The sequence below is a fragment of the Coregonus clupeaformis genome, unplaced genomic scaffold, assembly GCF_020615455.1.
Source record: "Coregonus clupeaformis isolate EN_2021a unplaced genomic scaffold, ASM2061545v1 scaf0616, whole genome shotgun sequence".
NCBI classification, from domain to species: Eukaryota; Metazoa; Chordata; class Actinopteri; order Salmoniformes; family Salmonidae; genus Coregonus; species Coregonus clupeaformis.
In genome coordinates this window covers 27,662-98,840 of record NW_025534071.1, presented here as the reverse complement: position 1 = coordinate 98,840, position 71,179 = coordinate 27,662, and the positions used below count along the sequence as shown (strand labels likewise).

Below are 71,179 nucleotides of genomic sequence, written 5' to 3'. Positions count from 1 at the left end.
TCTCTCTGTCTCTCTCTCTGTCTCCTCTCTCTGTCTTCTCTCTCTATCTTCTCTCTCTGTCTCCTCTCTCTGTCTCCTCTCTCTGTCTCCTCTCTCTGTCTCCTCTCTCTCTGTCTCCTCTCTCTGTTTCCTCTCTCTGTCTCCTCTCTCTGTCTCCTCTCTCTCTGTCTCCTCTCTCTCTGTCTCCACCTCTGTCTCCTCTCTCTGTCTCCTCTCTCTGTCTCCTATCTCTGTCTCCTCTCTCTCTGTGTCCTCTCTCTGTTTCCTCTCTCTGTCTCCTCTCTCTGTCTCCTCTCTCTGTATCCTCTCTCTCCCTTCTCCTCTCTCTGTCTCCTCTCTCTGTCTCCTCTCTCTCTGTCTCCTCTCTCTGTTTCCTCTCTCTCTGTCTCCTCTCTCTGTTTCCTCTCTCTGTCTCCTCTCTCTGTCTCCTCTCTCTCTGTCTCCTCTCTCTGTCTCCTCTCTCTGTCTCTCTCTATTTCTGTCTCCTCTCTCTGTCTCTTCTCTCTCTGTTTCCTCTCTCTGTCTCCTCTCTCTGTCTCCTCTCTCTGTCTCCTCTCTCGGTTTCCTCTCTCTGTCTCCTCTCTCTTCCTCTCTCTGTCTCCTCTCTCTCCCTTCTCCTCTCTCTGTCTCCTCTCTCTGCCTCCTCTCTCTCTGTCTCCTCTCTCTGTCACCTCTCTCTGTCACCTCTCTCTGTCTCCTCTCTCTGTCTCCTCTCTCTCTGTCTCCTCTCTCTGTTTCCTCTTTCTGTCTCCTCTCTTTCTGTCTCTTCTCTCTCTGTCTCCTCTCTCTGTCTCCCTCTCTCTGTCTCCTCTCTCTGCCTCCTCTCTCTCTGTCTCCTCTCTCTGTCTCCTCTCTCTGTATCCTCTCTCTCCCTTCTCCTCTCTCTGTCTCCTCTCTCTGTCTCCTCTCTCTCTGTCTCCTCTCTCTGTTTCCTCTCTCTCTGTCTCCTCTCTCTGTTTCCTCTCTCTGTCTCCTCTCTCTGTCTCCTCTCTCTCTGTCTCCTCTCTCTGTCTCCTCTCTCTGTCTCCTCTCTTTCTGTCTCCTCTCTCTGTCTCTTCTCTCTCTGTTTCCTCTCTCTGTCTCCTCTCTCTGTCTCCTCTCTCTGTCTCCTCTCTCTCTGTCACCTCTCTCTGTTTCCTCTCTCTGTCTCCTCTCTCTGCCTCCTCTCTCTCTGTCTCCTCTCTCTGTCTCCTCTCTCTGTCTCCTCTCTCTGTCTTCTCTCTCTGTCTTCTCTCTCTGTCTCCTCTCTCTGTCTCCTCTCTCTGTCTCCTCTCTCTGTCTCCTCTCTCTCTGTCTCCTCTCTCTGTTTCCTCTCTCTGTCTCCTCTCTCTGTCTCCTCTCTCTCTGTCTCCTCTCTCTCTGTCTCCTCTCTCTGTCTCCTCTCTCTGTCTCCTCTCTCTGTCTCCTCTCTCTGTCTCCTCTCTCTGTCTCCTCTCTCTCTGTGTCCTCTCTCTGTTTCCTCTCTCTGTCTCCTCTCTCTGTCTCATCTCTTTCTCTACAGCAGTCTGATCTCCTCTTCACTCAGGAAGAGAAACCACATTCCCTGAGGGCGGGTTCTGAAGTATGATATAACTAGGACTGTGTCTCAAATGAATCCTTATTCCCTATGGGCCCAGGTTTAAAGGTAGTGGACTACATAATGAACACGGTGCCATTAGGCCCTGCTCAAATGTAGCGCACTTCACAGGGAGCCATTTGGGACACACCCTGGGTCACTAACCAGGTCAGATGGGATAAGTAGTGGGTCAAAGCTAACATACTGTATTACAAGCTGGATAATGAAGACTGCTTTGCATCCTATTCCCTTTACAGTGCGCTACTTTTGACCAGAGCTCTATTGGCCCTGGTCAAAGTAGTGCACTATATAGGGGATAGGATGCCATTTGGGATGCAACCTCTGCCTCAGGTTGTTACTACAGAGCAGTGACCTAGATGTAACAGAAAGAAAGAAAGAGGGGGGAGGGGGGAGGGGGGAGGGGGAGGGAGGGGAAGGGGGAGGGAGGGGGAGGGGGAGGCGGGGCGGTGGCCCAAACGGTACTGTCTTTATATTGTGGCTCACATGTGTTTTATCCTGAACTAAACTACACTGCTGTGGCCATCTATGATTACTATTCATAAACATATGTCACCAACCTACTGTTGATTTAAAATTCAAGAACTCACATTGTATGGGTTGTTTCCCAGACTTAGATTAAACCAACTCCTCCGGACGAAAAAGCACTTTCTTCAAATGAGATGCTCCCTAGGGCAAGCTTTTTCCTGAAACTCATTTACTCCCTGTTAGGGATTGAAAGACTGGATTGATGCAGACGGAATGTCTACTATACTTTCCTTACACTTCTGATCCAATGCTGTTAAATCCCTGATGGGGAGTCAACTAGACTACAGTAGACTGTTAAATCCCTGATGGAGAGTCAACTAGACTACAGTAGACTGTTAAATCCCTGATGGAGAGTCAACTAGACTACAGTAGACTGTTTAATCCCTGAGTCAACTAGACTACAGTAGACTGTTAAATCCCTGAGTCAACTAGACTACAGTAGACTGTTAAATTCCTGAGTCAACTAGACTACAGTAGACTGATAAATCCCTGATGGAGAGTCAACTAGACTACAGTAGACTGTTAAATCCCTGAGTCAACTAGACTACAGTAGACTGTTAAATCCCTGATGAGGAGTCAACTAGACTACAGTAGACTGTTAAATCCCTGATGGAGAGTCAACTAGACTACAGTAGACTGTTAAATCCCTGAGTCAACTAGACTACAGTAGACTGTTAAATCCCTGATGAGGAGTCAACTAGACTACAGTAGACTGATAAATCCCTGATGGAGAGTCAACTAGACTACAGTAGACTGTTAAATCCCTGATGGAGAGTCAACTAGACTACAGTAGACTGTTAAATCCCTGATGGAGAGTCAACTAGACTACAGTAGACTGTTTAATCCCTGAGTCAACTAGACTACAGTAGACTGTTAAATCCCTGAGTCAACTAGACTACAGTAGACTGTTAAATTCCTGAGTCAACTAGACTACAGTAGACTGATAAATCCCTGATGGAGAGTCAACTAGACTACAGTAGACTGTTCAAATCCCTGAGTCAACTAGACCACAGTAGACTGTTAAATCCCTGATGAGGAGTCAACTAGACTACAGTAGACTGTTAAATCCCTGATGGAGAGTCAACTAGACTACAGTAGACTGTTAAATCCCTGAGTCAACTAGACTACAGTAGACTGTTAAATCCCTGATGAGGAGTCAACTAGACTACAGTAGACTGTTAAATCCCTGATGAGGAGTCAACTAGACTACAGTAGACTGTTAAATCCCTGATGAGGAGTCAACTAGACTACAGTAGACTGTTAAATCCCTGATGGAGAGTCAACTAGACTACAGTAGACTGATAAATCCCTGATGGAGAGTCAACTAGACTACAGTAGACTGTTAAATCCCTGAGTCAACTAGACTACAGTAGACTGTTAAATCCCTGATGGAGAGTCAACTAGACTACAGTAGACTGTTAAATCCCTGAGTCAACTAGACTACAGTAGACTGTTAAATCCCTGATGAGGAGTCAACTAGACTACAGTAGACTGTTAAATCCCCTGAGTCAACTAGACTACAGTAGACTGTTAAATCCCCTGATGAGGAGTCAACTAGACTACAGTAGACTGTTAAATCCCTGATGGAGAGTCAACTAGACTACAGTAGACTGTTAAATCCCCTGATGGGGAGTCAACTAGACTACAGTAGACTGTTAAATCCCCTGATGAGGAGTCAACTAGACTACAGTAGACTGTTAAATCCCTGAGTCAACTAGACTACAGTAGACTGATAAATCCCTGATGGGGAGTCAACTAGACTACAGTAGACTGTTAAATCCCTGATGAGGAGTCAACTAGACTACAGTAGACTGTTAAATCCCTGATGGGGAGTCAACTAGACTACAGTAGACTGATAAATCCCTGATGGAGAGTCAACTAGACTACAGTAGACTGATAAATCCCTGATGGAGAGTCAACTAGACTACAGTAGACTGTTAAATCCCTGATGGGGAGTCAACTAGACTACAGTAGACTGTTAAATCCCTGATGAGGAGTCAACTAGACTACAGTAGACTGTTAAATCCCTGATGGAGAGTCAACTAGACTACAGTAGACTGTTAAATCCCTGATGGAGAGTCAACTAGACTACAGTAGACTGTTAAATCCCTGATGGAGAGTCAACTAGACTACAGTAGACTGTTAAATCCCTGATGGAGAGTCAACTAGACTACAGTAGACTGTTAAATCCCTGAGTCAACTAGACTACAGTAGACTGTTAAATCCCTGATGGGGAGTCAACTAGACTACAGTAGACTGTTAAATCCCTGATGGAGAGTCAACTAGACTACAGTAGACTGTTAAATCCCTGAGTCAACTAGACTACAGTAGACTGTTAAATCCCTGATGGAGAGTCAACTAGACTACAGTAGACTGTTAAATCCCTGATGGGGAGTCAACTAGACTACAGTAGACTGATAAATCCCTGAGTCAACTAGACTACAGTAGACTGATAAATCCCTGATGGAGAGTCAACTAGACTACAGTAGACTGTTAAATCCCTGATGGAGAGTCAACTAGACTACAGTAGACTGTTAAATCCCTGATGGAGAGTCAACTAGACTACAGTAGACTGTTAAATCCCTGATGGAGAGTCAACTAGACTACAGTAGACTGTTAAATCCCTGAGTCAACTAGACTACAGTAGACTGTTAAATCCCCTGAGTCAACTAGACTACAGTAGACTGTTAAATCCCTAAGTCAACTAGACTACAGTAGACTGTTAAATCCCCTGAGTCAACTAGACTACAGTAGACTGTTAAATCCCTGATGGGGAGTCAACTAGACTACAGTAGACTGTTAAATCCCTGAGTCAACTAGACTACAGTAGACTGTTAAATCCCTGAGTCAACTAGACTACAGTAGACTGATAAATCCCTGAGTCAACTAGACTACAGTAGACTGTTAAATCCCTGATGGAGAGTCAACTAGACTACAGTAGACTGATAAATCCCTGAGTCAACTAGACTACAGTAGACTGATAAATCCCTGAGTCAACTAGACTACAGTAGACTGATAAATCCCTGAGTCAACTAGACTACAGTAGACTGATAAATCCCTGAGTCAACTAGACTACAGTAGACTGATAAATCCCTGATGGAGAGTCAACTAGACTACAGTAGACTGATAAATCCCTGATGAGGAGTCAACTAGACTACAGTAGACTGTTAAATCCCTGATGGAGAGTCAACTAGACTACAGTAGACTGTTAAATCCCTGATGGAGAGTCAACTAGACTACAGTAGACTGTTAAATCCCTGAGTCAACTAGACTACAGTAGACTGTTAAATCCCCTGATGGGGAGTCAACTAGACTACAGTAGACTGTTAAATCCCCTGATGGAGAGTCAACTAGACTACAGTAGACTGATAAATCCCTGATGGAGAGTCAACTAGACTACAGTAGACTGATAAATCCCCTGATGGAGAGTCAACTGGACTACAGTAGACTGTTAAATCCCTGAGTCAACTAGACTACAGTAGACTGTTAAATCCCTGAGTCAACTAGACTACAGTAGACTGTTAAATTCCTGAGTCAACTAGACTACAGTAGACTGATAAATCCCTGATGGAGAGTCAACTAGACTACAGTAGACTGTTAAATCCCTGAGTCAACTAGACTACAGTAGACTGTTAAATCCCTGATGGAGAGTCAACTAGACTACAGTAGACTGTTAAATCCTGAGTCAACTAGACTACAGTAGACTGTTAAATCCCTGATGGAGAGTCAACTAGACTACAGTAGACTGTTAAATCCCTGATGGAGAGTCAACTAGACTACAGTAGACTGTTAAATCCCTGAGTCAACTAGACTACAGTAGACTGTTAAATCCCTGATGGAGAGTCAACTAGACTACAGTAGACTGTTAAATCCCTGATGGGGAGTCAACTAGACTACAGTAGACTGTTAAATCCCTGAGTCAACTAGACTACAGTAGACTGTTAAATCCCTGATGGAGAGTCAACTAGACTACAGTAGACTGATAAATCCCTGAGTCAACTAGACTACAGTAGACTGTTAAATCCCTGATGAGGAGTCAACTAGACTACAGTAGACTGTTAAATCCCTGATGGAGAGTCAACTAGACTACAGTGACTGTTAAATCCCCTGATGGAGAGTCAACTAGACTACAGTAGACTGTTAAATCCCTGAGTCAACTAGACTACAGTAGACTGATAAATCCCTGATGGGAGTCAACTAGACTATAGTAGACTGTTAAATCCCTGAGTCAACTAGACTACAGTAGACTGTTAAATCCCCTGAGTCAACTAGACTACAGTAGACTGTTAAATCCCTGAGTCAACTAGACTACAGTAGACTGTTAAATCCCTGAGTCAACTAGACTACAGTAGACTGATAAATCCCTGATGGGGAGTCAACTAGACTATAGTAGACTGTTAAATCCCTGAGTCAACTAGACTACAGTAGACTGTTAAATCCCTGAGTCAACTAGACTACAGTAGACTGTTAAATCCCTGAGTCAACTAGACTACAGTAGACTGATAAATCCCTGATGGGGAGTCAACTAGACTATAGTAGACTGTTAAATCCCTGAGTCAACTAGACTACAGTAGACTGATAAATCCCTGAGTCAACTAGACTACAGTAGACTGTTAAATCCCTGAGTCAACTAGACTACAGTAGACTGATAAATCCCTGATGGGGAGTCAACTAGACTATAGTAGACTGTTAAATCCCTGAGTCAACTAGACTACAGTAGACTGTTAAATCCCTGAGTCAACTAGACTACAGTAGACTGTTAAATCCCTGAGTCAACTAGACTACAGTAGACTGTTAAATCCCTGAGTCAACTAGACTACAGTAGACTGTTAAATCCCTGAGTCAACTAGACTACAGTAGACTGTTAAATCCCTGAGTCAACTAGACTACAGTAGACTGTTAAATCCCTGAGTCAACTAGACTACAGTAGACTGTTAAATCCCTGAGTCAACTAGACTACAGTAGACTGTTAAATCCCTGAGTCAACTAGACTACAGTAGACTGATAAATCCCTGAGTCAACTAGACTACAGTAGACTGATAAATCCCTGATGGGGAGTCAACTAGACTACAGTAGACTGTTAAATCCCTGAGTCAACTAGACTACAGTAGACTGATAAATCCCTGAGTCAACTAGACTACAGTAGACTGTTAAATCCCTGATGGAGAGTCAACTAGACTACAGTAGACTGATAAATCCCTGATGGAGAGTCAACTAGACTACAGTAGACTGTTAAATCCCTGAGTCAACTAGACTACAGTAGACTGATAAATCCCTGATGGGGAGTCAACTAGACTACAGTAGACTGTTAAATCCCTGATGGGGAGTCAACTAGACTACAGTAGACTGTTAAATCCCCTGATGGAGAGTCAACTAGACTACAGTAGACTGTTAAATCCCTGATGGAGAGTCAACTAGACTACAGTAGACTGTTAAATCCCTGATGGGGAGTCAACTAGACTACAGTAGACTGTTAAATCCCTGAGTCAACTAGACTACAGTAGACTGTTAAATCCCTGATGGAGAGTCAACTAGACTACAGTAGACTGTTAAATCCCTGAGTCAACTAGACTACAGTAGACTGTTAAATCCCCTGATGGAGAGTCAACTAGACTACAGTAGACTGTTAAATCCCTGATGGGGAGTCAACTAGACTACAGTAGACTGTTAAATCCCTGAGTCAACTAGACTACAGTAGACTGTTAAATCCCTGAGTCAACTAGACTACAGTAGACTGATAAATCCCTGATGGGGAGTCAACTAGACTACAGTAGACTGTTAAATCCCTGAGTCAACTAGACTACAGTAGACTGATAAATCCCTGATGGGGAGTCAACTAGACTACAGTAGACTGTTAAATCCCTGAGTCAACTAGACTACAGTAGACTGTTAAATCCCTGAGTCAACTAGACTACAGTAGACTGATAAATCCCTGATGGGGAGTCAACTAGACTACAGTAGACTGATAAATCCCTGATGGAGAGTCAACTAGACTACAGTAGACTGTTAAATCCCTGATGGGGAGTCAACTAGACTACAGTAGACTGTTAAATCCCTGAGTCAACTAGACTACAGTAGACTGATAAATCCCTGATGGGGAGTCAACTAGACTACAGTAGACTGTTAAATCCCTGATGGGGAGTCAACTAGACTACAGTAGACTGTTAAATCCCTGAGTCAACTAGACTACAGTAGACTGATAAATCCCTGATGGAGAGTCAACTAGACTACAGTAGACTGATAAATCCCTGAGTCAACTAGACTACAGTAGACTGTTAAATCCCTGAGTCAACTAGACTACAGTAGACTGTTAAATCCCTGATGAGGAGTCAACTAGACTACAGTAGACTGTTAAATCCCTGAGTCAACTAGACTACAGTAGACTGTTAAATCCCTGATGGAGAGTCAACTAGACTACAGTAGACTGTTAAATCCCTGAGTCAACTAGACTACAGTAGACTGATAAATCCCTGATGGAGAGTCTACTAGACTACAGTAGACTGTTAAATCCCTGAGTCAACTAGACTACAGTAGACTGTTAAATCCCTGAGTCAACTAGACTACAGTAGACTGATAAATCCCTGATGGGGAGTCAACTAGACTACAGTAGACTGTTAAATCCCTGATGAGGAGTCAACTAGACTACAGTAGACTGTTAAATCCCTGAGTCAACTAGACTACAGTAGACTGTTAAATCCCTGATGGAGAGTCAACTAGACTACAGTAGACTGTTAAATCCCTGAGTCAACTAGACTACAGTAGACTGATAAATCCCTGATGGAGAGTCAACTAGACTACAGTAGACTGTTAAATCCCTGAGTCAACTAGACTACAGTAGACTGTTAAATCCCTGAGTCAACTAGACTACAGTAGACTGATAAATCCCTGATGGAGAGTCAACTAGACTACAGTAGACTGTTAAATCCCTGATGAGGAGTCAACTAGACTACAGTAGACTGATAAATCCCTGATGGGGAGTCAACTAGACTACAGTAGACTGTTAAATCCCTGAGTCAACTAGACTACAGTAGACTGTTAAATCCCTGAGTCAACTAGACTACAGTAGACTGATAAATCCCTGATGGAGAGTCAACTAGACTACAGTAGACTGTTAAATCCCTGAGTCAACTAGACTACAGTAGACTGATAAATCCCTGATGGGGGAGTCAACTAGACTACAGTAGACTGTTAAATCCCTGAGTCAACTAGACTACAGTAGACTGATAAATCCCTGATGGAGAGTCAACTAGACTACAGTAGACTGATAAATCCCTGATGGAGAGTCAACTAGACTACAGTAGACTGATAAATCCCTGATGGAGAGTCAACTAGACTACAGTAGACTGTTAAATCCCTGAGTCAACTAGACTACAGTAGACTGATAAATCCCTGATGGGGAGTCAACTAGACTACAGTAGACTGTTAAATCCCTGAGTCAACTAGACTACAGTAGACTGATAAATCCCTGATGGAGAGTCAACTAGACTACAGTAGACTGATAAATCCCTGATGGGGAGTCAACTAGACGGCGTCAGAAAGGGGCTTGTTTACATTGGAGTGAATACGACAACGTCCAACTTCAGATGCAGCTCATGCAAGTTAACAAACACGTAATCAGATGGCTGTCAACTACAACATCACAGATGTCATCGGAGGATTGATTACCAAGAGAGTTGTCATCAGAGGCTTGATTACCAAGCAAGCTAGCAGTAGAATAATATACTTGAACATATCTATAGCCATCAGTCTTGCGTGTTTTCATGGTCATCACTCGATATCTGTTAACGTTGCCCAGGTCCCGACATCAGAGTTAGCTATTCTGATACATTTGCTTGTAAACAAACAAAAAAATTATAGTATCGTCAGCATCAATGGTGGACTTTCACCTGAATCCAATCAGAACCAACAATGACAACCCTTCTATAACAGAAACCATCCAGAGGCCTCTTCACTATCTCATGTTCACACACTTACTCCTTCAAACTTACATGCATATCAACATGACCTCGGTCTCTGCTTACATGCATATCAACATGACCTCGGTCTCTGCTTGCCTGCATATCAACATGACCTCGGTCTCTGCTTGCCTGCTCTCCTCAATATTACATCACCTCCTTCATTGGACTGATCTGAAAGAACTGACCAGGTGAAAGCCATGCAGCCTAATGATGAGCCACAACCATAATGGTTGACTTCCTGCCCGACTACGTTACGGCAGATGCCAGATCTCTCTCTCTCTCTCTCTCTCTCTCTCTCTCTCTCTCTCTCTCTCTCTCTCTCTCTCTCTCTCTCTCTCTCTCTCTCTCTCTCTCTCTCTGTCTCTCTCTCTCTCTCTCTTTATCTCTCTCTCTCTCTCTCTCTCTCTCTCTCTCTCTCTCTCTCTCTCTCTCTCTCTCTCTCTCTCTCTCTCTCTCTCTGTCTCTCTCTCTCTCTGTCTCTCTCTCTCTCTCTCTCTCTCAATTCAATTCAATTCAATTTAAGGGCTTTATTGGCATGGGAAACGTGTGTTAACATTGCCAAAGCAAGTGAAGTAGATAGTAAACAAAAGTGAAATAAACAATAAATATTAACAGTAAACATTACACTCAGAAGTTTCAAAAGAATAAAGACATTTCAAATGTCATATTATGTATATATACAGTGTTGTAACAATGTGCAAATAGTTAAAGTTCAAATGGGAAAATAAATAAACATAAATATCTCTCTCTCTCTCTTCTCTCTCTCTCTCTCTCGTCTCTGTCTCTCTCTCTCTCTCTCTCTCTCTCTCTCTCTCTCTCTCCCCTCTCTCTCTCTCCCCCTCTCTCTCTCTCTCTCTCTCTCTCTCTCTCTCTCTCTCTCTCTCTCTCTCTCTCTCTAGCAGTGTAACATCAGTTAACTAACCCTCCCTCCTCTCTGACCTGTCATGTGTACTTACTTCTCTATTCAACCCTAACACACACCTCAAACACTCAGAACCAATTAACATTTCCCACGGGAACCATTATCTGCCGCACCTGCTGCCCTCAGGGCACATTTAGCCGTCGCACACCCCAAGTGGCAGGAAATGGGTGGAGTGTGCGCCAGTTAAAAGCTTCTCTAAGCAGTAATGGAGCTAGATCCCAAGGGTTGGTAAGATAATTTAAATGAAGGATATGAAACAAGGACAGTCATTAGGCAAACTCTTATTGACTGTCTGCGGACTCTATGTCCCAAATGGCACCCTATTTCCTATATAGTGCACTACTTTTGACCAGGGCCTATAGGGCAAAAAGTAGTGCACTATATAGGGAATAGGGTGCCATTTGGGGTGTAAACCTATGTAATCCCTTTAGAATAAAGTCTTTATAGAAATACACTTTAAAAATACATTAAATGGCTGCCTAGTTTGCTGAGAAATACAATTTCAAAAATACCCTTACATACCGTAGATATTACAAAATAACCTTATGGGTCATTCCATGAAATGAGTACCTTTTGCATCCCTTTGATATTTTAAGTAGAAATTGTGCACCAATATTGAAATGTAAAAGCCTCATATTAAATGAAATGGCCTTTAATATAGACCACATGGATAGTTCAATAAATCAGATTCGAACCCACTTCGTCCCACCATTTCTCAAAGTTTCACCATCATTGTAAAGCCCTAGTTATTGTGTTGCTTTGACATAAGTCATTTCTGAACATTATATCCATTCGATTAGTGATTCATTTAGTGATTCATTTACGTCTGCCCCACATATTCGGGTCGGCCCTGTTAAGTGAACAGATTTTTGGCCATTGTCTGGTGTTTTGTGGTGGGAAACTGACACGTCAACCATGTTACCCATATGTAGACAGGCTAGAATTTGTTTTACAATAAAAACTGTTTTGCATTCAATTACCCCTCCCGGTTGCTCACAACAAGCTTCCATTCCTCCTGTCACAAGGGGATTTATGACTGATTTAAGATGAAATCATCCACCCTGTTACGGTCAACCCTGTTACTTTATTTGGCACTTACTATAGTCATTTTTTTTGTATTTTACCACTTGAGATGGAAAACATGTTTTTTCTGAATTTGCTCTTTGTGGCAGAATGTTGAAAATGGGTGAAATCAGAGTTTTTTTTGTTTTACGAAGTTACACTTCTTAAAAGGCATGAATTGGTAGAACAACCCTTAAACAGCTGCATGAAGGACTGAATTGGTGGAACGACCCTTAAACAGCTGCATGAAGGACTGAATTGGTGGAACGACACTTAAACAGCTGCATGAAGGACTGAATTGGTGGAAAGACTCTTATACAGCTGCATGAAGGACTGAATTGGTGGAAAGACTCTTATACAGCTGCATGAAGGACTGAATTGGTGGAAAGACTCTTATACAGCTGCATGAAGGACTGAATTGACTTGTACATCCAGACAAGTCTTAAACCAGCACCTTACATCTGTATGTAGCTTAATGGCTAACAGTTTAAAAACAACATTCCAATCATATATTTCATGTAAGCAAATATGTTTGTTCTTTTGACTTTTGAGAGCGTTCAAATGAAAGATGAAACAGGGACAGTCGTCAGACTCCATTTCCATCCAATTGGCAACAGATTTTCATGCAAATATTCTAAAATCCGCATAAAAACAATATGCTAATTTTCCCACCAGAAAGAGTGTGTTTCCATCAAATTGATTTGTTGCAGATTAAAAGGCTGTGCTTGATGACGTAGTGCACATAAAAAATAACTTGTACAGGTACATTCCCATGTACCGAATAAAAAATACAAGTTCAATGGGTTTCCATAGCATTTTCAACTCTACAGATGGTTTTGTCAGAAAGAAATGTTGCGTTATATATAAGCCTAGCGAATGTGCTCTCTCTGGTCTTGGCACAACGCGCACTAGCCAACAGCTCGCAGACACAGCGCGGGTAAACTATTTACAATGAGATTATTATAGACAAAAGAGTGAGATTATTTGTATTTGTCAAAGGGCAGCCAAGCACCAGGGGAGTCTCTCAATTTGGATTGAATTTAATTTAATTTACATTGAATATTCCAGCCCATTAGCCAGACAAAACCTGCTCAACAATAAATAGTGCCTGAATTCATCCTCAAGCCGACTACTTCTTTCCTCATTGAAAGGCTATTTTATGTCATATTTATTTTAAAAAAATACGTGTATAAAAACGGTACATAGCTATAGATAGTACACTGCATAATGAAATAGTCCCTAGTAAACTAGTGTTTTGAGGGTGGACTGGCTATAGACTGGTTTTACGCACGACTTTCTATCCAAGCTGGGAGAGAGCGCGAGGACGGCTCTATTGTAGGTTCAGGTAGCGCTGCAGCCAGTTCTTAGCCTATACAGGACTGTTGTGGATTCAAAAATCAATCAATTGGGTAGCTGTTGCATCAAACATTTATTTTACAATCTGCAATGTTTGAATTTTCACCTTTCACCCCTGAACAAGTGATGACATTATTGTCAACAGCCTGCAGTGTAAAAATGGCAGTTATTGCGACACCATATATTCCTATTGCTTCGTGAAATGTTAGACTTAACAGGAAATTACGACCAAATAGGCATACCAATAAACATTTACCCCATTATCTAAAGCAAAGCTAAGTCCAGAGAAAGTGCGTTACGCCAGTGAACTACTCAATATTATTTATAGATCGGTCAGTCAACGCATTACGGGTTTGATGTTCTCGAACACGGACCACAGCCAAAAGCCTTACACATTTAAACATTTGTAAAAATACAAAAACAACATGCCAATAAAACATCTACTTTAAATAAATATTGTGGTCCTTTAACTCTTTGTTTTTCTACCCAAAGGGTCAGATGTGTGTAGGCCTTAGCGTTTGGTCTTGGTCTTCTATTACAGAACGCTGCACACTAGAACCACGATAGAACACTGTAACTAGATCAGACACTAATAGGAAAAAGTCAAGGGCAGCGGTTGGTTGTTGTATTACTGCATGTTTTATTGAGACCCTGGAGGTGTGTTGAATGAATAAATGACAGAAGACTGGTGTACCAGGATGTACCAGCCCTGTTGTGGTTCGTGAGCATGGCTTAGAAGGTCAAGCACTCTCATGTGAGCTTTCTCTCTCTCTTTCTGTCTCTCTGTCTCTCTCTCTGTGTCCATTTCTGTCATTGTGCCCCTGTCCCCTCTCTCTCTCTGTTTTTGTGTCTCTCTCCATCCCTATCTCTCCCTCTCTCCCCCTCCCTCTCCCCCTCCCCACTCTCCCTCTCTCCAAAGACCTTTCCTGTCCTGTTTACATCACAGTGACCTTGTTTCATACAGATGTATGATCTTAATTTGAGCCAGTTTGCTACAGCAGGAACATAATCCTGCAGCAACAGGAAATGTGGATTATTATGTGGGTTATAATTAATGGACATTTTTGTAAGGGTTGATAATTTTTTTGTAAAGGAAAATCAAGTTTGAAATGCTGGTCAGCTTTCCACCAAACAGGAACCAAACAGATGATGACAGGTTCACCGTCCAGGGAGGGAAACTAGAGGTGGTAGGGAGGGGGAGAGGGAGGTTACGCAACTAAAACACCATCTCTCTCTCTCTCTCTCTCTCTCTCTCTCTCTCTCTCTCTCTCTCTCTCTCTCTCTCTCTCACTCTTCCTTTCTTTCTTTCTCTCTCACTCTTCTTCTCTCTCTCACTCTACCTCTCTCGCTCTCTCTCACTCTTCCTCTCTCTCTCTCTTCCTCTCTCTCTCTCTCTCTCTCTCTCTCTCTCTCTCTCTCTCTCTCTCTCTCTCTCTCTCTCTCTCTCTCTCTCTCTCTCTCTCTCTCTCTCTCTCTCTCTCTCTCTCTTCCTTTCTGTCTTTCTCTCTCTCTCTCACTCTTCTTCTCTCTCTCACTCTTCCTCTCTCTCACTCTTCCTCTCTCTCTATTCTTCTCTCTTCCTCTCTCTCACTCTTCCTCTCTTTCTCTATCTCACTCTTCCTCCCTCTCTCACTCTTCCCCTCTCTCTCTCTTAAACATAGACACACAGACACTCTCTCTCTCTGGGCTTAGCTTTTAGTCAGAGGCACGCACATACACACATTCTGCATGTTAGGTTATGGATCAGAGAGATGTGATTCAGGAAACCTGCTCGCAAAGCCATTCCAACCAACCTCACGGGTTACAATATGCAACCTGGGTTCAAATACTATTTGAGAAATTAATTTAATTGATTGCATCCAAATTGGCCATCTAAATGTATATGATTCAGATAATATTCAATAAATATAGTAGCCAACATCTGATTTGGACCAAACTTCTTCCTACCAATGAGTAAGATATGAGGAATCCAAAAAGAACCCACGGACCCCTCACACCTCATGCCAATACACCCCAACCACCAGTATACAATATCAGTTCTCTATGTTGGACAAGTAGTATGAAGCTGCGGCTTGGAGTATTGCTTCACCATACTATGTAATGTATTCCCTGTGAATCTGGTGATGCTTCTTTCCCCCTGTTCAGAGAAATTAGTAATTGAAGTCGCTTGCATTATTTACCATAAAGTAGTGTGACTACCAGGTTTTGACTACTAGATGTCGCTGTTCATGCTATATCGTCACACTCTTTTATCAATTTTGCTGGCCTCTTGTGTTTATGAAATAGATCAGATTTCCTTTGCAACTTTGGGTAGAAACCAATAGATTTGGCTCATTATTAAAATAAATTGTGTGGTCAACCTCACAATTCAAGCCAGTCATCCATGGAAGCAATTCGGTTTGTCCTCCTGTGCCAACCAGGCATGAGGCAGGTCGCACTAACCCCTAACCAGGGATAGGACGTGATTAACAGATGAATGATTTCTCGCTCGCATGACAGAGGGATAAGAGGAGAGGGAGACAGAAAGGGAGAGAAGAGTAGAGAGAGAAGGGTAGTAGAGTAGAGACAAAGGGAAGAGAGAAGGAGGGAAGGGGGAGGGGCGGGGTGGAGGGAGGGAGAGGAATAGAGAGAGAGAAAAGAGGGAGGGGAAGTGAGAGAGAGAGGAGGGTGGAGAGAGAGGGAGAGACAGAGAGAGAGAGAGAAAAGGAAGCGCTGGTTGTGAAACTTTGTATAATAGATGCTTAGAAAGACCCTGGATGGACATCATCACCGTCACCGTGACATGACATCACACAAGATCCCCAGAGACTAGAGAGATAATCCCATATAATCTGAGAAATACAGAGGCTGTGTCCCAAATGGCACTATGGATCCTGGTCAAAAGTAGTGCGCTACATAGGGAATAGGGTGCCATTTCAGACGCATACAGTGTCACACTTCCCCCACAAATAAAGCCCATAGGTCCAGAACAGATATGATCGTAATGATAGAGAATGACGGTTTTTAGACACAGACACAGCCGAGACACAGCTCAGCTCAGGGCAAATCTTTCGATTCTTTTAACCTATCCCTTTCTCAGATTTAGGCCTACACCAATCAGGACTTGATATTGACCTAATGCAATTTGTGGAATGACTCTTATATAGCAACGGTATTTACCTAATGCAACGGCATTCTACAGCAGTGTTTCTCAATATGGTTGATCCTTTCTCCTTGAGGGACCACTTACATAAAAATAGGTCAGATCAGCGATATATTACAGACCTTTGGTGGTTCAAGAACTAGAGTTGAAGAGAACATTAGCCTAGAGAATTCCTGGAATATGTCCCTATTTCAATCCATCCTCGATGCTCGTTCATGAAATTGGCCATTGAATGTTTTGGATAAACCTATTTTCCTGATATATGTAATCCATGAACAGCTGAGCCGATGCTAGTAGTGGATGCATTGTAAATCAAACCACTACAGACATCAATGGTACAGTCAGTTTGGCACAGCTTGAAAAGTTCATCAGAAAGTATGTGAGGGGATCATCTGAGTCCGTCGTTCCCTATCCGTTATGTCTGTTTTACAATCCTCCGTGGGACAGTCGCACACCGGCTCCGTAACGTTATCGTCCCTCTACGGTCCGTTAACGTTGCCGGTGGCGCCCTGCTGTCATCTCTTCCTCTAACCGGATCCACCTCACAGTCACACACCGCTCGTTACAGCTCCTCTACTGTCAATTAACGGTGTCGGTAGCGCCCTCCCCCTAACCGGGTTGGGGATTACACCAGATGTGACACTGCCCCTACCGGCGCCACAGCCGGTATCGTAAGCCACGCCCATCTCAGTTGTGTTGAGCGAGTTCTTCTTCTCCGTCCCGGCGGCCTCGTTGCTCGCCAAGACAACGGTCTCCACGCGCGTGGCGCTCGTCGTCCAGCCGCCGAAGCACCCGTTGTCTCCATGGCAACCCAGCAAGCGGAGGAACGCCTCGCGGAACTCAGTGTTGAAGGCGTAGATAATGGGGTTTAAGGAAGAGTTGCTCCAACCGAACCACACGAAGACGTCGAAGGTGGTTTCACTGACACAGTACAGCTGGGAGGAGGGGGAAGGGTCTGACGAGGTTCTAGAGGCTGTACCTGGACCTGTGGGGGGGGAACACGGGCATGAGAGTTAGACAGGGATCGTGTGTCTGGGGGGCTGCTCTCAGATCAGTGATAATTAATAAATAGTTGTAGTGTTCTGGCGCTTTAACCAAGAGTTCAAAATATTGTCTGGGACGGGAATGTAAAACTGAAGTGTTAAAAAGAAGGTTCGGGAAGGTTCACTTGTTGTGCCCTGACCAAGGGGCTTGCCCCGAAACACATCATCAATAAAAAATACTGAAGGGGAATTATGTTGCCGACCTGAACGTTCTTTCAAGGTGACAGTGAATAATATGTTGACGTATTTGAGTTCAAAGTTCATAGTAGCCTACCTGGGCAGAAGGGGACGGCACAGTTGAGGAGGAAGAACGGGAACCAGCAGAAGACGAACACCCCCATGATGACAGACAGAGTCTTCAGAACCTTGGTCTCCTTCCTAATGGAGTACCTCAGGGCCCGTTGTGGGGGAGGAAGATCAGGATGATGATGATGATGGTGGTGTTTTGGGGATTTGGTGGTTTGGTGAAAGATGGAGCAGCGGTGTTTAGAGCGAGGAGGAGGATGATGATGATGATGGAAAGCGTGCACATGCCCGTCTGCATCCACAGCCACGTGTGGGTCTGAGCGGCAGTTCTGTGCGTGCTCTGCGGCTCGCTCCAGAGAGGATATCCTGCGTATCTGGACCTGGGCGATACGGTAGATACGTGTGTACGTGACGACCATGATCGCCACGGGGATATAGAAACTGATTAACGAGGAGGAGATGGCGTAAGTCCGACTCAGACTCGAGTCGCAGTTCCAGTGTTCGACAACGCCGCCATTCGCCTCCTCCGCCCCGTGGAGTTGATGTACCCCGCTGGCGTTATATCCGGTAACGTCCCGGGTAAATTCGTCACCGCTCCCGGTGATTCCGGCAATCCCAGCCCGGTGCCAGTGGAGCTGAACGGGCACGAATGATATCACCACGGAGACCGTCCAGGTCACGCCGACCATGACGAAGGCCACGCGGCGGTTCATCTTCCTCTCGTAACGGAACGGGCTGGATATCGCCCAGTAGCGGTCCACGCTGATCATGCACAGATTCAAGATGGACGCCGTGGAACACATGATGTCGCTCGCCACCCAGGTGTCACAGAACGCACCGAAGGGCCAGAACCCCACCACCTCTGCCGCCGCCTTGTAAAGAAAGAGAGAGTGAAGGAGAGAGAGACAGAGAAAGAGAGAGAGAGACAGAGAGAGAACGTTTATTTTAGTGTCACACAATAATTTTAGTGTCACACAATAATACAACTGACAAAACAAATTACCGATTTAAAAACCACATTGAGTCAATGAGAATTGAGACACTGATATCATTTTTATAGGCAATCATAATATCAATATGTTATCAATCCATTTTCAATCAATTATTTATAAATCAATCGATTACAAGACGTTACCTTCCACGGCATCACAAGCAGCGCCACGAGGAGGTCCGACAGCGCCAGAGACACAATGAAGATGTTGGTGACTTTGGCGCGCAGGTGCCGGTAACGCAGAACCGCGGCGCACACCGTGAAGTTTCCCAGTAGGGTCCAAAGGATGAGCAGGGAGAGGACGCAGCCGATGAGTGCGCGAGTGGCGGGTAAATCCGTGTGTGGGTCGGGCAGCTGAGGCTCGCTCTCGTTCTCTGCCAGGCGGTGGCTCGCGTTATGCATGCCTCGTCCGTTCCACCGTCAGATGTTCAGTGGTGCTGAAAGTGTGTCAGACAAACACACTTAAAAATAGCTCACTAGACTCCATACCGTATCCCGCTGTATTCCGATTAATGTGAGAGGGATTTTTTGTTAATCCAATATGTATTTCCTCTCTCTTTCCATTATCTCTCTCCCTCCCTGTCTCTCCTTCTCTTCTCCAATCTCTCTCCCGTGCGTCGAGCTGTAAACCTGTATCTGTGTCACTCAAACCGGGATGTGCGGCTGGGCTGTGTTTCTTCCTCGGGCTGAATGAGAAACTCTATCTGTGATGCTCTCTCTCTCTCTCTCTCTCTCTCTCTCTCTCTCTCTCTCTCTCTCTCTCTCTCTCTCTCTCTCTTCTCTCTCTCTCTCTCTCTCTCTGCCCGCTGTTCCGTGTTTTGCTTTTGGAGACCACGTGCAGCAACAGCTGGTGAGAACCGCTGTTACAGAACCAACGGAACGCATGAGCGCTTGGAGCACAGAGAGAGAGAGAGAGAGAGAGAGAGAGAGAGAGAGAGAGAGAGAGAGAGAGAGAGAGATTGCCTCAGGCATGCAGGGTTTCCCACGGCTTGTACAGAGGTAAAATAGTGTGCTATGCATCTCTTCTTTAATGTTTTAATATGCATTTTAAATATCCATAAGAACGTATTAATAGCATATAAGCATAATCTAAATTTCTATTTAGTAAATGTATAAGTGTGGTGGCCAAACCATCCAAGTCCATTTGTTCATAATTTAGAGATTGACAGTAGGCTGCACTATCTATGTTGAAGTTCAAAGATTAGTATTATTGTAATGTCCCATAGGCCTACACCACAGTCTAGTGTGCATGGTTTATTCTGCAGAAATAAATCATAGCAGCCCCCCCCCCAGTAGGTGGGCCTGGCTCCTATGCCCTCCAAGGCCCACCCATAGCTGCACCCCTGCCCAGTCATGTGAAATCCATAGATTAGGTCCTAATGAATTCATTTCAAATGACTGATTTCCTTATATGAAATTGTTGCATGGCATAATATCGAAGTCATTGAACTAATCAGTTGGTGTATAGAATTTAAAGAACTCATGATCATTCATTGGCCACACCGCACAGCCAGTCAAGTTGTTGGAGCGGATCCGTACAAGAGAGCAACCCAGACTAGCCGTTTCCCTCACGTAAGCGTTTAAAACTGTGCCAGTTTGCAGTCACATGTTAGCAGAATTAAAGTACTAACTCCCACCCCTCCTCTACGCCCCATCTGTCCCTATCCCTGAGAGAGAGAGAGAGAGAGAGAGAGAGAGAGAGAGAGAGAGAGAGAGAGAGAGAGAGAGAGAGAGAGAGAGAGAGAGAGAGAGAGAGAGAGAGAGAGAGAGAGAGAGAGAGAGAGAGAGAGAGAGAGGGGGAGATAGAGAGAGAGAGAGAGAGAGCGCACTAGAGATTGAGAGAGAGAGAGAGAGAGAGAGAGAGAGAGCTAGAGACGGAGAGAGAGGGGAAAGAGAGAGGGGCGCGGGTCATTTGAGTCCTAGAAAGATTACATCATTTTCCCCCCATCTATGGTGTTGTAATATATTTATCCATCCCATCCGATGATTTGATTGAAGTGACTGTACTGTGTGTGACACAACCACTCTTTATCACCGGATGGAAGATTTAATAATCAAATTCAACGCCATTATCTGTCCAAGGTGTTGTATTCATTACAGAAATGAGTACAGACAGATAAAAAAATATAGAAAACAGTTTGTAGGTGTTTAGTGCAGTACAATGTTTTTAAGTTAAAATGGAACATATTAAAATAACTCATTTCGGCTGTTTTACTTTCAGTAAAATCCAGGAACACGTTGATGAAAACCGTGTGAATAATATCAAAAACGAAATACAAATGATGACAAGAATTTCAAGCAGTAACCTAAAAATGGCCCAATCTTGCCTAAACATGTCAGCTATCAGTTGATCAAAGGCCTCTTGGCTGGATTATCCCGGATTAGGATTTAGGAACACTGATTTAATCTTAATGAAGTTAGAGAGAGAGAGTGTTGCAGAGTGTTTGAGAGAGACAATGTTCGAGAGAGTGTTCGAGAGAGAAAGGGGGAGAGGAAGAGATAGAGAGAAGGAGAGAGAGAGAGAGAGAGAGAGAGAGAGAGAGAGAGAGAGAGAGAGAGAGAGAAAGAGAGAGAGGAGGGGAAAGAGAGAGGGGGGCGAGAGAGAGAGAGCGGGGAAAGGGAGAGAGAGAGGGGGAGAGCAAGAGACAGAGAGAGGAGAGAGAGAGATAGAGGGGGGGAATGAGTGAGAGGGAGAGAGAGAGAGAGAGAGAGAGAGAGAGAGAGAGAGAGAGAGAGAGAGAGGAAAGGGAGAGAGAGAAAGAAAGATAGGGAGGGAGAGGGTGGAGAGAGAGAGAGGGGGAGAGAGAGAGCGAGAGAGAGTTAACAGTTATTCAATCAACATAAACTATTTGTCATAATCGTCTAATGAGGGAGTGGACCAAAGCGCAGCGTGTTGAGCGAACATGACTTTATTTAATTAAAGTGCAACACGAAAACCACAAAACAAATGACGATACGAGAAGTCCACAGTGACAATGACTGTACAGGAACAAAAACCCACAAACACAAGGTGAACACAGACAGTTTAAATATGGCTCCCAATCAGAGATAACGAGCCGACAGCTGACACTCGTTACCTCCGATTGGGAGTCACATGCCTACACAAGAACTAACCAACCAACCACAACCAAATGAACACACCCTATAACCACCCAACCAACCCAAACACAACAAAACTTCACACACTCTGGCTAAAATACCAAGTCCCGGAACCAGAGCGTGACAGTACCCCCCCCTAAAGGCGCGGACTGCGACCGCGCCTCAAAAACCCAAATAGGGGAGGGCTGGGTGGGTGTTGCTCCTCGGAGGCGGCTCCGGCTCCGGGCTTGACCACCACCCTACATAACTCCCCCCGTAATGGCCCCGGTCCGATCCAACCCAGCTGGCTGGATCCAAACTGATGACGCGCACCCCTAGCTTGGCGCGTGAGACAGGAACGGACCGGACCTGGCCGACGATACGCACCCTCGGCTTGGTGCGTGGAGCCGGAACGGACCTCCTCAGGTTGACGACTCGCCTCCCTGGCTTGGTGCGAGTAGCAGGAATAGGCTGAACCAGGTTGACGACTCGCCCCCTTGGTTTGGTGCGAGTAGCCGGAACGAGCTGACCCAGGTTGACGACTCGCACCCTTAGCCTGGTGCGAGTGGCAGGAACAGTCCGGGTTGGGCCGGCGACGCACACCGTAGTCTTGGTGCGTAGAGCAGAGACAGGCCGGGCTGGGCTGACGACGCACCCCGTAGGCTTGGTGCGTAGAGCAGGGACAGGCCGGGCTGGGCTGGCGACGCACACCGTAGGCTTCGTGCATGGAGCAGGAACAGGCCGGGCTGAGCTGGCGACGCACATCGTGGGCCTGGTGCGTGGAGCAGGAACCGGCCGGGCTGGGCTGGCGACGCACACCGTAGGTTTAGTGCGTGGAGCAGGAACCGGCCGGGCTGGGCTGGCGACGCACACCGTAGGTTTAGTGCGTGGAGCAGGAACAGGCCGGGCAGGGCTGTCGACGCACACCGTAGGCTTCGTGCGTGGAGCAGGAACAGGCCGGGCTGAGCTGGCGACGCACACCGTGGGCCTGGTGCGTGGAGCAGGAACCGGCCGGGCTGGGCTGGCGACGCACACCGTAGGTTTAGTGCGTGGAGCAGGAACAGGCCGGGCTGGGCTGGCGACGCACACCGTAGGCTTCGTGCGTGGAGCAGGGACAGGCCGGGCTGGGCTGGCGACGCGCACCGTACTCTTGGTGCGAGGAACAGGAACAGGCCGAGCCGGGCTGGCGACGCGCACCGTACACTTGGTGCGATGGGCCGGAACAGTCCACACCGTACTGGGGACACACACCACTGGCTCTACCTCGGGATCTGGAACGGGCCGGACCGGACTGGTTACACACCCCAGTACCTCTCGCCGTGCCTCAACACCAACCTTCCCTGCCTTGACCAGTGGCCCCCGTAACCTGGTGGCCTTCTGAATCCGCCCCTTCTCTGCCTCCGTCAGCCCCGTCGTCCCTGCCGTGTGCCCCCCCCAAATTTTTTTTTGGGGTTGCCTCTCGCCTGTCCACCGTTGATCCTGCTGACGCCGCTGCTCCCACTTCCAGGCTGCCGATTCCTGGACACGCTGCTTGGTCCTGATTTGGTGGGTTTTTCTGTCATAATCGTCTAATGAGGGAGTGGACCAAAGCGCAGCGCGTTGAGCGAACATTACTTTATTTAATTAAAGTGCAACACGAAAACCACAAAACAAATGACGATACGAGAAGTCCACAGTGACAATGACTGTACAGGAACAAAAACCCACAAACACAAGGTGAACACAGACAGTTTAAATATGGCTCCCAATCAGAGATAACGAGCCGACAGCTGACACTCGTTACCTCCGATTGGGAGTCACATGCCTACACAAGAACTAACCAACCAACCACAACCAAATGAACACACCCTATAACCACCCAACCAACCCAAACACAACAAAACTTCACACACTCTGGCTAAAATACCAAGTCCCGGAACCAGAGCGTGACACTATTTCAGTCACTGGATAGAAAACAATGATTTAATCAACAGTTATTCAATCAGCAGGTGTAAAATAGTATATAAATAGTATTGGAGATAATATAAAACAAGTACTGGAAACAATAGAACACCATGAAAAATCTGGGAAACCAGAAGATCTTCTAAATAAATCACAGACAGTGTCACCAGCAAAGCACCCCCACACCATCACACCTCCTCCTCCATGCTTCACGGTGGGAACTATACATGCGGAGATCATCCGTTCACCTACTATGCATCTCACAAAGACACGCCGATTGGAACCAAAAATCTCCAATTTGGACTCATCAGACCAAAGGACAGATTTCCACCGGTCTAATGTCCATTGCTCGTGGTTCTTGGCCCAAGCAAGTCTCTTCTTCTTATTGGTGTCCTTTAGTAGTGGTTTCTTTGCAGCAATTCGACTATGAAGGCCTGATTCATGCAGTCTCCTCTGAACAGTTAATGTTGAGATGTGTCTGTTACTTGAACTCTGAAGCATTTATTTGGGCTGCAATTTCTGAGGCTGGTAACTCTAATGAACTTATCCTCTGCAGCAGAGGTAACTCTGGGTCTTCCTTTCCTGTGGCGGTCCTCATGAGAGCCAGTTTCATCATAGCGCTTTATGGTTTTTGCGACTGCACTTGAAGAAACTTTGAAAGTTCTTAAAATGTTCCGGATTGACTGACCTTCATGTCTTAAAGTAATGATGGACTGTCATTTCTCTTTTCTTTCTCTTTGTAATAGAAATAAGGCCATGCTCATAAACAAATAAATAATAATGTCCTTCCTCATCATAAACGTCAATGACCGCCACTGCTTTAACATGATTTCACATCTGTTGATCCCAGGTCTGCTGTTGCGTCCTCCTTCAGGTACTAATCTGCATGCAATGTTTTCTTATTGTGAGGATAGACGCTGAGAGACGAGAAGCAGGTACAGGGAGTGAACATTTAATATAAACAGACATGAAACAAAACACGGACAGCGTCTGGACATGGGGAAACATAACGACATTAATGCTGACACGGGGATCAGACTGAGGAAGAGTCAGATATAGGGGAGGTAATAAAGCAGTGATGAAGTCCTGGTGAGTCCAATGAAGCGCTGATGTGTGTAACCATGGTGACAGGTGTAATGATGGGCAGCAGGGAGGGGGAGCGGGAGCAGGCGTGACACTTATCAAAGGTCACAGTTTATTTTCTTCTGTGTTCAGGTTAGACGTAATCATTGTAGAAAGACAGACAGTCCAACCTTCCATCTTATCATCTGTTATTGATCACTTATCAGGGATCAATCAGAATAGGCTCTCTGTTGTCTGTACCTGAGATGAGTAGGTCAAGTGTTATTCAGTGAGTTCATCATTTAATTGATCTGTGTTACCCCCTCCCACTTCCTCTACAAATCAACTTGTTGGACAGCCCTCGTGATTCCATCACCACACAGGAACAAGTTCAACTTAGTTTTCTGTTTTAGTTTATTTAATAACAACCTAATGCTAAATCTACAGCCACATTTAATATAGAAGTCCATTTCCATACAACACAAAGAACACATCATCCGCATATACTATTACGGGGGGGCGGGGGGGGGTATCCCACAGGTACAGGCTTTTATTCCAACCCAGCACTAATACATTTGATAGGTATTTAACTGTCCAGCCTTTGATTAGCTGGATTCAATTGTGTGCGTGCTGGGCAGGAACAAAGATGTGCAACCCCCTGTGGGATACCCAGAACCCAGGTTTTTAAAAACACTGACTTGAATCATAGAGCAAGGAGCTCTGTCGCCCTCTAGAGCGCATGTTCAGAGATAAAACCATCTCTTCAGTGTAGAGCCATGGAGTTCTTACCACAGCCAGGGGTGTATTCAACAGGAACCAAACGGAAGAAAAAAACTGACAAAACGGGGAGGGAAGGACCTGAATGTGTCCAATGAGAGAAACGCTTGTTTTTCCTTGCGAAATGTAAATAGTTGCAAAAGATTTTGCTACGGTTTACATTAATGAATACAGCCCATTATTTTCCACTAGGCACAGCCTCCTCTCCCCTCCTGCAGAACTGTATCGAGAAAATGTAAAAAAAATTCTGAGCATATATATATATATATATATATATATATATATATATATATATATATATATATTCATTCTGTTCTGGATCATTTTAATTTATATATTTTGACTGTAGCTTTAATAGGAGGCTCATCAGAAGAGGATATGCATTAGGACGACAGAAGGGAATATTGTAGTACATTTATTGTTATTTCTCTGATGATACCATCAATTTGATATGATTTATTTGACAATAAAAAATAAAAAAAGATAATTGGAGGATAACACAAAAAAACGTTTTTCCATCGTGGTCCTCTTCAAACATCAAACATGTTACACATTCACAGTTCCATCGTGGTCCTCATCAAACATGTTACACATTCACAGTTCCATCGTGGTCCACTTCAAACATGTTACACATTCCCAGCTAAAAGCTGAATTGCAGTGAACATCACATGGCCAACATAATGAAACAAGTGAAAAATACCAACTCATTGGAATAGTTATCCAGATGACAGTGGTCCCTGTCGTTGGTAACCAAACAACTGGTGCTTTTCTGAAATACAACAACAAACTATTTTGTAAGAAATGTAGAATATGTGATAGTGAGATTATTTTAATTTTTTTACAATAACAAACAGTCAATTTAACATGACTGCCATTGCCACATAAACCATGTGCAGTTTTAAATCAATTCACTAAGAAAGATGAAAGAAACTTTAACAGTGGATTCTTTTTCTATAGGCTAGCTAAGAAAATCTAGATTTTCACCCCATAAAGCTTATTTTTTGTCCAGTGCCAAACCTAACCATATCTCTGCCCTGTAGACAGCAGCACTCTTTCTTCCCCAAGTAAAGGATATCATTGAAAGTGGATTCGATAATCATATATTCTTTCGTCCATTTCCATTTTGTTTGTTCCTCATCAGCTAGAAGACAGCAGGTTCCCTTCACCATCTGCAGAGAACATGATGAATGATCACTAACCAAGTCTCCAATAAAAAGTGATAATTCCAGTACTGTAGGTTATTACAACTACATTGTGGTGTCTCATATACACAGACAACAGAAAATGCCTTAAAGGGATAGTGCAACATTTTCGACAATCAAACCAAATGCTAGCATGCTAGTTCCCGTAGAATTCCAGTCGTTGCGCTAACGCTAGTTAGCAATGGATCCAGAAACGACATCAATCTTCCTTCAAACCGCATGCAGATACATACAAACGCTATCCATTAGTTAATCTGACTCTACTGGGAAGTAGAAAAAAGTTTTGCCAAAATGTTGCACTATCCCTTTAACATACTGTAATAACTCTGACAAACAACCCTTTGATAGTTTTATTTGATTTATTAGGATCCCCGTTAGCTGACGCCAATGGCGACAGCTAGTCTTACTGGGGACAGCTAGTCGTACTGGGGACAGCTAGTCTTACTGGGGACAGCTAGTCGTACTGGGAACAGCTAGTCTTACTGGGGACAGCTAGTCGTACTGGGGACAGCTAGTCGTATTGGAGACAGATAGTCTTACTGGGGACAGCTAGTCGTACTGGGGACAGCTAGTCGTATTGGAGACAGATAGTCTTACTGGGGACAGCTAGTCGTACTGGGGACAGCTAGTCTTACTGGAGACAGCTAGTCTTACTGGGGACAGCTAGTCTTACTGGAGACAGTTAGTCTTAATGGGGTGCTTTTCTAAACCAATACAAATATATGAACCCAAAAATATCGATTTCAATTAGTTGAATATTAAATTTATTATTTATATATTACATTTTGATTACCTGCGTATGTCTATCTGCAGTTCCTTCATGTCTCTGCAAATCATCTTCTCTCGTTCTACCATCTTCCTCAGCATGGGGATCAATAGTTCCTCTCTCTCCACCATCTGTCTCATTTTCCAGGTGTGGTCCATCAGTTGACCTTCTCTTTTCTCCCTCTCCTCCCTTATCCTTCTCTCCATCCACTCCTCCCTTGCTTTCTGTTCTTCCATCTTCTGGGAGAGGGCCAACAGTTGCTGTTTTATTTTCCTTCTCTCCTCCTCCATCTCTCTCTTCTTCTTGTCCAGTTCCTCGAGAAACGCCTCCCTCTTCTCTTCCCCTCTTCTCTCCCTCTCCATTTCTCTCACCCGCTCACAGATCCTTCTCTCTTTCTCCCTCCGCTCGTTCTGCTCCCTCTCTCTCCTCATCACCTCTTCCATCTCTTTCCTTACCTCCTCCTCCCTCTCTCTCCCCCTCTCCCTCGCTTGCCTCAGCTCTTCAGTCTGTCTCTGCCTCAGTCTCTCTAGCTCTCCCTCGTACCTCTTCTTCACCTCCTCCTCCTGTTTCTTTATTTCCCTGGAGACAGGCTCCCTTCTTCCTGGAACAGAGGAAAGGATAAAAGGTGTTATAAGGTTATTAGCTTCCTAGGGTATTAAAACCTTTTGATAAATCAAGAAAACTACTTGGCACATCTGAAAATACTTTTCAATGGCATTTTAAAATTGATCTCCATCTGATCTACATTATAAACGTTTATTGTAAAAGTTTTAATGTTGTCTGTTTTCTTCCAAAAGTGTAAATTTTTCCCTTTTGCAATTTGACCTAATGTTTCTTTCTGCTATGATTTTGAATGCTACTGAATTACAGCACAGACCATAAAATACACGTTTACAAATAAAACATTTACAGCATAACTCTTTGATTACAAAAACAAAATTAATTAATTAATTAATTAATTAATTAATTAATATTAATTCCCTTCCATAGTAATACATTGGATTAGATCAAACTCACTTTACACAAACCTTCCATAGTAATACATTAGATTAGGTCAAACTCACCTTTAGTGGGGAAGGAGGCGATGGTGGACGACATGATGATTCTGGACCAGAGACTCCAGCTACTGAGGAAGTATCACCATGTTGCTTTTCGCTCCCACAGTGTGAAGAAAGTGAAATAAAGACGTGGTTAGACGGTTCCTCTTCCTCTTGTGTCCCTCTGAACTCTGAACTGCATTCATTTATCAAAGGTCAGAGTTGATTTTCTTCTGTGTCTGTGTTAAGGTAAGATGTAATCATTGTATAAAGACATACAGTCTGACCTTTCAACTTTTCAACTTTCTTTGATGACCAATCAGGAATCAATACAAATAGGCTCTCTGGTATCTAATCTCCCGGTCACCAAAACTACTATTATACATATAAACATAGTCAGTCAGGTTAAAGGCTCTCTGGTATCTGTACCATAGTAGGATTAATCAGTGAGTTCATCAGTTAGTTCATCTCCCCCCCCACCCCCCCACCCCACCCCACCCCACCCCACTACAAATCTACTTGTCGTTCCTGATCCATGAAGAGTATGTGCATTTAGTCTTTCCAGATACAAACACATTCATTTCTATACTGCTATGCAGCCTACTGTATAATTTCAACACCAGGGTCAACTGATGCTGTCCTCTAGCGGTGGGATGTATGTATTGCAGGTAAGATGGTTGAGTCAATACAACCTAATGCTAAATCTACCCACCACATCTATTATAGAAGTTCTTAATTTCCATATATTCTTTGATTATCTGGATTCAGTTGTGTTAGTACTGGGCAGGAGCAAAAATGTGCAACCCCTGTAGGTCCCCAGAACCCAGGTTTTAAAAACACTGATTTAATCACAGAAAACAATGTCAGTCACTGGATAGAGCAAGGAGCTCTGAAACCCTCTAGAGCGCCTTCTACTGCATGTTCAGAGATACTACCATCTCTTCATCGTAGAGCCATGGAACTCTTTCCACAACCAGGGGTGTATTTAGTACTGCACATCAAAGCAAACCGTAGCAAAAATGATTCGCAACAGAAAATGTTTTGCAACAAAATAGTTTCTATTGGACAAATTCAGGAAGATCACACCCTGTTTGCTTCTGTTTGCTTCTGATTGGTTCCCCCCAGAGTGTATTCTTTAGGAACCAAACGGAACCAAACGGAACCAAACGGAACCAAACGGAACCAAACGGAACCAAACAGAAGCAAACAGACGAAACGAGGAGGGACAAATCAGAAATTGTCCAATAAGAAACATTTGTTTTTATTGCTAAATGTTTCGCTATGGTTTGCATTAATGAATACGCCCGTCTTCCCCAAGAGGACCAACCTCCCCTTGTCACTCCAGCATAACTGTATGGAGAAATGTTGGAGAATTTTTTTTTCTGAGCATCTATTCTGTTCTGGATAGAGCATGTAAAACTATTTTAATCCATAGCATTAGATTTTGTCTCGCTGACACCTCATGAGGATCGACATCGTCATCATAAAGTGTATGTGCGTAAAGGACAATGACAACATAAAAGGTAAATGTATTATTATTTCTCCCATGACACATCAACTGGTGTCAATTACAAATACACAACAAGCTCAAATTTTTTTTTGCTTTAAATCAGAATATTCCAAACATTGAGACATTAACAAAAACAGACTGCAACATAACAACCCCCCCCCCCCTAAAAAAAAAGATATTAGCTACATATCTCTGCCCTGTATTTAGCAATATTTGTTATTTCCTAAGTAAAGGAGCTTCTTGACAGTGGATTCAATAACCATCATTTTATTCACGTTTGTCTCCACATTATTTCAGGAAGGTCCCACCCCGTTTGCTTCTGTTTGCGTCCGTTTGGTTTTCCCCCTGAAGTGTATTCCCTAGGAACCAAAATCAATATTTATACATTACATTTTCAATGCCTGCGGTTCAAGATGGCCACTTCAATCCTCTAAACTGTCCCTCTGCAGGGTCTCCTTCATTTTTTTTTTCAATATGTTGACCAGCTGTTCCAGCTCTGGAAACAACCTCAAGCCCCAGTATCAATCTCTCCATTTCTCTCTTGTACCTCTCCAACTCCTCATTCTCCTTCTCCTTTACTTCACAACAGACAGCATCCCCCCTGCCTGAAAGAGGAGGAAAGACATTTGGCTTTACAGGGTAGAAAAGCCTAGAAAAGTATTATAAGTCAAGAAAACAACTGCAAACGTCATCGGCATGTAAAAAAAAAAAAAAACATGTTCAGTTCATGACAAAAATTTTAAAAAGGTTATCTGTTTCGTCAAATAGGTTTAGGGGAAGATCAAAATTATACAACTTGATGTTAGACCCTGAAAGTAATATATGGGCCAGGAGAAACAATATGCCATGGTTAGGTTTTCTGTAAACACTAATTACAAAACTTCAGCTAACTTTAGCCACAGATGGCTCTAACTTTAGCCACAGTTAGCTTTAACTTTAGCCACAGTTAGCTAACAATCAATGGAAGTGATAGGGGCAATTGTGCAATTTTCGAAATGTCATGGCCAGATCAACTGACATCAACTCCATATACGGTTTGACATTAGGTGATTTGTCCATTAAAAAAAGAAACAAATATTGCACGATTACCCCCATCACTTCCATTGATTGTAATGTAGTGGTGGCTAAAATTGGCTATTTGTAGTGGCTGTTTATTTCAGCAATTTGAGAGTTTAAAAAAACAACTTTATTATGTTACTATTAATTTATTTATTTCTGTATCAAGTGGCTAGCGAATCAGTTATACAACTGAATGCATTCAATTATAATGTGTCTTCCGCATTTAACTCAACCCCTCTGAATCTGAGAAGTGTGGGGGACTGCCTTAATATACATCAGTTGTTGGGGGTTAACTGCCTTGCTCAGGGGCAGAAGGACAGACGTTTTACCTTGTCGACTCTGGGATTTCATATACAGTGCCTTGCAAAAGTATTCATCCCCCTTGGCGATTTTCCTATTTTGTTGCATTACAACCTGTAATTTAAATGGATTTTTATTTGGATTTCATGTAATGGACATACACAACATAGTCCAAATTGGTGAAGTGAAATGAAAAAAATAAGCAAACACGTTTGGTGTTGTGGGAGACTCCCCAAACATATGGAAGAAGGTACTCTGGTCAGATGAGACTAAAATTCAGCTTTTTCGCCATCAAGGAAAACGCTATGTCTGGCGCAAACCCAACACCTCTCATCACCCCGAGAACACCATCCCCACAGTGAAGCATGGTGGTGGCAGCATCATGCTGTGGGGATGTTTTTCATCGGCAGGGACTGGGAAACTGGTCAGAATTGAAGGAATGATGGATGGTGCTAAATACAGGGGAATTCTTGAGGGAAACCTGTTTCAGTCTTCCAGAGATTTGAGACTGGGACGGAGGTTCACCTTCCAGCAGGTCAATGACCCTAAGCATACTGCTAAAGCAACACTCAAGTGGTTTAAGGGGAAACATGTAGGTGGCTTAGTGGGTAAGAGCATTGTGCCAGTAACCGAAAGGTCGCTAGTTCTAATCCCCGAGCCGACTAGGTGAAAAATCTGTCATGTGCCCTTGAGCAAGGCACATAACCCTAATTGCTCCTGTAAGTCGCTCTGGATAAGAGCGTCTGCTAAATGACGTAAATGTAATGTAAATGTCTTGGAATGGCCTAGTCAAAGCCCAGACCTCCATCCAATTGAGAATCTGTGGTATGACTAAAAGATTCCTGTACACCAGCAGAACCCATCCAACTTGAAGGAGCTGGAGCAGTTTTCCCTTGATGAATGGGCAAAAGTCCCAGTGGCTAGATGTGCCGAGACTTGCAGCTGTAATTGCTGCAAAAGGTGGCTCTACAAAGTATTGACTTTGGGGGGGTGAATAGTTATGAACGCTCAAGTTTTCTGTTTTTTTTGTCTTATTTCTTATTTGTTTCACAAGAAAAAATATTTTACATCTTCAAAGTGGTAGGCATGTTGTGTAAATCAAATGATACAAACCCCCCCAAAAAATCCATTTTAATTCCAGGTTGTAAGGCAACAAAATAGAAAAAATGCCAAGGGGGGTGAATACTTTCGCAAGCCACTGTACTTTCCAACTTTTCACCTTTCTGCCTTTACCTTTCTGCATTAGTAGTCTCAGTGTCAGTAGAAGATTTACATCCCAGGTAAAAGAGCCTCTTGAGGGTGGACTCGATTGTCATCACCACCATTGTTCTACTACTTGGAGCGTTTCTCTTCACCATCTCTGCGTTGGCCTGTGGATGCAGAAAACAATTATGATCACAATGTACAGTAAATGCCATATAAACAACATTAACCATCCCAAATGGCAGCACTCAAAATGGAAACTAATCGAAAAGCCACTCTGGCAATCGTTCGTAATTTTGTAAATAATTTGTTAAAAGTTCACTATAGTGTTTGCGTCATACTGGTCACCTACTTGTCTTCTACTTTAAAACATGCTGTATTTAAAACTTCAATTAGACATCAACACCAACATTAGTTAATGTTGTTGCCAGTGCCACTTTTGTTTTACTATGTAACACATGAAGGGGTGCCATTAATGTGTTATTCATAGAAAGACTGTACCTTCACAAATAGGTCATAGACATGTTCTTCCTCTGTGGGTGAATTGAACACCTCACCTATGTTGACAATCATATGTGACCCCACGCTACTCATCAAGGACATATAATCTGTAACAAGAACATAATTTGTCATTCATGTTTTCTTTTAATGAACACCTAGATTTATTTGAAGGTATGATACATTAATCATACATTTGAGATGCTGTTCCAAGTGTATCTATTATCTTTGGTTATGCAATAGTTTACTAATTAGTTATTCGCTTGACTGAAAATAACGACTATTGTTTAACCATTGATTCTGTATTCAGTGGCATTACACAGTTTTGCAAGGCCACGCAAGTTCAGATTATTATTTGTTAATAAAAAAATTTAAATAGGAAAACAGCTAACTTCTCGCAATTCTCTGCATGGGGCAGATAGAAAATGTTGCTGTTTTAAAGCTACTTTAATGTAATTCCAAACATTTTTTAAAAACTTGCAGGTGCTGCAGGGGAGTGTCCTACATCACTGTGTATTAAATGTTTAAAAAAAATAAAAAAATCAAGTAATTAATGCAATTACCGGTCATAGCTGAATATGCAACCAGCATATCATCAATACATGGTGCTACTCGACTGGACCTGTATGTTTGTGTGTCCTTGTCAGCAGCAGTGTCAACAGGCACTCCAGAATCATCCCGCTCTCAGATTTAAATATGTTAAGACAATTATTGTACATCATTAAATAATCATTGGCATAATTTCATTTCACAATAGTTAGTGGAGGATGTTTTAAGAAAACATTATCCCCTCCTCATTCCGGGAATCTTCAAAACAGGATTTATAAAAAACTTGAGAGTTTTGGGAAAGTTACCAGAATTTTGTAACCCTATAGTACTGTACATGGAAGTGGTAACTTACTCCCTCTACAGGCATTTATGATGAAGACCTTGGGCTTCCCCTTCATCTTGGGGCACAGCTCATCTCCAAATGGCTGAATTATATCTTTCACTGACAGGCTTTTGTTATCTACACCTGTGATGACATCACGGGTTCCGTGGGAGGTGGTCACTACAAAAACACAGCTGATGTCTTCTGTGCTTCTGTTGATGGCGTCTCTGAAGTCAGAGACTGCCTTCTTCATTTCCTGAATGGGGTAGTCCATCACAAAGTAATACCCTCCTCAATAAGTAATGTATAATCATCACATACTGTACATACAGACAGACAGACAGACAGACAGACAGACAGACAGACAGACAGACAGACAGACAGACAGACAGACAGACAGACAGACAGACATATATACATACAGACATATATACATACATACATACATACATACATACATACATACATACATACATACAGACATACAGTTGAAGTCGGAAGTTTACATACACTGAGGTTGGAGTCATTAAAACTCGGTTTTCAACCACTCCACAAAATGCTTGTTAACAAACTATAGTTTTGCCAAGTCGGTTAGGACATCTACTTTGTGCATGACACAATTAATTTTTCCAACAATTGTTTACAGACAGATTATTTCACTTATAATTCACTGTGCCTTTAAACAGCTTGGAAAATTCCAGAAAATTATGTCATGGCTTTAGAAGCTTCTGATAGGCTAATTGACATCATTTGAGTCAATTGGAGGTGTACCTGTGGATGTATTTCAAGGCCTACCTTCAAACTCAGTGCCTCTTTGCTTGACATCATGGGAAAATCAAAAGAAATCAGCCAATAATTTTTTTTAGCTCTCCACAAGTCTGGTTCAGCCTTGGGAGCAATTTCCAAACGCCTGAAGGTACCACATTCATCTGTAAAAACAATAGTACGCAAGTATAAACACCATGGGACCACGCAGCCGTCATACCGCTCAGGAAGGAGACACGTTCTGTCTCCTAGAGATGAACGTACCTTGGTGCGAAAAGTGCAAATCAATCCCAGAACAACAGCAAAGGACCTTGTGAAGGTCTCCACCCTCTCCGAGTTGGGCATCTCTGGCGCTGCTCACTCTTGGATTGCGTCCTACCTGACAGGTCGCTCCTACCAGGTGACGTGGCGAGAATCTGTCTCCGCACCACGTGCTCTCACCACTGGTGTCCCCCAGGGCTCAGTTCTAGGCCCTCTCCTATTCTCTCTATACACCAAGTCACTTGGCTCTGTCATATCCTCACATGGTCTCTCCTATCATTGCTACGCAGACGACACACTATTAATTTTCTCCTTTCCCCCTTCTGATAACCAGGTCGCGAATCGCATCTCTGCATGTCTGGCAGACATATCAGTGTGGATGTCGGATCACCACCTCAAGCTGAACCTCGGCAAGACGGAGCTGCTCTTCCTCCCGGGGAAGAACTGCCCGCTCCATGATCTCGCCATCACGGTTGACAACTCCATTGTGTCTTCCTCCCAGAGTGCAAAGAACCTTGGCGTGACCCTGGACAACACCCTGTCGTTCTCCGCTAACATCAAAGCGGTAACCCGATCCTGCAGGTTCATGCTCTACAACATTCGCAGAGTACGACCCTACCTTACACAGAAAGCGGCACAGGTCCTAATCCAGGCACTTGTCATCTCCCATCTGGATTACTGCAACTCGCTGTTGGCTGGGCTCCCGGCCTGTGCCATTAAACCCCTACAACTTATCCAGAATGCTGCAGCCCGTCTGGTGTTCAACCTTCACAAGTTCTCTCATGTCACCCCACTCCTCCGCACACTCCACTGGCTTCCAGTTGGCTCACATCTACTACAAGACCATGGTGCTTGCCTACGGAGCTGTGAGGGGAACGGCACCTCCTTACCTTCAGGCTCTGATCAGACCCTACACCCAAACGAGGGCACTACGTTCATCCACCTCTGGCCTGCTAGCCCCCCTACCTCTACGGAAACACAGTTCCCGCTCAGCCAAGTCAAAGCTATTCGCTGCTCTGGCACCCCAATGGTGGAACAAGCTCCCCCACGACGCCAGGACAACGGAGTCACTGACCAACTTCCGGAGACACTTGAAACCCTACCTCTTGAAGAAATACCTGGAATTTTATAAAAGTAATCATTCTACCCCCCCTCCCCCACCCCCCCATAAAAAATACATTTAAAAAAAGTGGATGTCCCACTGGCAATCATAAGTTGAATGCACCAATTTGTAAGTCGCTCTGGATAAGAGCATCTGCTAAATGATGTAAATGGAAATGAAGATGCTGGAGGAAACAGATACAAAAGTATCTATATCCACAGTAAAACGAGTCCTATATCGACATAACCTGAAAGGCCGCTCAGCAAGGAAGAAGCCACTGCTCCAAAACCACCATAAAAAAGCCAGACTACGGTTTGCAACTGCACATGGGGACAAAGATCGTACTTTTTGGTTAACTGTCCTCTGGTCTGATGAAACAAAAATAGAACTGTTTGGCCATAATGACCATCGTCATGTTTGGAGGAAAAACAGGGATGCTTGCAAGCCGAAGAACACCATCCCAACCGTGAAGAACGGGGGTGGCAGCATCATGCTGTGGGGGTGCTTTGCTGCAGGAGGGACTGGTGCACTTCACAAAATAGATGGGATCATGAGGAAGGAAAATGATGTGGATATATTGAAGCAACATCTCAAGACATCAGTCAGGAAGCTAAAGCTTGGTCGCAAATGGGTCTTCCAAGTGGACAATGACCCCAAGCATACTTCCAAAGTTGTGGCAAAATGGCTTAAGGACAACAAAGTCAAGGTATTGGAGTGGCCATCACAAAGCCCTGACCTCAATCTTATAGAAAATGTGTGGGCAGAACTGAAAAAGCGTGTGCGAGCAAGGAGGCCTACAAACCTGACTCAGTTACACCAGCTCTGTCAGGAGGAATGGGCCAAAATACACCCAGTTTATTGTGGGAAGCTTGTGGAAGGCTACCCAAAACGTTTGACCCAAGTGAAACAATTTAAAGGCAATGCTACCAAATACTAATTGAGTGTAAACTTCTGACCCACTGGGAATGTGATGAAGGAAATAAAAGCTGAAATTAATCATTCTCTCTACTATTATTCTGACATTTCACATTCTTAAAATAAAGTGGTGATCCTAACTGACCTAAGACAGGGAATTTTTACTAAGATTAAATGTCAGGAATTGTGAAAAACTGAGTTTAAATGTATTTGGCTAAGGTGTATGTAAACTTCCAACTTCAACTGTACATACAGACATATATACATACAGACATATACATACATACATACATACATACACCTTTCCAGTGGTGTAAAGTACTTCAGTAAAAATACTTTAAAGTACTACTTAAGTAGTTTTTTGGGGTACTTTACTGTACTATTTAGATTTTTGCCAACTTTTGCTTTTACTTTTTTATTTAACCAGGTAAGTGTACAACTGCCAAGATAAAGCAAAGCAGTGCGCTAAAAACAACAACAACACAGAGTTACATTCCTTCACTACATTCCTAAAGAAAATAATGTACTGAATGTGATGAAAATAATGTACTTTTTACTCTATACATTTTCCCTGACACCCAAAAGTACTCGTTACATTTTGACAGGAAAATGGTCCAATTCACGCACTTATCAAGAGAACATCCCTGGTCATCCCTACTGCCTCTGATCTGGCAGAATCACTAAACACAAATGCTTCAATTGTAAATTATGTCTGAGTGTTGGAGTGTGCCCCCTAGCTATCCGTTAAAAAAAAATTATAAAAAAGGTTTGCTTAATATAAGGAATTTGAAATGGTTTATACTTTTACATTTGAGCAATTATATTTACTTTTGATACTTAAGTATATTTAAAACCAAATACTTTTAGAAATACTTTTAGACTCAAGTAGAATTTTACTGGGTGACTTTCACTTTTACTTGAGTCATTTTCTATTAAGGTATCTTTACTTTTACTCAAGCATGACAATTGAGTACTTTTTCCACCACTGCACCTTTCATTGTCAATACATTTGTTTTCACTTTGTCACAATGGGCTGTTGTGTGTAGATGGGTGAGAAATTGTTGAATAGTTGTTTCTCTAAAGAATAGTTAGACTTGTTTTTTTTATACGCAATATGTTTTATATATTTATATATTGTAAATGAGTACTTAATACAGCTGGTAAACAAATAAACATGAAACATACCTTTGCAGTTTTGTCAATCTCAATTTCATACAGGAAACCATAATCCGTGAAAAGCTGCTTCATTATTTTGAGGTTACTATCAGCACCTATGTGATCCTTCTTGATACACAACATCAATGCTCTGCGTTGTCCCTTCAAGTTATATCTGTCAAACTCCTGCTGTGCATGCTGTGTAGAACCGACAAAGAGAATGTAATGGAGAAATGTGTTTGTTTTGGTTTTTTATTTAACCAGGAAGTACCAATGAGGTCAGAGAATAACTCTAATGGTAGAGACCTGGCCTTGAAGAGCAGCTCAATTAAAGAAAATGCACATTCAACAGTACAGAACATATACAGCAAAACACATAAATATCAACACCAATCAATACCCATAGTGATCATAAAACTGATGTGATATTGTAGTTGAACACCTCTATTGGGTGTTCAACTATTCCAGAACCAAAGGGCCAGAAAACTAAGAGCTGGTTTGCGGTTTTCTGTTCTGGCCCTTTGGTTCTGGAATAGTCTCCAGCGTTCCTTAAACGTGTAGCACTTTGTCCCAATAGAGGAATTCAAGGCTAAAGTTAGACTCGCTGCTGGAGGTGTTCATATTGGTACCATAATATACTGATGGGATTAGAAAATGTACAAACATGTGCAATTGTCTATTAATAAAATGAGTCAACTCACCTGGATTCGAGAGTTAGCCATTTGCCTTGCCACAATATTTTCAACTAATGGTCTGCTTTCAAATTCACACACACACTGTTGCAAAACCGTACATAGTGCAATGATAGTTAGGTACTTTCCACACACCTTGTTGAGCACCTCCTCCCAACCCCTCCTCTGTACTTTGTTTAACCAGAGTCATAGAAAAACACTCTTATCCAATGAGAACATCCTGCTGATTCCTTTTAGTTTCAATATGAGTGTGTTTTGCTACACTTTGCTCACAGCCAATATCAGAACCGAGCTATAATTTCTTCTTTACAAAACAACATTATTTTAAATTGTATTTTAATTTGATTTGAATAAACAGTATCCTTTAATGTCTCATCGGTGAACTACAAAGCTTTTCCTGAAGGTCAGTAGCATATGGCTGTACAGGTATTACCAGTAGGTTGTTACATAATCACTAAACGTTATCACACGCCCTTTAATGTGACTTTAGTATCGGCATCCAACCGGAGCTGACTTTGAAGAGAAAGGGGCAAGTTCATGCTAACGTAAACCTTCATGAGATTGTATAGCAAGGTTACGTCGGGTGTTGTTAAATCTTTGTCTTGAGGTCTCTAGAGTTGACGGTGTACACGAGGCAGACTGTAAGATGGATAGGTACGAGTTAAGTAAGAGCCGTAGAGCCTTGATTCTTTGTGACATGAAGAGACGTGGAGCCGAACACGATGTTCAACGGATGGAAGTGCTCTTCAAAAGGAATGGCTTTCGTCACACGGCGGTTAACGCCCTTAATCAAAAAGTAAGTTTCATTATAGCATAGTATCATTAGTATTCATGTTATTTACGCAGCGATAGGCTATAGAGCAATGGTGTATTATTAACAATATGCAGTGAGCTGTATTACATTTCAGTTGGTTATTTACACAATTGGCATATAATATTATTGGTCTACAGTCTACAGTAGAGGAAAGGGTGTGGGGATGGTAAGAAAAACCTTATGAAACAATCGTATTCACAAAAGATCATGGTTAAACAGACATTTATTGTTGTGAAATCAATTACAGTGAAACTGAAAGTAGTCCAGTTTATACCTGACATTGTTACTGTAACTTGGAACAACTGCGTTGCTATGCCATCGCAACAGTGCACCTAATATGCAAAATTGGCAGAGACGTTTACACAGATCAGACACGGACAGCGTAGCTCGGTTTCAAGGGTGTTTATTAATAAAGTCATCCAAATAAAAGATTAGGTCTCCCCCCATGAGACCCTCTCCAGGATACCGTCTCCAACTACACAGAATTGACCTTCCTTCCCCCATGTGCTGCCCTTCTGGCTGCTTTATGGGCCTTCCACAGCTGGTGAGCAATCCGCCCTTAATTACTCACCAGCTCCCAATCAGCCCCAGTTAGTCCTGTCCGGGGAGCCCGTCGAGACCTGGCACGTCCAGCAGATGGAGCCACCGCCTCGTGATGTATATTCCATCTGTTACCAGGCCTCGACAAGTCTCCCCTTGGTGGCTGACCTGCTGTACGCCACAGCTAGAAATGCAAGAATTCATGTTTAAAAAATAAATCCATGTGTTGACAAATCCTACTTCCATGCTGTATGTTGCGTTCATTTCAGGAGGTGATGACTGCATTCAGGACATTTAGAGACGAACTGCCATGCGATGTCAGTTGCCTCATGGTCGTGATCATGTGTCATGGTCGATTAGGACACATCTCTGTGTCTAATGGGGAGGAGATAGAGCTGGAGGAAATCTACCAGATGTTTAACAACCGCCTGTGTCCAGCCCTCTGCGAGAAACCAAAGCTCTTCGTTGTGCAAGCCTGTAGGGGAGGTACGTAAGCCTACGGCTGTATGAGTTTCTGTGTCACGTTTAATGACGATTGAATTTTTTTTTTTTTTTATGTAAATGAACTGCTTTTTATTTTCAGTGAAGGAGCATCCCAAACACCCTTACATGGATGGAAGTAAACAATCTGGTCCTTCGACGTCAAAGTTGCTTCCCACAGAGTCTGACATCATGGTTGTGTATGCCGTGTGTCCAGGTATAAATTCCTTTCCTTATAGCATGGTAGTTGATTCTTTATATTGGACTAACCTAATTCTCTCTTGGTTCAAGTTTGGCCTCTCTTTTCCTCAATTTCATATTTTTTTCTATTGTAGAAAAACTGGCGATTAGACACCAGGACTATGGATGCCCACTGTTTGTGGAGATGGAGAAGGTGTTTGTGGACTTTTCGACTTCCCGCCACATGTACGAGCTCTTTACTAAGGTTAGTATATATCTGCAAAACATTCCCTTGAGTTGTGCCTGTGTACAGCGTATTATAATGTTCTTCCTGCGATTTGTTTCAGGTCAACGGAAGTCTGGACAGAAGAGTTGAAAAGCAAGGATTCACATTTGATAGGGAGGCACCACGTAGAGAAGCCAAAAAAGACCAACTGACACGCCTTGATCCAGCAATTGTGAGTGACATAGGACGCTCTCTTCATATCGTGAGCTCTCTGACCAAAAAGTGGTACCTTTGAAAGAGAGTGAAAGCTCCAGTGAGGAAAACATGAGAATAATAGATGGAGAGAGAGATCACAGGAGAGATAAATATGAGGACTATGAGTACAGTGACAAATAGAAATGCTGAATGTCTCGGGTCAATAAAGTGCATTGACCCATTTGATTTGACCAGTGGCAGGATTGTGAAATATATTTACAAAGTGTCAAAGTTCAGGAAGGTCCCGCCCTGTTTCGTTCAATTTGCTTCTGTTTAGTTCCTAGGGAAAACAACAAGCTTGGTAACATTTATGGTTTTTCAATCAATATCTTATGACAATTTCTCTCAAATTCCTATGTTCTGTATAATATACTCTTGTCAGATCAGGACACTTTCATAATTAGTAGTTTTTTCTTTACTAAATTAATTAGATACTGAATTAGATAAACTCTCAGAAATGCATTTTTTTGTTTGTGCAGTCTTAATTTATCATTCATCACTTTTATTCATAATTTGTATGTCATTTTTCACTTAATCAAGTAATCTTTAATGTGATCTCACTACAGGATTGTAGTAGAGTATATATTGTTTTCATATCTTAAGGGGTCATTTGACAGTGAATTTATTTTATATTCTTAACCAGAAAGTTGATTGTTTTGCAATAAAATATTTTAGTTAGAGAGTTTTATTTTTCAGTAGATTTGTTATGTGTTCTATATTTATTTGTAGCATATTCTATATCTGGTCCAAGTCCACTGACAAAGAAATTGCAAGAAAAGTAACACCTACCTGTTATCTTCTGTAATCAGAGCAATTCTTGAATCCTCCAGGAAGTTCCAAGGTTGTTGTTGTTTTTATATACAGTACCAGTCCAAAGTTTAGACACACCTACTCATTCAAGGTTTTTTTCTTTGTTTTTACTATTTTCTACATTGTAGAATAATAGTGAAGACATCAAAACTATGAAATAACACATATGGAATCATGTGGGTAACCAAAAAAGTGTTAAACAAATTACAATTATATTTTATATTTGAGATTCTTCAAAGTAGCCACCCTTTGCCTTGATGACAGCTTTGCACACTCTTGGCATTCTCTCAACCAGCTTCATGAGGAATTATTTTTCAGTCTTGAAGGAGCACTTGTTGGCTGCTTTTCCTTCACTCTGCGGTCCAACTCATCCCAAACCATCTCAATTGGGTTGAGGTCGGGTGATTGAGGAGGCCAGGTCATCTGATGCAGGACTCCATCACTCTCCTTCTTGGTCAAATAGCCATTACACAGCCTGGAGGTATGTTTTGGGCCATTATTCTGTTGAAAAACAAATGATAGTCTCACTAAGCGCAAATCAGATGGGATGGCGTATAGCTGCAGAAGTGTGCCTTGAATTCTAAATAAATCACTGACAATGTCACCAGCAAAGCACCCCCCCACCATCACACCTCCTCCTCCATGCTTCATGATGGAAACCACACATGGGGAGATCATCCGTTCACCTACTCTGTGTCTCACAAATACACGGCGGTTGGAACCCAAAATCTCAAATTTGGACTCATCAGACCAAAGGACAGATTTCCACCAGTCTAATGTCCATTTCTCGTGTTTCTTGGCCCAAGCAAGTCTCTTCTTATTATTGGTGTCCTTTAGTAGTGGTTTCTTTGCAGAAAATCGACCATGAAGGCCTGATTCACGCAGTCTCCTCTGAACAGTTGATGTTGAGATGTGTCTGTTACTTGAACTCTGTGATGCATTTATTTGGGATGCAATCTGAGGCTGGCAACTCTAATGAACTTATCCTCTGCAGTAGAGGTAACTCTGGGTCTTCCATTCCTGTGGTGGTCCTCATGAGAGCCAGTTTCATCATAGCGCTTGATGGTTTTTGCGACTGCACTTGAAGAAACTTGAAAAGTTCTTGAAATTTTACGGATTGACTGACCATGTCTTAAAGTAATGATGGACTGTCGTTTCTCTTTGCTTATTGGAGCTGTTCTTGCCATAATATGGACTTGGTCTTTTACCAAATAGGGCTATCTTCTGTATACCCCCCTACCTTGTCACAACACAACAGATTGGTCAAACGCATTAACGTCTTATGGATCTGACCCTTTTTTTCCAATTTTCGCCTAAAATGAATACCCAAATCTAACTGACTGTAGCTCAGGACCTGAAGCAAGGATATGCATATTCTTGATACTATTTGAAAGGGAATACTTTGAAGTTTGTGGAAATGTGAAATTAATGTAGAAGAACATAACACAATAGATCTGGTAAAAGATAAATATTTGTTTTTTTTGTATCATATTTGACATGGAAAATAAAGGCCATACATTCAGGTAATTTAGATGTTGTCCACAAGAGGGCAACAGTGTATGTGCAAAGTTTCAGACTGATACCTTCAAGAATAAGGGAACTACATAACATTTAGTATGAAGTCACCCAGGTGTCCCTCACAAATTAGCCCAAATGTACCCAAGTGGCCCCCCAAGTGGGCGAATTGGTGAATTGATACATTTTCAAGTACATAACTAGAGAACATTAACAAAAATGCTATGGTAATAAAAAATACTAGTTTACACACTCCCAGGAATATCATTCATGGTGGATCATTAGCTTCCCTTCACCTAGATGGCCGGGCTGGGTGGGTATAGGGAGAAAGCAGGGGTTGGAATGAACCAGTGGGGGATGGACACCTTTACTTTGGTGGTTCCCAATGTTCATCTGAGTCATTACGGAATATAAATTTTAAAAAATCATTAAGAATACTTTTACGGATGAGCCCTGCATCAATACATAACCAGCCCCCACTGGCTTTTATATATATATACCACTGGCTTGGTGCGAGGGGCAGGAACAGGCCGGGCCGGGCTGGCGACGCGCACCACTGGCTTGGTGCGAGGGGCAGGAACAGGCCGGGCCGGGCTGGCGACGCACACCACTGGCTTGGTGCGAGGGACAGGAACAGACAGGACCGGGCACAAAATCAAATACTAAGGAAGTCTCAAGGTTTTGCTCGCCTGAGGTAGAGTATCTTATGATAAGCTGTAGACCACACTATTTACCAAGAGAGTTTTCATCTATATTTTTCATAGCTGTCTATTTACCACCACAAACCAATGCTGGCATTAAGATTGCACTGAATGAGCTGTATAAGGCCATAAATCAACAGGAAAACACTCATCCAGATGCAGCGCTCCTAGTGGCCGGGGACTTTAATGCAGGGAAACTTAAATCCGTTCTACCTAATTTCTACCAGCATGTTAAATGTGCAACCAGAGGGAAAAAAACTCTAGACCACCTTTACTCCACACACAGAGACGCATACAAAGCTCTCCCTCGCCCTCCACTTGGCAAATCTGACAATAACTCTATCCTCCTGATTCCTGCTTATAAGCAAAAACTAAAGCAGGAAGCACCAGTGACTCGGTTAATAAAAAAGTGGTCAGATGACACAGATGCTAAGCTACAGGACTGTTTTACTAGCACAGACTGGAACATGTTCCGGGATTCTTCAGATAGCATTGAGGAGTACACCACATCAGTCACTGGCTTCATCAATAAGTGCATCGATGATGTCGTCCCCACAGTGACTGTACGTACATACCCCAACCAGAAGCCATGGATTACAGGAAACATCCGCACTGAGCTAAAGGGTAGAGCTGCCGCTTTCAAGGAGCGGGACTCTAACCCGGACGCTTATAAGAAATCACGCTATGCCCTCCGACGAACCATCAAACACGCAAAGAGTCAATACAGGACTAAGATTGAGTCGTACTACACTGGCTCTGACGCTCGTCGGATGTGGCAGGGCTTGAAAACTAATACAGACTACAAAGGGAAGCACAGCCGCGAGCTGCCCAGTGACACAAGACTTCCAGACGAGCTAAACCACTCTATGCTCGCTTCGAGGCAAGCAACACTGAAGCATGCATGAGAGCACCAGCTGTTCCGGATGACTATGTGATCACGCTCTCCGTAGCCGATGTGAGTAAGACATTTAAGCAGGTCAACATTCACAAGGCCGCAGGGCCAGACGGATTACCAGGACGTGTACTCCGAGCATGTGCTGACCAACTGGCAAGTGTCTTCACTGACATTTTCAACATGTCCCTGACTGAGTCTGTAATACCAACATGTTTCAAGCAGACAACCATAGTCCCCGTGCCCAAGGATTCTAAGATAACCTTCCTAAATGACTACCGACCCGTAGCACTGACGTCTGTAGCCATGAAGTGCTTTGAAAGGCTGGTCATGGCTCACATCAACAGCATTATCCCAGAAACCCCTAGACCCACTCCAATTTGCATACCGCCCAAACAGATCCACAGATGATGCAATCTCTATTGCACTCCACACTGCCCTTTCCCACCTGGACAAGAGGAACACCTACGTGAGAATGCTATTCATTGACTACAGCTCAGCATTCAACACCATAGTGCCCTCAAAGCTCATCACTAAGCTAAGGATCCTGGGACTAAACACCTCCCTCTGCAACTGGATCCTGGACTTCCTGACGGGCCGCCCCCAAGTGGTAAGGGTAGGTAACAACACATCTGCCACACTGATCCTCAACACGGGAGCCCCTCAGGGGTGCGTGCTCAGTCCCCTCCTGTACTCCCTGTTCACCCATGACTGCATGGCCAGGCACGACTCCAACACCATCATTAAGTTTGCTGACGACACAACAGTGGTAGGCCTGATCACCGACAACGATGAGACAGCCTATAGGGAGGAGGTCAGAGACCTGGCCGTGTGGTGCCAGGACAACAACCTCTCCCTCAATGTGACCAAGACAAAGGAGATGATTGTGGACTACAGGAAAAAAAAGAGGACTGAGCACGCCCCCATTCTCATCGACGGGGCTGTAGTGGAACAGGTTGAGAGCTTCAAGTTCCTTGGTGTCCACATTTATCTCAAATCAATAATATGAATAATATGCAACCATTTAAACAACTGCATAAGCATGAGAAGATAAAAAGTATTTGACTTACCAGTCCAAATTATTATTATTTTTCTTCCAAAAACATGCATTAAGCGTTTGAGTCCACACTGGAATTACTGAGTCTTCATCAACTTCTATGTAACTTTCCCAATCGATTTCTGCAATAATCTCGTTCAAATCTCGTCAAAGCTGTCATCAAGGCAAAGGGTGACAGAATCTCAAATATAACCTATATTTTGATTTGTTTAACACTTTTTTGGTTATTACATGATTCCATATGTGTTATTTCATAGTTGTGATGTCTTCACTATTATTATACAATGTAGAAAATAGTAAAAATAAAGAAAAACTCTTGAATGAGTAGGTGTGTCCAAACTGTTGACTGGTACTGTGTGTTAACATGGGGCCATTTTTAGCACTTCTGGAATACTTGATTGTTTTTAATGCATTACTGGGAAGCCTATGTTATTTATATTGGAGCTACTAGGGCACACCGCCTCAGTTCTACCATATAACTCTGGTTCATAGGGACATGATTACTGCATACGGTAGCTGTAGGATCAGCAGAGGGATTCAGGGCAGTTGGGGGGACATACATTAAGTTACTTACATTGCATCTGCCAACACCCCTGGCAGTGGTCTAAGGCACTGCATCGCAGTGCTAGCTGTGCCACTAGATGTCCTGGTTCGAATCCAGGCTCTGTCGTAGCCGGCCGCGACCGGGAGACCCATGGGGCGGCGCACAATTGGCCCAGCGTCGTCCAGGGTAGGGGAGGGAATGGCCGGCAGGGATGTAGCTCAGTTGGTAGAGCATGGCGTTTGCAACGCCAGGGTTGTGGGTTTGATTCCCACGGGGGACCAGTATGAAAAAAAATACAAAAAATAATGTATGCACTCACTAACTGTAAGTCGCTCTGGATAAGAGCGTCTGCTAAATGACTAAAATGTAAATGTAAAAAATGGATAATGTACATTTGATAAAGCATTATGACAACTTAGTGACACAATGGAAGGGATTAACTGAGCTGGTCATTGTCATGGAAACCCGAATGCCGCAACTTGTTTTCTTACCCATTTGACTGTAATGTAAGTGTTTCATATTTACATCCAAATGACCACTACAGAGGATTTTGCACTTAAAATAAAAGGTAAATTAGATAATTTTTATTGGTCATGTTTTTTATCACCCCAAACACTTATGTATATAAAAGGAGTCTGCCACGCTATCTGTCTATTGATTGGCCCCAGCTGTGTTGATGACTTCAGACTCTATGAAGCAGGAAGTGTACTACAGGAGCTGCTGCTGTCCTCTAGTGGTGGGAGGTGAAGAGCGGAGGAAGGAGCTGCTGCTGTCCTCTAGTGGTGGGAGGTGTAGAGAGAAGGAAGGAGCTGCTGCTGTCCTCTAGTGGTGGGAGGTGCAGAGCGGAGGAAGGAGCTGCTGCTGTCCTCTAGTGGTGGGAGGTGCAGAGAGAAGGAAGGAGCTGCTGCTGTCCTCTAGTGGTGGGAGGTGCAGAGAGGAGGAAGGAGCTGCTGCTGTCCTCTAGTGGTGGGAGGTGCAGAGAGGAGGAAGGAGCTGCTGCTGTCCTCTAGTGGTGGGAGGTGCAGAGAGAAGGAAGGAGCTGCTGCTGTCCTCTAGTGGTTGGAGGTGTAGAGAGGAGGAAAGAGCTGCTGCTGTCCTCTAGTGGTGGGAGGTGCAGAGAGGAGGAAGGAGCTGCTGCTGTCCTCTAGTGGTGGGAGGTCTGCAGTGCAGGGTGGTTGTGCCAATACAACCTAATGCTAAATCTACAGAACACACTTGAATGCTTTGCTCTTCCTATTCAACTGGTGATAGCTCATCACTGTTTCTTAAAGAAACGTCACCCTTACAGAACTATATGGAGAAAATATGTACCATTTCTTGGAGTAGGTCTTATTTTAAGATGACGTTGAATTTGCTTTTGCTGAAGTACCAAAGTCTTGGGCACAAAGGAAGACAAAATGGAAAAATCACGTGAAAGCATGAAGTCATTTTTATTTCCTCTATAGTGTCCCCCTCAATCAACATGTCTTTAGACGTATTTCAGCAAACTACCCATTGATAAACAAGCGCAGACCAGTTTGGTAGAAAAACAGCAGATTAAAATATAATCAACCTATAACAATTACATGTTTCACCCCCCCAAAAAAGGCTATTAAATGGTTGCAACTTTACAGTTTAAGTCAGTGGTCGCCAACTAGGTCGATCTCCAAGGCAACACAGAACATTTCTGTAAAAAAACAAACAAACTATAAAGCAAAGACAGTACAGTATGAAGACAGGCTAAAACTGCTTCTCCAATAGAAATCTCCGATCACACTTGTAGGCGATGTCATGGCGACGTTGGCTAGCTAAGCTCATGCGCAGAAACACGGCATCGGGTCTAACCGTCGTCTGGCGCCAAACTGCGCATGTGCAGGGCCGTCAATTCAAAAGGCACTCCTTTGATATTAAGTTGTTTTTGACAAAAAATAAAAACGTTTCAGTTTGTCACTTTCACAAGGTTCTAGTAATAACATGTTCAACTACTTAAGACATTGGCTCAAATCTAGGTTGTGCCTTTAGATTAGGAGAACATGTAGAACTAGGGAAGACTAGGTTGTGCCTTTAGATTAGGAGAACATGTAGAACTAAGGAAGACTAGGTTGTGCCTTTAGATTAGGAGAACACGTAGAACTAAGGAAGACTAGGTTGTGCCTTTAGATTAGGAGAACATGTAGAACTAAGGAAGACTAGGTTGTGCCTTTAGATTAGGAGAACATGTAGAACTAAGGAAGACTAGGTTGTGCCTTTGGATTAGGAGAACACGTAGAACTAAGGAAGTCTAGGTTGTGCCTTTAGATTAGGAGAACACATAGAACTAAGGAAGACTAGGTTGTGCCTTTAGATTAGGAGAACATGTAGAACTAAGGAAGACTAGGTTGTGCCTTTAGATTAGGAGAACACGTAGAACTAAGGAAGACTTGTCACTTCTCTCATTGACTTCTCATACCCCAAACCCCGGCCTGGTCTGATTGGCCTGTTTCACAAGCGTTCACCGAAGCCTCGCGATGTTGCGCCTCTGGGTTTAGAAACTCTGTGGATATATTATTATTTTTGTTTCACGCTGTTGGCGGTAGGTGCACTTGATTCAGCAGCCCTAGTGCCGGGAAGGCAACGTGTTCCCATTTTGAACCATTTCATTTCATGTGTCTGAAGGTGGAACTCTGTCTACCCGGCAGGCCCAGAGAGCAAATCAAGTGCATCTACAGGCCTACCGCTGGCCAATCAGATAGCTCAGATCACCATGTCTGCACAGTTTCCTCGAGCCATAGACTGTAAAATTAAGCCACGAACGCTCAGCAAAGTTGATACTGCTGAGATGAACATTTTTAAAACCATGACTAGAGAGAGACTCAATAAATACAGCAAAGAGCTGTTGTTTTTATGAGTAGGTTCATATGTGTTATTCAGCACTGTCAACAAGCCATAACATGTATATTCTCCCTACTTCCACTCAAGCTACAACCAGCACTGCAGCTGTAGTGAATGAGTATGGGAAAGTGTTTTGATAAGCTTGCGTTGTTATCAGTAGCGGCTTGTGTCTTTTTTTTAATATCGAGGAATATTTTACTTCCTCTGGTCATAGGAGTAACAACATTAATTGGTGCATGAGACAGAAAGAATGCAGTGCATGAAGAATGTGTCCCAGTATGTGGTGATCATGTATTGGGCATATAGCTTACTGCACAAACCTCATTGCTACAGAACTGGTTTTAATTGCTTAATGTTGCATAGACTTACATTTTTTAAAGTAATGTATTTTAAAAATCTGAGCGGTAGAGCATTTTGACTCAAAAAGTGATCTTGACTCAGAAAAGGTTGGTGACCACTGGTTTAAGAATTTCTTAAAAATGTAAAAGAATAGAGGAATAGACCGATTATACAGTGGGAAGACCTTGCAGACATTTGAAAAAAATTGAGCAAGGAAATAATATGTACTAATAATGCTGAATCTACTTTCTACCTTCTGTGCTGTCAATTGTCTTAGCACCAGTTTAGTTTGGACTTCCCAAGTAAAGGGTTTTCCTGAGGGTGGATTCCATTGTCATAATTATTTTACGGCGTTCCCTTCTTTGAGTCGGCTTCCCTTCATCGACTGTGACATCTACGGTGTTTGCCACCATCTTTGCATTGGCCTGCGGGTTCACAAATGGAAGTATGATCACTACATACAGGCTGGAAATCATTTGTTGCAGATTTGGGTTTTTAGAAGTGTCATTGATTTGTATAATGTGTTCTGGTTTATTTTTTGGTGTTGTATGTAAACATTGGAGGAATCAAATCTTATACGTTGAGTTATGAAAGAAAAACACAGTTGTGGGGTATTTTTTAGGTTATATTCTTCAAGAATCAACAGGTAATATCAAGAAATTGAAATGACCATTGAACAGATTCCCCAGATACCTAATTATAGCTTTAACAATGAATAGAAAAGTTGCCAGGAAAAGTTGCCAAAAACACTGTACCTTCACAAACAAGTTATAGAGATGTTCTCCTGCTGCATCAGGTGAGGAAAACACTTGACTAATGTTGTAAATCATGTGTGAACCAGAGGTGCTGTCCATCACGCCCACATAATCTATAAGAAGAACATTATCTGTCAATGACTTGTTCTTTTGCAGAACTTTTAGAACACTTGTTTGTTTACACACACAGTGCCAGTCAAAGGTTGGACACACCTACTCATTCCAGGGTTTTTACTTTATTTTTTTACATTGCAGAACAATAGTGAAGACATCAAAACTATAAAATAACACATATGGAATCACGGAGTAACCAAAAAAAAAGTGTTAAAACAAATCAAAATATATTTGAGATTCTTCAAAGTAGCCACCTTTTGCCTTGTTGACCTTGATGACAGCTTTGCACACTCTTGGCATTCTCTCAACCTGAACAAACCTCGAAAACTAAATCAAGAGAGAAACCAAAGCCTGCAACTGTCTTTTTTTTAAATGTCTTTTTTTTTTTTTTAACAAACAAAACATATATAGCTCTTGAAAAATAGCCAAGCATTCACGCAAGTACAATTACCTGTCATGGCTGCATAAGCAACCAGCATGTCGTTGATGCATGGTGGCACTCGAGCGGACCGGTACTCTTTTATAGCCATGGCTTCCTTTGATAGTTTTTCATCAGCAGCAGAATCAAATATAACTCCAGTATCACGGTTGCCTTTAAACATAAAAAATGGCAAGACAGTTAGTCTACATAAATCAGATAATAAACGTAGGTGTAGTTTCATGATTATAGATTTGCGAGGTGACTGGGGGGGTCAGTCAGGTGGTTACGTAAAGACGTCAGTGTAATGTAGTTTAGGATCGATCAGGATGGTCTGAAATGGCTTGTCACTTTTAAATTCATCCATGTCCTTTTACTGGTTGTACGTGCTGTTGGTCCTTTTAGCTGTAGGAGGTGGAGATGGATTTGACAAGAAAGTGTTTATTTTCCACAACTTTCATTTTCTGTCAGTTGTATTTTCAATCTGTTGACCCATTGCACGTGATGCACAATATGTAAACAATAGCTCAATGTAACCGAACATAGTTGACCAAAGCACGTTTCCTAGCAATCAGCACAAAGTGTTTGCCGTTCGGTCTGTGGTTCAGTTAGGTTCGGCCATATTGTGCAAGTGTTTTTTTTAACGTGCGAATTGCATCAGTATTGAAAATACACTGAACAAAAATATAAATGCGGCATGTTGGTCCCAGGACCTCCCACAGACCACGTGTAACTACGCCAGCCCAGGACCTCCACATCCGGCTTCTTCACCTGCGGGATCGTCTGAGACCAGCCACCCGGACAGCTGATGAAACTGTGGGTTTGCACAACCAAAGAAATTCTGCACAAACTGTCAGAAACCGTCTCAGGGAAGCTCATCTGCGTGCTCGTCGTCCTCACCAGGGTCTTGACCTGACTGCAGTTCGGTGTCGTAACCGACTTCAGTGGGCTAATGCTCATCTTCGATGGGCCACTGGCATGCTGGAGAAGTGTGCTCTTCATGGATGATTCCCGGTTTCAACTGTCCCGGGCTGATGGCGTCATGTACGGCACCATGTGGGCGAGCGGTTTGCTGATGTCAATTTTGTGAACAGAGTGCCCCATGGTGGCGGTGGGGTTACGGTATGGGCAGGCATAAGCTACGGACAACAAACACAATTGCATTTTATCGATGGCAATTTGAATGCACAGAGATACCGTGTCGAGATCCTGAGGCCCATTGTCGTGCCATTCATCCGCCGCCATCACCTCATGTTTCAGCATGATAATGCACGGCACCATGTCGCAAGGATCTGTACACAATTCCTGAAAGCTGAAAATGTCCCAGTTCTTCCATGGCCTGCATACTCACCAGACATGTCACCCATTGAGCATGTTTGGGATGCTCTGGATTTACGTGTATGACAGAGTGTTCCAGGTCCCGCGAATATCCAGCAACTTCGCGCAGCCATTGAAGAGGATAGGGACAACATTCCACAGGCCACAATGTGTCACGCTGCATGAGGCAAATGGCAGTCACACCAGATACTGACTGGTTCTGATCCACGCCCCTAGCTTTTTTGTTTTGTTTTTTTAAATCCATTTTTCAAGGTATCTGTGACCAACAGATGCATATCTGTATTCCCAGTCGTGAAATCCATAGATTAGGGCCTAATGAATTCATTTCCTTATATGAACTCTATCTCAGTAAAATCGTTGAAATTGTTGCATGTTACATTTATATTTTTGTTCAGTGCTGTATACTGCGTACTGAAGGTAACATTTCCGTGTGGATATTATTTCAGATTACCTCCGACATAGGGACAAAAATCGTCAGACAACAGGTAAAGTAAGTTGAAATGAAGTTTGTTTCAACATTCTGACTTGTAATGGGACTGTTTTGGAATGCTGAGCCTACATGTTGGAGACGAGTGTGTAAATATTTCACCCTCAGATTCTAAAAGAGGCTAGGTTGAGATCACAAAATGTACTGATCTAGGTAGGAAAGTGTAAACGTACTCCCCCTGCAGGCATCCATGATGAAGATCTTAGGTTTCCCCTTCATCTTGCGACACAGCTCGTCTCCAAACGGTTCGATTATATCTTTTACTGGCAGCCTCTTTTTATCTGCACCTATGATGACATCCCGATGTCCGTGAGACGAAGTCACCACAAACACACAGCTGATGTCTCCACTGCTGCTGTTGATGCCGTTTCTGAAGTCTATCACCTCCTGCTTCATTTCCTAAATGGAATAATACATTGATCAATCAATGAGATCATGTTTAAAACATATATATACTTATTTGATTGATTGTGTAAATGGTGTAACATAACTTTCCATTGTCATACCTGAGCTGTTTTGTCGAGTACAATGTGATACTGGAAACCAAACCGCTTAAAGAACTTCTCCATTGTTTGACGGTCGACTTCAATACCGCACCGGTTTTCCTTCATCTTCTCCTTGTCCCGGACACATAGCAATAAAGCTCTGCGTTCTCCCCTCATGTCATAACTTCCAGGCCTCTGTTAAACAACAAAAACCAACATTCTGCATCAGAAGACATGTGAAATGATTTTAGGATAAATAATTGTACTTGCAGTGATGTGGGTTAGAGGTGCAATGATTCCATTCATTATTTAATTTCCTCGTACTAAAGTTGTGGCATAACACTTCAACTGTGATGAGCACGGAGTATATGAAGTGACAGGATGCAGACACAGGAATTAACAAGGTCAAGGTTTAAATAATGAGAAAGATAAATAAAAGATAGCGTAAACGACGCTTAACAATCACACACACACACACAACACAGAACAGTCCAGGGCTAAATAGGGGTGGTGATGAGATGATCCGGTGAAGGGGTGACGTGACGATGTGGAATGACAGCTCCTTGTGGTGCTCCGGTAGTGTGGGAATGGTGATGGGAGAGTGACGTGCGTAATGGTGCCTGACCAAAAAGGGTTTATTGTCCAGTGAGGTGACGTGTAGCGGAGATGGCAGTGGCACGGTGGGCAACCCACATTCAGAGACCAGCTCCCGATCTATAAGGTTCCTCGCTGATCCGGAATCTATCATTGCAGTAGAAATGGAAGAGAAGGCATAACCAGTCGCCGTTATGGGAACTAAAAACAATGGTTTTGTGATAGGAGATGACGTGACACTCACGGGAGTCATACCGCCTAGATAGGGAGCCGTCATGGGATCTGTGGTCCATGGGTGAGGACTCGGAATGTCTCTCTCTCTCTCTCTCTCTCTCTCTCTCTCTCTCTCTCTCTCTCTCTCTCTCTCTCTCTCTCTCTCTCTCTCTCTCTCTCTCTCTCTCTCTCTCTCTCTCTCTCTCTCTCTCTCTCTCTCTGAACACGTCGTAAAGACAGATGGACGTGGTGATGAGGGTATCAAGGTCCATCTCGTCGTCCCGACATGCGAGTTCCGTCTAAACAATCGCACAGAACAGTCCAGGGCTACATAGGGGTGGTGATGAGGTGCAGGTGCGCTGGAGGTAATTTTTATTTATTTTTTATTTAACCTTTATTTAACTAGGCAAGTCAGTTAAGAACACATTCTTATTTACAATGACGGCCTACACCGGCCAAACCCGGACGACGCTGGACCAATTGTGCGCCGCCCAATGGGACTCCCAATCACGGCGGGTTGTGATACAGCCTGGAATCAAACCAGGGGGTCTGTAGTGACGCCTCAAGCACTGAGATGCAGTGCCTTAGGGTGGGTTGGGTTTCCATTCCGGTGTTGCCGAGGTGGTGCGCTCAGACCGGTGGCTCAGTAGACCAGCGAATCAGAGCGCCGGGAGGAGACGTGACATCAACTCTTTATTTACAACTGGCTGGGAAGTCAATTTTCAAATCTGTCAGGACTGTATAATAGTGAATGAATTGACACGCTCCCTGGGGGAAGGTACTGATTAGTAATTGGAATTTTAAAAATCAACTCACCATTTGCTTTATTTAGTCAATAGAGTCAACTCACCATTTGCTTTATTTAGTCAATAGTCAACTCACCATTTGCTTCATGTAGTCAATAGTCAACTCACCATTTGCTTTATGTAGTCAATAGAGTCAACTCACCATTTGCCTTTCCATGTTGTCCACAAGAGTGTTGTTTCAAATTTTCACTCTCAATGTTTGTGTCTTTTCACCTACACCCGCGTCAGGAAAGTTCAGGTACTTTCCAAAGACTTGGAACTTCCCCCGACCTTAATGAACAGCAGTAAACCACTCATATAAAGTCTCTGCTGTAAACAATTCACACCCTTTCAGTTTCAGTATGAGTGCTTGTTGTTATGCTTGGCGTGAAGCCAATATTATTACCCTGTCCTCTTCGCATGATACGGGTCTTATTGAGAGATACAGTGCCTTCAGAAAGCATTCATACCCCCTTGATTTATTCCACATTTTGTTGTGTTACAGACTGAATTCAAAATTGATTAAAATGTATTTTTTTTTCCTCTCTCACCCATCTACACACACAATACCCCATAATGACAAAGTGAAAACATGTTTTTAGATGTTTGCAAATGTATTGACAATTAAATACAGAAATATCTCATTTACAAAGGTATTCACACCCCTGAGTCAATACATGTTAAATTCACCTTCGTCAGTGATTACAGCTGAGTCTTTCTGGGTAAGTCTCTAAAGAGCTTTACACACCTGGATTGTACAATATTTGCACATTATTATTTTTTTAAATTCTTCAAGCTCTGTCAAGTTGGTAGTTGATCATTGCTAGACAGGCATTTTCATGTCTTGCAATAGATTTTCATGCCAATTTAGGTCAAAACTGTAACTAGGCCACTCAATGACATTTCAATGTCGTCTTGGTAAGCAACTCCAGTGTATATTTGGCCTTGTGTTTTAGGTTATTGTCCATCATCTGAACTGGCCTTCAGCATTTACCATTACATCCCATTGAGACTGTTTTTCTAAAGCATTCTGGGTTGGTTGCAAAACGTATTAGTATCCCCCCGCATATTCATATGTACATTGCAAATGCAACAATAATCAAATGAGAAACCAATTTCAACCAATCTTAGATTGGTACATACATTTTTCGACTTCTACATTTAAAACAATCATTTTCATCCCATGGATGGTTAGTTGTAGCATCCATAGCTATGCATTTGAGAGTGGTTACGTTTCTCCTGCCCCATCCCTTAGATGTTTACCATAAGAAGTGTCACGGTGACCTATACTAATTGAAATGAGATTTTGTGTCTAAGCCTTTTCACATTTGTTGTAAAAGTTCATCAATGTTTTGGGGAAAATATCTGCATTCATATTTCAAGTCATTACAAAAGTTATGTCATCAAGGTAAAATAGGGTTGTGACACACTGTCACTATGACACACCCACTAATATGCAAAGTGTGTTCTTGTTCTAGCCTAGAATAGCCTCTGAGCTGTTTTGAGATCGATCTTTTTTGACTAGGTGTCGTTAGTGTGGAATCACTTTTGTTTTTCGATCTCTTAAAGTCAGCACTCAACACAAGAGCCGTATTGTTTAGGCTGAGAGCCAGGCTTCAAAATGGACAGATATGATTTAAGTGGCAAACGTGCAGCCTTGATAATGTGCGGTGGGGGTAGACCGGGCTCTGAGTATGACGTTAAAAGAATAAAGGAGTTCTGCAAACAGAATAAGTTTCCTGAATCTAGTTATAGGGTTGAATGCAAAACCAAAGAGGTAAGTCACGTCTATTCAATTCAGTGTTTTCTGTGAACAGGCAATCAATAACACTCTGATTGCAATAATTACTATTCAGAGAGGGGTAAACACTAACTAAGCTAACTTACGCTCAAGTCGAAAACAGCTTATTTCCTACTGAAGTTTCATCTAACTAGGCCTAGCATGAATGTTATCACTTATTATTGAGTTCAAGGACATAGACGTATTTTCCAGCTCGTGTCATTGACCTCTGATCAACCTTTATCTAACTCTACTTAACAACAACAAGGGAAACAAAACAACTAATAAAAAAAACAAAAGTATGTAGAGGCGTAGTGCATGAAACTAAAACAGTGTTTACATTAGCGTCCATCATCTGAACTGGCCTTCAGCATTTACCATTACATCCCATTGAGACTGTTTTTCTAAAGCATTCTGGGTTGGTTGCAAAACGTATTAGTATCCCCCCGCATATTCATATGTACATTGCAAATGCAACAATAATCAAATGAGAAACCAATTTTAACCAATCTGGGATTGGTACATACATTTTTCAACTTTTACTTTTAAAACAATCATTTTGATCCCATGGATGGTTAGTTGTTCAAATCAAATTGTATTTGTCACATGTGCCGAATACAACAGGTGTAGACCTTACCGTGAAATGCTTACTGACAAGCCATAGCTATGCATTTGAGAGTGGTTACGTTTCTCCTGCCCCATCCCTTAGATGTTTACCATAAGAAGTGGCACGGTGACCTATACTAATTGAAATTAGATTTTTGTGTCTAAGCCTTTTCACATGTAACACAGGCGTTGTAAAAGTTCATCAATGTTTTGGGGAAAATATCTGCGTTCATATTTCAAGTCATTACAAAAGTTAAAAGAGGGGATCGCCCATAAGGTGTGACACACTACCGCTATGACGCAACCAGTCAGACTGTATGTCACTACAAAGATGTCTTCTGGTTCAGTTCCCTATAGAGCCTCCGAGGTGTTTTGAGACGTTGTTCACTAGGTTAAGAGAGGGAAAGGCAAAACAAAGAAACAAAGAAAGAACACAAAACAACTCGTCCACAAAAGTGTCGTTTCAAAACGCCATGTTTGTGTCCTTTTGTCTACATCTGTGTCAGGAGTGGATACTTCTGGTACTTTCCACAGACAGTGCTCAGCACCTCCCCCTCAGTTTCAATATCAATGTTTGTTGTTATTTTCTGGCTTGAAGCCGATATAACGTCACCATCTTTTTTTCAAAAGCATGATAAGGGGGGAGTTTGGTGACATTTCCATTGTGGAACAGAGGAATGGTGCTGTTTTGGTAATAGATGTTGGATGAGAGGTGTTCTTTGAAAACAGTGTACTGGAACAAACAAACAGCTAGTGTGACAACCTGGTCTCACAGCATTTCGTATTATTCTGTACATAAATCCGAGACTGTCACGCCCCTGGCTCTGGGGACTCTGAAATGTTGAGCCAGGGTGTGTAGGTTTCATCGTTTAGTTTTCTATGTTTGTGTTCTAGATCGTTTAGATCTATGTTGGCCAGGGTGGTTCCCAATCAGAGGCAGCTGTATCTCGTTGTCTCTGATTGGGGACCATACTTAGGCAGCCGTTTGGCACTAGTCGGTGTGGGATCTTGTTCCGTTAAGGTTTGTTTTGTGTAACCTAGGACTTCACGTATCGTTTGTTTGTTGTTTTGTGTCGTGTTAAGTACTAAATAAAATATACGCTTATCACGCTGCGCCTTGGTTCCACGAGTCATTAAACGATCGTGACAGAAGATCCCACCAAAAGAGGACCAAGCAGCATGTCCAGGAACAGACAGCCTGGACCTGGGAGGAGATCCTGGACAGGAAGGGATCCTGGACTTGGGAGGAGATTCAGGCCGGAATGGATCGCCGTCCTTGGGAGGAGACTGTGGAGGCGCGCTATAGAGAGGAGCAGCGGCAACGCAGAGGGTACCGGCCGAGGAGGAAGCCCGAGAGACAGCCCCAATAAACAATTTTTGGGGGGCTAAAAGGGTGGTTGGCGGAGCCTAGGGTTAGAGCAGAGCCAACTCCCCGTACTCAGGCTAGGAAGCGTGTGACTGGGCAGGCTCCGTGCTATGCGGTGCCACGTACTGTGCCGCGAGTGTTCCGGCACAGTCCTGTACGTCCTGTGCTAGCACCACGCACGTGTCGTGCAAAGATGGGCATTCAGCCAGGACGGGGTGTGCCGGCTCAACGCTCATGGTCTCCAGTACGCCTCCTCGGTCCCGTATATCCTGCGCCAGTGCCACGTGCTGTAGCGCCAGTACGAGTGCACAGCCCCGTACGTCCTGTGCTGATGCCTCACGCGTATTGTGTGGAAGTAGGCATTCAGCCAGGACGGGTTGTGTCAGCCCTCCGCTCCAGACCTCCAGTCCGCCTCCACAGTCCGGCCCGGCCCGTTCCGGCTACCCGCACCAAGCCAGTGGTGCGTGTTCCCAGTCCAGCCCGGCCTGTTCCGGCTCCCCGCACCAAGCCAGTGGTGCGTGTTCCCAGTCCGGTCCGGCTTGTTCCTGTCCCTCGCGCCAAGCCAGTGGTGCGCGTCGCCAGCCCGAACCGGCCTGTTCCTGCCCCTCGCACCAAGCCAGTGGTGCGCGTCGCCAGCCCGGTCCGGCCTGTTCCTGCCCCTCGCACCAAGCCAGTGGTGCGCGTCGCCAGCCCGGTCCGGCCTGTTCCTGCTCCCAGCACCAAGCCAGTGGTGCGCGTCGTCAGCCCGGTCCGGCCCGTTCCTGCTCCCCGCACCAAGCCAGTGGTGCGTGTGTCCAGTCCGGCATGGCCCGTGCCTGTTCCACCGGTGTCTGGTCCGGCACCGGTCAGCTGCTCCACTCCGGAGCCAGAGCAATCCGCTCCACCGGGGTCCGGTCCAACTCCAGTCAGCGGATCCACTCCGGAGCCAGAGCAATCCGCTCCACCGGTGTCCAGTCCAGCTCCGGCCAGCGGCTCCAGTCCGGAGCCTGTACGGTTTGATCCACCGTCGTCGGGTCCAGCTCCAGTCAGCGGTGCCAGACCAGATCAGGGCGCAACGGGAGGTGGAGAGAAAGTGGTGGTCACGCCCGGAGCCGGATCCGCCTCCGAGGCGGAATGCCCACCCGGCCCCTACCCTGTTGTGTTTGTGTGGCGCGGTCGCAGTCCGCGCCTTTGGGGGGTACTGTCACGCCCTGGCTCTGGGGACTCTGAAATGTTGAGCCAGGGTGTGTAGTTTCGTTGTTATATTTTCTATGTTGATGTTCTAGATCGTTTAGATCTATGTTGGCCAGGGTGGTTCCCAATCAGAGGCAGCTGTATCTCGTTGTCTCTGATTGGGGACCAGACTTAGGCAGCCGTTTGGCACTAGTCTGGGTGGGATCTTGTTCCGTTAAGGTTTGTTTTGTGTGACCTAGGACTTCACGTATCGTTTGTTTGTTGTTTTGTGTCGTGTTAAGTACTAAATAAAATGTACGCTTATCACGCTGCGCCTTGGTTCCACGAGTCATTAAACGATCGTGACAGAGACTCTCTATATAGTATGATATGTTAAGTTTCGTATGGTATGTATTAATTTGTGAATGCCCATCACCTATTTTATGATATGTTACAAATTACAATTCATATTATATGTTATGAATTTGCGAAACTTACAATATGTTACGAATTTGCAAAACATATATGTTATGAATTCTAGCTAGCTTGGAACTAGCATTAGCTAGCTGGCTAATGTTGGCTAGGCTAAGGGTTAGGGGTTAGGGTTAAGGTTAGGAGTTAGGTTAAAGGGTTAGGGGAAAGGTTAGCTAAAAGGGTTAGGGTTTGGGGAAGGTTTAGCTAACATGCTAAGTAGTTCCAAGGTAGCTAAAAAGTAATAAGTAGTTAAAAAGTTGCTAATTAGCTAAGATCCTAAAGTTGTCCGTGATGCGATTCAAACGTTTGGGTTATACGCCCACCCATCCACCCCAACTTACCACCCTACTTTCGTTTTTGCCTTAAGTAACCATCTGTCTTATGTTGTCATACCAAACATAAGCTATCATATCAATTTGAGTGTCACATCTTTTTCGTTTACTATGTTACGTCTAGTCTATGAGACCAGGCTTAGTGTGAGCAATGCAAATGAATGAGAGCTAAAATAATAACAATAATAATAATAATACATCGATAAGGGAGAGAAAAGCATTACAAAGAATGAACACAACATCTATTCTATTGTTTTACTATAGACCATGTTGTTCTTCTTTTAACCCCCTAGGACTTAAGAGTAATTGGTGCTGAAATCAATACTTTTTTGTTAACCAAAGGATTTGAAAGAAAACAAACATTTGAACCCAGGTCTGGAATCTCATTCCCTGCTGTATTTGACAAATTTCAGGATGTAACTGATGCACTGAAGTCATTTCGAGACAACCTGAGCGGTGACGTCAGTTGCCTCGCAATGTTTATCATGGCCCATGGTGCACTTGGACACATTGAAGTCAATGATGAAGAGGTTCTGGATCTAGAGGAAATCTACCAGATGTTTAACAACAGCCAGTGTCCAGCCCTCCGTGAGAAACCAAAGCTCTTCGTTGTGCAAGCCTGTAGGGGAGGTGTGTCTCTTTACATATTGGTGTTTGAAAGCTTGTGATCTTTGTTTACATTGCTGGTATAATGTTTATTGATAAATACACCATTTGTCTCTATTTACTGTATTTATTTTCAGTGAAGGAACGTCCTAAAGACCCTTACACAGATGGAGGTAGATCTTCTGGTGCGTTCTCAAAAAGGTTGCTTCCCACCGAGTCTGACTCCATGGAAGTGTATGCAGTACCTCCAGGTTAATTCTTTCACATAACTGAGTAGGCTATATCCTTCATGTAATAATGTAATGTCCATTTTTTTAGTAACCTTTTTTTTCTGAAGGATGTCTCTTTTCTTTCTTTTTTTTATCACAGGAAAACTTGCCATCAGACACCCGGACAGAGGATGCCCATTGTTTGAAGAGATGCACAAAGTGTTTACTAAGGATTCAGTCGTTAACCATGATGTGTATGAACTCTTCACAGAGGTCAGTACGGTTGATGGAGAAACATGCTCATAAAGTCACATTTAAAGGGGTTACGTGTATTATTATTATTATTTTTGAATCTTTTTCCAGGTGAACCGACGGCTGGGTCAAAGGAAGGATGGTAGAAAGGACGGATACGAACATGATGATTTCATGGCAACATTAGGAGACATCAAGAGAAACCCATCGCCAGTAGAATCATCGGATGATATAGGGCGCTCTCTTCAAATCGTGACCAATCTGACCAAAAAGTTGTACCTCTGATAGGGAGATGGCAGGAGGAGGGAGAAGGCTATAGGCACCCTTTGAATACAGTATACTTCGGTTCAAAGGGACATTCACTTTTGAATGGCAAGATTGCTGCCAGTTTACATTGATTTATAGCCTTCCCTCTGATCAGGATATATTAATAGTTTAAGCCACTAAGAGTGAAATATTGAAAATAATGGACCTGGGCCCGGTTTCCCAAAAAGCATCTTAAGGCTTTGTTTACCTTAAGCCGTGTTCACATTGGCAGTTTAAAGTGACTTTCTATCTTCCTAGATCCTTTTCTCCACCTTGGCAGTGCCATTAATCACCATAGCGATAAAGGCCACAAAGTCCCACCTTCTTAACCTTTAAAATGTCAGGTTCATCTTGGTGCAACCCCTGCAGCTAGTATTGAAGGCCTATCCACCACCATGGACTCTTCAGGAGCACCGTTCAAACCCTCAACCCTTTGAACCGCTGCTGCATAGGAAATGCTCTGTACAACCCTAACTTTGGCAACCTCCTTTTCTTTCACCCTTGTCGGGCATTCAAAAGACGTGGCTTCATGGTTCCCACGACAATTGCAACATTTCACTTTTTCATCACTTTTATATAACACATTAAATGATATTTTCCACAACTTGGACATCTCGGGTTTCTCCCGTCTGCAAACCCTTGACACATGACCAAAAGCTTTACAGTGAACACACTGCATTGGTCTTGGGATAAATGCTCTGACTTTGTAGTTTATATACCCCAACTGCACTTGAGTAGGGAGAGACTCCATATCAAAAAACAAAAGAACAGATAAACTCTTCACTTTTTCATCATTCACCACTCGATTTATCAAACGTGCATCCCCCCTTGAGGGGTGCCGTGTTCCGAAGAGACACACACGACACTTCAAACTTTTCAAATCGGGAGAGCCGCAACACACGTTCCTTCTGATCCGCAGAAGTACCGTAAAATCACAACAAACCCGCCTCTCTCGTGATCCTCACATCCTCCTTCACTTTACCCATCACTAGCTCCGCCAGTTTGGATAGCTGAAATGGATTCTTCAAGATTGGTATTTCGATAAGCTGCTCCTCATTAACACGCCTTACAAGATATAAAGGGATATTCTCTTTACTGTACTCTACTTTGCTCCTTTTTCCATTATGTTGAACAATACTCCAATCCTCCTTGATTCTACCGCCATTAGATTCACAATCCAGTTCATCGTCCGCCTCCGCCATCTTTTCCCTGTCACGTCCCATTGCTGAGTTGCTAGCTAGCCGACATCCTAGTTAGCTGCCTCTCTTCCCGAGTTCCTGGTTCGCTCGAAATGATTGAATAACATGTATGTGTACATTTATTTTGCCACGTTAATTCTCCTAAGCAGCTACGTTAATTATCCTAACCTGCTACGTTAATTCTCCTAAACAGCTACGTTAATTCTCCTAACCTGTGTGGGAAATTATTCTCTTATATTTTAGATGTGCTGTTAGCTTAATAAGAAAGCATTCATGATTAAACATAAAAGGTTTGTACTGTACTGATATAGACTGTTTAACATAACAAGCTGTGATTCATGTGAGGAGCTGTTAGGGAGTAGGGTGAGATAAGGCTTATGACTCACACTGCCTCTTTGTTGAACCGTCCAAGGACGTAGGTACAAAGAGTACAGTTAGGGTGGGAAAGTACAGGGGAACTGTGTCTATGGGTGCTGACTCTCTGGACTAGTTGCAAAACAACCAACACCTGGCAACAGTGAAGCGCCAAGGGGCTGGGACCAGCCTGTGCACCAACGATAGGCTGAGTAAGTCTAAACCACGCTCATTCTCTACTCTGATTGGCCAGCAGGGAGCGGGAACTATCTCTGTCAGAGTATTTGAAGAAGAACTTAGAACAATGGATCCGTTCTCTGAGTGCCCTGCGTGGTATTTCAGTGGACCCGTATATACGAACATCATATTTACCATTGAAGTGTTTTGCATTAATTAAAATACTAGTCTATTATAGAAGACGTGTATTGACCTCTTTTTGTTCCAATACCAGATTTGAATTGACGCAACTTAACATAGACTTCCCCAAAATAACATGGTCGCTGTGGTAGAACGTTTATTTTGAATGGCGATTTTGTGCATGTATCAAAATCCCATCAGGTAGCCCGATTTCAGATGTGTCATGTAAACGAGATTATTAGGGAAATGGTTCTTCTTGCACAGCTTGTAAACGTTAAATATCAAACGATTATATCAATCACACTACTCAGTGCCGGCCGTGTTCCTATTGGTCAGTCACCGGGATCGGCTTGTAACACCAGCCACATTAAACGATAAAGGCAAACAAAAAAAGACACTGACATAACTTTGTCTCAGCTATAAGAGGTGGTTGTTTTCTTGTTGTTTCTTCAATAAAGGTTTGATGAAAACCATTAACACAAAAAACGAATATGTAAAAAAATAAATAAATAATATTCAAACAGTTGGTCAAACTTAAAAATCTCTATCTATTAGTTGTCCCCAGATGTGTTAATAACTTCACTCTTCTTCTTCTTTGGTATATCATGGCGTTCACACATTTGTTTGTACATCCCGCCATCTACTGTTCAGTAACGTGTAGTAGATCAAGTTACATTTTGTGATAAAAAATAACTAAAAAGGAAGGGGGAAAGGAATGCACCACCAACTAACATCTATATACCACTATTACATACCACCAACTAACATCTATATACCACTATTACATATCACCAACTAACATCTATATACCACTATTACATACCACCAACTAACATCTATACCACTTTTACATACTACCAACTAACATCTATATACCACTATTACATATCACCAACTAACATCTATATACCACTATTACATATCACCAACTAACATCTATATACCACTATTACTTACCACCAACTAACATCTATATACCACTATTACTTACCACCAACTAACATCTATATACCACTATTACTTACCACCAACTAACATCTATATACCACTATTACATACCACCAACTAACATCTATATACCACTATTACATACCACCAACTAACATCTATATACCACTATTACATACCACCAACTAACATCTATACCACTATTACATACCACCAACTAACATCTATATACCACTATTACTTACCACCAACTAACATCTATATACCACTATTACTTACCACCAACTAACATCTATACCACTTTTACATACTACCAACTAACATCTATATACCACTATTACATATCACCAACTAACATCTATACACCACTATTACATACCACCAACTAACATCTATATACCACTATTACATATCACCAACTAACATCTATATACAACTATTACATACCACCAACTAACATCTATATACCACTATTACATATCACCAACTAACATCTATATACCACTATTACATACCACCAACTAACATCTATATACCACTATTACATATCACCAACTAACATCTAAATACCACTATTACATACCACCAACTAACATATACACTACCGTTCAAAAGTTTGGGGTCACATAGAAATGTCCTTGTTTTCGAAAGAAAAGCATTTTTTGTCCATTAAAATAACATCAAATTGATCAGAAATACAGTGTAGACATTGTTAATGTTGTAAATGGCTACTGTAGCTGGAAACTGCTTATTTTTTATGGAATATCTACATAGGCGTACAGAGGCGCATTATCAGCAACCATCAGTCCTGTGTTCCAATGGCACATTGTGTTTGCTAATCCAAGTTTATCATTTTAAAAGGCTAATTGGAAAATTAGAAAACCCTTTTGCAATTATGTTAGCACGGCTGAAAACTGTTGTGCCGATTAAAGAAGCAATAAAACTGGCCTTCTTGAGACTAGTTGAGTATCTGGAGCATCAGCAATTGTTGGTTCGATTACAGGCTCAAAATGGCCAGAAACAAAGAACTTTCTTCTGAAACTCGTCAGTCTATTCTTGTTCTGAGAAATGAAGGCTATTCTATGCGAGAAATTGCCAAGAAACTGAAGATCTCGTACAACGCTGTGTACTACTCCCTTCAGAGAACAGCGCAAACTGGCTCTAACCAGAATAGAAAGAGGAGTGGGAGGCCCCGGTGCACAACTGAGCAAGAGGACAAATACTCAGACTCCTGTGATTGGAGTTGAAAGGAGTCGACTCTTGCTCGACTCCTACACCTGTGGTTGGAGTCGTAGGAGTGGAATCTTGCTCAACTCCCAAAACACACTGAAACGGATGCGCACAACAGTGGAGGCTCCTCAGAGGAGGAAGGGGAGGGCCATCCTCTTCAGTGAATTTCATAAAAATTACAATTGTAAAAACATTGAAAAGTTATCCTTTTTAGATAAAGCTATACTAAATATATTCACGTCACTAAATAATTGATTAAAACACACTGTTTTGCAATGAAGGTCTACAGTAGCCTCAACAGCACTCTGTAGGGTAGCACCATTGTGTAGCCGGAGGACAGCTAGCTTCCGTCCTCCTCTTGGTACACTGACTTCAATACAAAACCTAGGAGGCTCTTGGTTCTCACCCCCTTCCATAGACTTACACAGTAATTATGACAACTTCCGGAGGACGTCCTCCAACTTATCAGAGCTCTTGCAGCATGAACTGACATGTTGTCCACCCAATCAAAGGATCAGAGAATGAATCTAGTGCTGAAAGCATAAGCTACAGCTAACTAGCACTGCAGTGCATAAAATGTGGTGAGTAGTTGATTCAAAGAGAAAGACAATAGTTGAAAAGTTTTCAACAAGTTAATTTCTTCAAAAATGAAGGAGAAGCAAGAGAGAGAGAGTGATTGTATTTTTTTTTCACTGGGAGTTTCACTTACTTAGCTAGCAATTGCAGCTGGCTAGTTTGCCTACTCAAACACCCAGCTCAAACAGAGGGATGCTATGTTAGCTAGCTGGCTATGACTTTACAACACAACACTGGAACTCTTCCAAGTCAAGGTAAGCTTTTGGTATTACTAATTTATTGCCACTGGGGCCCGCCGGTGTAACTGCATACTGACTGTACACTGTAACATTACTGCATGATTGTAGCGGGTTTACTAACGCGTTAGTTCTATTAGCTATGTTGACTAGGAAGTTACTTTAGCTAATATGGGGACAACGATATTGACTGTGTGTAGCGGTTATGACATGGTTTGTTTTGGAAAGGTTTTTTCACCTGGTCACATACAGCTGATGTGTTGTTCATTGAAGTCCACAAACGAAGGGAAAAGGTGAGAGGAGGAGAGTGCATAGAGGCGAGAAGGAATACAACGTGGCTGCTATGAAAGTGAACTGTGTTTATGCGTGATCAGGGGTGTATTCATTCCACCGATTCTATTGAACACGTTTCTTAAACGGAAGCAAATGAAACAGAGATAAAAAAATACCTGAATTTGTCCAATAGAAACTCTCGTTTGCAACTGTTGGACTAATGATTACACCCTAGATAAGCTAGATGCAGGTAAGAGTGTGCAAGGCGTTATTGAATGTCACTGTCTGTCACCTCAAATCTGTCTCTCGACCTGTGTGCACCTACGTTGTAAACTTTCATTCATAGGCTAGGTTGTAGCAACCTCATGATGGGTACAGGGAAAATTCGAGTAACATGTTGTAGCCTAAACCTATCGCTGTTACATTGAACTGGGTGAATGGAGTATTAAAGACAGTCATCCAATATACTGTAATAGGAATAAGGCCATGTTTATGAGAAAAAATAATCATCCTCCCACATCATAAACGGCACCAACCGCCACTGACACACACATACAGTGGCTTGTGAAAGTATTCACCCCCCTTGGTATTTTTCCTATTTTGTTGCCTTACAACTTCTAATTAAAATTGTTTTTTTGGGGGGGTTGTATCATTTGATTTACATCAACATGCCTACCACTGTGAAGATGCAAAATATTTTTTATTGTGAAACAAACAAGAAATAAGACAAAAAAAACAGAAAACTTGAGCGTGCATAACTATTCACCCCCCCCCCAAAGTCAATACTTTGTAGAGCCACCTTTTGAAGCAATTACAGCTGCAAGTCTCTTGGGGTATGTCTCTATAAGCTTGACACATCTAGCCACTGGGATTTTTGCCCATTCTTCAAGGCAAAACTGCTCCAGCTCCTTCAAGTTGGATGGGTTCCTCTGGTGTACAGCAATCTTTAAGTCATACCACAGATTCTCAATTGGATTGAGGTCTGGGCTTTGACTAGGCCATTCCAATACATTTAAATGTTTCCCATTAAACCACTCGAGTGTTGATTTAGCAGTATGCTTAGGGTCATTGTCCTACTGGAAGGTGAACCTCCATCCCAGTCTCAAATCTCTGGAAGATTGAAACAGGTTTCCCTCAAGAATTTCCCTGTATTCAGCGCCATCCATCATTCCTTCATTTCTGACCAGTTTCCCAGTCCCTGCCGATGAAAAACATCCCCACAGCATGATGCTGCCACCACCATGCTTCACTGTGGGGATGGTGTTCTCTGGGTGATGAGAGGTGTTGGGTTTGCACTAGACATAGCATTTTTCTTGATGGCCAAAAAGCTCAATTTTTGTCTCATCTGACCAGAGTACCTTCTTCCATATGTTTGGGGAGTCTCCCACATGCCTTTTGGCGAACACCAAACGTGTTTACTTATATTTTTCTTAAGCAATGGCTTTTTTCTGGCCACTCTTCCGTAAAGCCCAGCTCTGTGGAGTGTACAGCTTAAAGTGGTCCTATGGACAGATACTCCAATCTCCGCTGTGGAGCTTTGCAGCTCCTTCAGGGTTATCTTTGGTCTCTATGTTGCCTCTCTGATTAATGCCCTCCTTGCCTGGTCCGTGAGTTTGGTGGGCGGCCCTCTCTTGGCAGGTTTGTTGTGGTGCCATGTTCTTTCCATTTCTTAATAATGGTTTTAATGGTGCTCCGTGGGACGTTCAAAGTTTCGGATATTTTTTTATAACCCAACCCTGATCTGTACTTCTCCACAACTTTGTCCCTGACCTGTTTGGAGAGCTCCTTGGTCTTCATGGTGCCGCTTACTTGGTGGTGCCCCTTGCTTAGTGGTGTTGCAGACTCTGGGGCCTTTCAGAACAGGTGTATATACACTGAGAACATGTGACAGATCATGTGACACTTAGATTGCTCACAGGTGGACTTTATTTAACTAATTATGTGACTTCTGAAGGTAATTGGTTGCACCAGATCTTATTTAGGGTCTTCATAGCAAAGGGGGTGAATATATATGCACGCATCACTTTTCCGTGTTTAATTTTTTCCGATTTTTTTTGAAACAAGTTAATTTTTTCATTTCACTTCACCAATTTGGACTATTTTGTATATGTCCATTACATGAAATCCAAATAAAAATCAATTTAAATTACAGGTTGTAATGCAACAAAAAAGGAAAAACACCAAGGGGGATGAATACTTTTGCAAGGCACTGTACATACCACCTCATTGTTGCATTCCTACTAGGAAGACTACATTTGCGTTCTAGAGGACTGACATGAGCATGATGCTGCCCATTTGCCTGTAAAAGGCCTATTTTGTTTGAATATAGAAGGTGATGTTTAGGAACTATACTGAACAAAAATATAAACGCAACATGTAAAGTGTTGGTCCCATGTTTCATGAGCTGAAATTAAAAGATCACAGATATTTTCCATACTCACAAAAAGCTTATTTCTCTAAAATGTTGTGCACAAATTTTGTTAATGAGCATTTCTCCTTTGCCAAGATAATCCATTCATCTGACAAGTGTGTCATATCAATAAACTGATTAAGCAGCATGATCATTACACAGGTGCACCTTGTGCTGGGGACAATAAAAGGCCACTCTAAAATGTGCAGTTTTGTCACACAACACAATGCCACAGATATCTCAAGTTTTAAAGGGGGGCGTGCAATTGGCGTGCTGACTGCAGGAATGTCCACCAGAGCGGTTGCCAGAGAATTGAATGTTAATTTCGCTACCATAAGCCGCCTCCAACGTCGTTTTAGAGAATTTGGCAGTACGTCCAACCGGCCTCACAACCGCAGACCACGTGTAACCACGCCAGCCCAGGACCTCCACATCTGGCTTCTTCACTTGCAGGATTGTCTGAGACCAGCCACCCGGACAGCTGATGAAACTGAGGAGTATTTCTGTCTGTAATAAAGCCCTTTTGTGGGGAAAAACTCATTCAGAGTGGGTGGGCCTGGCTCCAAGTGGGTGGGCCTGGCTCCAAGTGGGTGGGCCTATGCCCTCCCAGGCCCACCCATGGCTGCGCCCCTGCCCAGTCATGTGAAATCCATAGATTAGGGCCTATTGAATTTGTTTCAATTGACTGATTTCCTTATATGAACTGTAACTCAGTAAAAAAATTGAAATTGTTGCATGTTGCATTTATATTTTTGTAGTAGAACAGAGAATAACTATTCCCCTCTATGCTTTATATAGGAGGAGAACAGAGAATTACTATTCCCCTCTATGCTTTATATAGGAGTAGAACAGAGAGAATAACTATTCCCCTCCCTGCTTTATATAGGAGTAGAACAGAGAATTACTATTCCCCTCTATGCTTTATATAGGAGTAGAACAGAGAATAATTAGTCCCCTCTAAGCTTTATATAGGAGTAGAACAGAGAATAATTAGTCCCCTCTAAGCTTTATATAGGAGTAGAACAGAGAATAATTAGTCCCCTCTATGCTTTATATAGGAGTAGAACATAATTACTAGTCCCCTCTATGCTTTGAGTTACAGTTCA

The 71,179-nt window shown here is 43.0% G+C and overlaps 5 protein-coding genes across 5 annotated transcripts; 2 read left to right on the top strand and 3 right to left on the bottom strand.

Moving 5' to 3' along the window:
- Window positions 1-17,089: 17,089 nt before the first annotated feature.
- On the bottom strand, window positions 17,090-19,408 carry LOC123485220 (D(1) dopamine receptor-like). Its single transcript, XM_045216126.1, has 5 exons — window positions 18,966-19,408; window positions 18,436-18,702; window positions 18,137-18,363; window positions 17,859-17,989; window positions 17,090-17,526 (listed from the first exon to the last, which is right to left on the bottom strand). The coding sequence occupies exons 1-5, from the start codon at window positions 19,221-19,223 to the stop codon at window positions 17,090-17,092; spliced, it is 1,320 nt and encodes a 439-aa protein (XP_045072061.1). The 5' UTR covers window positions 19,224-19,408.
- A 13,477-nt stretch (window positions 19,409-32,885) lies between these two features.
- Window positions 32,886-39,045, bottom strand: LOC121563113 (caspase-14-like). Its single transcript, XM_041875144.2, has 5 exons — window positions 39,025-39,045; window positions 38,354-38,512; window positions 34,156-34,381; window positions 33,818-33,937; window positions 32,886-32,923 (listed from the first exon to the last, which is right to left on the bottom strand). The coding sequence occupies exons 1-5, from the start codon at window positions 39,043-39,045 to the stop codon at window positions 32,886-32,888; spliced, it is 564 nt and encodes a 187-aa protein (XP_041731078.2).
- A 536-nt stretch (window positions 39,046-39,581) lies between these two features.
- Window positions 39,582-42,388, top strand: LOC121563117 (caspase-14-like). Its single transcript, XM_041875148.1, has 5 exons — window positions 39,582-39,811; window positions 40,639-40,855; window positions 40,953-41,066; window positions 41,185-41,294; window positions 41,377-42,388. Exons 1-5 carry the CDS (start codon window positions 39,662-39,664, stop codon window positions 41,548-41,550), a joined length of 765 nt encoding a protein of 254 aa, XP_041731082.1. The 5' UTR covers window positions 39,582-39,661; the 3' UTR covers window positions 41,551-42,388.
- Window positions 42,389-49,982: 7,594 nt separating this feature from the next.
- Window positions 49,983-55,725, bottom strand: LOC121563116 (caspase-14-like). Its single transcript, XM_041875147.2, has 6 exons — window positions 55,571-55,725; window positions 53,837-54,010; window positions 53,504-53,729; window positions 51,539-51,679; window positions 50,974-51,086; window positions 49,983-50,643 (listed from the first exon to the last, which is right to left on the bottom strand). Exons 1-6 carry the CDS (start codon window positions 55,583-55,585, stop codon window positions 50,503-50,505), a joined length of 810 nt encoding a protein of 269 aa, XP_041731081.1. The 5' UTR covers window positions 55,586-55,725; the 3' UTR covers window positions 49,983-50,502.
- A 1,167-nt stretch (window positions 55,726-56,892) lies between these two features.
- On the top strand, window positions 56,893-63,847 carry LOC121566228 (caspase-14-like). Its single transcript, XM_045216128.1, has 5 exons — window positions 56,893-57,184; window positions 61,531-61,747; window positions 61,861-61,974; window positions 62,093-62,205; window positions 62,296-63,847. The coding sequence occupies exons 1-5, from the start codon at window positions 57,029-57,031 to the stop codon at window positions 62,467-62,469; spliced, it is 774 nt and encodes a 257-aa protein (XP_045072063.1). The 5' UTR covers window positions 56,893-57,028; the 3' UTR covers window positions 62,470-63,847.
- The last annotated feature ends 7,332 nt before the right edge of the window (window positions 63,848-71,179 follow it).

Bases quoted from the DNA above. Each gene is read 5' to 3' on its own strand.
- LOC123485220 (XM_045216126.1), bottom strand. From the start codon at position 19,223: ATGCATAACGCGAGCCACCGCCTGGCAGAGAACGAGAGCGAGCCTCAG. The intron at 18,703-18,965 runs GTAACGTCTTGT...TTTCTTTACAAG, and splicing joins TGCTTGTGATGCCGTGGAAG to GCGGCGGCAGAGGTGGTGGG. The intron at 18,364-18,435 runs ATCACCGGGAGC...CATCAACTCCAC, and splicing joins ACCGGGCTGGGATTGCCGGA to GGGGCGGAGGAGGCGAATGG.
- LOC121563116 (XM_041875147.2), bottom strand. The intron at 53,730-53,836 runs GTATGACAATGG...TATTCCATTTAG, and splicing joins TACTCGACAAAACAGCTCAG to GAAATGAAGCAGGAGGTGAT. The intron at 50,644-50,973 runs GTACAGTGTTTT...GTGAACCCGCAG, and splicing joins TCTATAACTTGTTTGTGAAG to GCCAATGCAAAGATGGTGGC.
- LOC121566228 (XM_045216128.1), top strand. From the start codon at position 57,029: ATGGACAGATATGATTTAAGTGGCAAACGTGCAGCCTTGATAATGTGC. The intron at 61,748-61,860 runs GTGTGTCTCTTT...ATTTATTTTCAG, and splicing joins TGTGCAAGCCTGTAGGGGAG to TGAAGGAACGTCCTAAAGAC. The intron at 62,206-62,295 runs GTCAGTACGGTT...ATCTTTTTCCAG, and splicing joins TGTATGAACTCTTCACAGAG to GTGAACCGACGGCTGGGTCA.
- LOC121563113 (XM_041875144.2), bottom strand. From the start codon at position 39,045: ATGGCTAACTCTCGAATCCAG. The intron at 33,938-34,155 runs GTAAGTTACCAC...TTTAAATCTGAG, and splicing joins CATAAATGCCTGTAGAGGGA to AGCGGGATGATTCTGGAGTG. The intron at 32,924-33,817 runs GTAATTGCATTA...CTGCATCCACAG, and splicing joins TGCATATTCAGCTATGACCG to GCCAACGCAGAGATGGTGAA.
- LOC121563117 (XM_041875148.1), top strand. From the start codon at position 39,662: ATGGATAGGTACGAGTTAAGTAAGAGCCGTAGAGCCTTGATTCTTTGT. The intron at 40,856-40,952 runs GTACGTAAGCCT...TTTTATTTTCAG, and splicing joins TGTGCAAGCCTGTAGGGGAG to TGAAGGAGCATCCCAAACAC. The intron at 41,295-41,376 runs GTTAGTATATAT...GATTTGTTTCAG, and splicing joins TGTACGAGCTCTTTACTAAG to GTCAACGGAAGTCTGGACAG.